A 72,089-nucleotide genomic window follows, 5' to 3' on the forward strand; every position below is an offset into this window, starting at 1 on the left:
GGACGCCAGGAACAGACATGACATATCGGATACTACTTTGCACAGTGTTATTACTGTCGATCTACACCTCAGGTATGACCATTGCAAACAACGCAAGCTACGTGTGTTCTGATCTGAGTAAGTTTGACACCAGAATGAACTTTCATATAAGCGAGTAAATCACACCCTTTGGTTTACATTTGAAAAACAAGAGTCATCAGAAAGATGACATATCTCCCCGGTAGCTGTCTGTAAAGTTACCACAAGTAAATGTGCAATTCTGTATGTAATGAGTCAAGAGTTGAATGTTCTTGAAGAAGCATACGTTGTTTACCCACAACAGATCCACCATGGTCGCATCCATATGAACTGGAAAGTAAAATAAGTGTGTTTCTGTGTTTTTTTATGCAAACAATTGACAAATTACAAGAAACAATAACTAAACAAGCGTATAGTCAACGAAGTCATCTATAACCCCGCCCATTTTGACACGTTTTGGTCCCAAACCAGGTAACTGACGAACACCACCCTTATAGAACCTATGTCCAACTTGTTGCCATGAAAACGTAAAATATAAAATTAGCAAAAGGCACAACTTCAGTATGTGACTGATAGATTTGCAAAGTTTCGATCAAATACACTGAATTCTTTTCGAGTTCTGCCTCGGAAAAGGAAATGATTAAGGACGGACGGACGGACAGACAGACTGGCTGATCGCTATATCCCCCCCTGCATTATATGCCGGAGGGATAAAAACAGACTACGCTCGAGACAGCTGTATGTGTAATCCTTGTGCAGGTATTCTTATATATCTGCCAGGAGACATAGAGTTATACCCTTGGCCATTGATTAAAGATCTAGAAGACATGAAATCAGCAAGCATTCAGCAATTAAAGATTCAAAGGATACACTAACAAACGAGAACAGTTCAATGAGGAAAGACATTCAGTTGTGACGTGGTGGCGTCACGGATCTGGAAAAACAACTCAAGGAGAACAAAGAAGAATAACATCATGGAGTTAGATATTGATGCTGTTAATGAAAAATCGTTGATGAGATCTTTAATGGTTTTGAAGCTATTGATTCACGCATAGAGGATCGTGAGAGACGTAGCAGAAGGAACGACATTATTATCTATGGTATCTCTGAGTGCAAACAAATCTTATTCTGTTTGCAAAAGTAAAACATTGGATGTTCTGAACTCTGCCAGACCTGATGACAATGAACTATGAACACTGAGGGATATCGAGAGGGCACACAGGATAGGACGCATGTCGTCCGATAAACCACGCCCAGTTATTGCAAAAATGGTTCATTGGGACGATATATAATAAAGACTCTGAACTTTTGAGGTTCTCTTAAGTCCAGAGGCTACGGTATAGCAAACGACCTGACAATGAACCAGAGACAAGAAATAAAACAATGCAAAGAGAAAGGCCGAAGCAAACATTATTTCTATTAAGGTGGTAAACTGTCGTCTACTCCTGTACGTGATACGTACGCTTCACGTGTAAATACAGTGAGTGAGTGAGTGAGTTGGGTTTAAGGCCGCATTTAACAGTATTCCAGTTATATCGCGGCGTGTCAGCTTAATGTGGGAGGAAAGCCCGAAGTGATGCAGGTCTCAGACGTTTACCACTTCGGTGAAACCCACGAGCACGGGTATGGTGCTGACAAACCTAGAAACATAATGTAAATACAGAGGTGACTCGACCCGAGAGGTAACGCAGGCAGTGGTTGGAGACCGACACAGAAGAGATCGAGGTGTGGGCAGGGCCCGGATATACAGGGGGCGTCGCCTGAACCTACTTGAAGTATCATTTGTGGTGAAACTCGTGTTTTGGAATATATCAGGATTGCTCTCAAAGTTATCAGACTGTGAGTGTGTACCATTTTTAAAAAACATTTGACAAAATTGGTTTGACAGAAATATGGACCCAGAAACTGAATTTTGATGATACGTTCTGCGAATATAGCAACTTATTAAGACAGCAGACAAGGTACAGTAAACTACGCTTATGACGAACTCAAAGGGACTACTAATTTTAGTTCGTTATAGCCGTAGTTCGTTATAAGCATATACACAGCATATCTACAGCAAATAGTCGGGACCAAAGAGTAAGTTCGTTATATCCGCCAGTTCGTTATAAGCGTGTTCGTTATAACCGTAGTTTACTGTAGCAAATTTTGGAAGACATTCAGATGGAATTTGTGTTCTCGTAAAACAGAATCTTATAGCTTATGTTAAAAACTAATGGATCACAGCAAATGGTGTATATCTATTACTTGACAGGTTACTGTCTGGACTTGGAAAACACGTGTTATAGTCTGCTGTATGTATATTCACCCAGAAGGATCTACAAATGTACATGGTACGACAGTAATGTTGGTCCTAAAAACGGTATATTGCTATTTCAGGATGAACTGCGTGACATCCTAGGTGATGTTGGTGACGTTTCGTGCATTTTAGGGGGTGACTTTAATGCAAGAACCGGCAAAGAGCCAGATTACGTAGAGGATGATATACTTGAATATCTCCATGGCCAGGATAACAGCAAAGCAGACATTTTCCAAGAACGTCTGTTATAAGTCACTTTCGCAGGCCGCTTAAATAAAGCTATTGATTCTGTTTTTACAAATATTGACGAAAAAGTGTATCGTTATTTACAGAAGCTATTGTATATGCAGGGAACGTAATGAAAAGGGAAGTATCTCCCAACAGAGAAAGTAAACAGTGGTTTGACTGGGAATGTGAGTTAAAGAAGGAACGATGCACTCTTTTAAACCATTTCAGGAAATTAAAGGATAAAGACTCACTCGAAAAATAAGTATAAAGCTACTTGCAGAAAAAAACAACCAAATTTCATGGATAGAAGCAGAAAAAAACTAGAAAGTATCAGCTCATCAAAACAGTTTTGGACGACCTTGAAAAGCATCAGCAAAAAGAAGGAAATTAAAAGTAACATAGAAATGCATGAGTGGTTTAATTACTTCCAAAATCTTTTTGCGGTGATGATTCCACAAATAACTTGCAGTTGATCTCTTTTGATAATGATGAAACCAATTTTGCAACGGAAATATTAGATTCCCCAATCTCTAAAGAAGAAATTACATCTGCTATTCAAATTCTGAATACCAGCATTATGTTGTATGTTATAAGGATGACATACCTTTAAGCAGTGTTTTTTCCAAGTTACAGAATCAAGTATAACAGTTTATTATATACATATGAGTGAGTGAGTGAGTTGGGTCCAACGCCGCTTTTAACAGTATTCCAGTTATATCACGGCGTGTCAGCTTAATGTGAGAGGAAAGCCCGAAGTGATGCAGGTCTCAGACCTTAACCACTTCGGTGAAACCCACGAGCACGGGTATGGTGCTGACAAACCTAGAAACATAATTGGGGCGAACCGGGATTCGAACCCACAATCATAGGTTTCTGGCGTGCCCAAGGGACGCAACTCTGCACAGCGAATCGCGGCGCCTTAGACGACTGGGCCACCCATATACATATGAATGACATACTGGAATTTATCAGTGACGATAGGTCAAGTTATCAGTCACTAGTGACTGATATAAAAAAGTTATAAGAAATATGTCCATTATTTCATTGCTGTGTGAGAAACCATGTGGTGCAGAAACTGAAAGACAAGGGCCTCCCCCCAAAACAAATTATGCAAATAACAGGTAATATTTGTTTTTTGCAGATCAAAGTGAACATGAATCATTAGGCTAACATGATGAATTTTAAGTAAATTTAACTGCCAGATAATATAGCATATAGTATCCCCACTGAGATCCCCACTGAGGACTGCATCGATAAAAATACTACCTACATTCATTGCAGTTATTTATATTTACAGATAAATTTTAGTATTTTCAAATTTCCACTCCTCTGCAATAATTCATTTGAACACATTGTCACAATATACCTGAAACTAACAATATACCTTTGTTTGACTAATAATCATTAAACAAAATCAATTTCTTTTCAAATATGGACTATTTCTTTCAAATGCACATACTATTCCATTATTGTATCAGTATAAACTATCACATTCCATCTTCTAACAGCAGACTGAGGAATTATATTATAATCATGAAATGTTAGCCTTCTTACAGTCATATGAGATTATGTACTTTTAATTAATAAATTAATTCATAAAAATAATTATAAATTATATATCGGCATACTCTATTTAAACAGATCACAAGAATGTGAATTCCATCAACCAGTACAGTCACCTTAATTCCAATCAACAAAATCAACACATGTTGTCCGACAACAGATCAATTGAAATGGGGTCAACAGGTGCGATCTGTCCCACACACCGAGCCGGACCCATCTGCACGGTCAGTCCACCTGCTTCAGATGCCGACTGTACTCAGTCTCAATCGCAGGTGCATAACTTCTCTTTAACTGACCACAGGAACTTTTTGCCGAGTCTGATGTCTGGAAATAACATCTATGGCAACGTTAATATCACTCTTGCGCCAGACATGCTTCGCCAGACATTAGGCACAACTGGCGGACAGCGAGACGTAGCGCAGAGGCGAGAAGCGCCTGCTTGAATTTTCCGAGAATTGAACTTTCCTAATTCAATTCATGACAGCAAGCAACAATAATCAGTTAAAATGTTCGGGGTTCTATAAATGTGTTTATTACAACTTTCATTCTTATCTGTGAGAAAATTGATCAAATTTGGCGGATTTTGTAAGCCTGGAGAGCGCTCAGCTGATCGTTCGACATGGTCACAGTACTAACTGTTTATGTATTCCTATGCCAATAAAATAATCGCTGTTTGAAAATGATTTCTGTTTTCATTTTAAACAGAAATGTTTAATTATGACAAACAAAAACGTCCACGGAACTTAATACTCGATATGAAATAATATATTTCGCATAACATATATTAACAGGGCTAGTTTTATTCACGAACTATATTCTTTTCGCAAACCCCCTTTATACGGCAGTGGTAAAGGGGCGACACGGAGAACTGAGTAATTTATCAGACACTGGTTTCGAAAAAATATATAAATTGCAAGTAATAAAAATAAAACATGTATATAATAAATAGAAAATTCAATGTGTTTTCTCAAATACAACTAATATATCATCTCGTGAAATATTAGACTCTCCCCACTTCAGATAAAAGTGTTTTTTTGAGAAAACACATTAAATATCCTCTATAAATTCCAACTTGAGTCACGTCAGTCATGTTTACAGTCGCCATCTTGGAATTTCTGACGTCACAGTTGCGTATCATGTGACCTTATAGATGGCACATGTTGTATGGATATAATCATAAAACCTGTAACTGTCGTTCGGAATACCCCGTGTTAAATATATCGTGGTTGCGTGATTAGAAAACACATTCCGACTGTCACTTTCATGATCTGGTAAGCGACATTCTGATTGGTTGAATGAAAGGTCGTTCTGACGTGACCACTAATGGGATGTCCTCAGATCTTTGTTTAGCGATAGCGAGAACTAAGATCTGATTTTAATGAGATTGCTCCAACCTCTGGTATTTATTTTGTCACATTTTGTGACTGGTGGCAGCATCCATTTGGCCGTTCCGTTACATTGGTGGCAGCGGTGGGATTAATTGGATATACTTTGTATGTGTTTGTTTGAGACTAGCAGTGTATATGCAGGTGGAAGGTAGTTGTTCACTTTACAATGTCATTTAAAATAGCCATGTGATACTTGTGACGACTCAAGAATCAATTAATAGCTCTTGATTTTATCTGCACAGGTCAAGAGTAGCCGATCTCATTTATTGCATTCCGTGTCGACTTAACTCATGGATGAAGACCATAGAAAAGTCTTCGAGTTGTGTCCTAATTGCATTTTATAACAGAGACAAAGATTTCTCAAGCGTAAAGATACAGAAATATTGGCGAGCTGGTGATATCTACACTTTTGGATCCAGTTCAAGCAAACAGTTTAGATATTTGTGATATTTATTTAAGTCAGTAACATTGTCTTCGTTCCAGATTTACCCTGATCAAGTACATCTGTGTTCAAGTATGACTTCAACCTGAGAGCCAAGTGTTCTTACAGACCTAATGACCAGTTAAAGTGTTGACAGCTCTTACTATTCAACTTTTACAGATTTCTTCAAGTTAACCCTTTTTACACTATTCTTCCATAGGACTGACGGGAACTTATACGGAGCTGTACCGAGGTCAGAGTGCAGTTGTTAATCTTTTTTCTCTATTGTTGTTAGCTATGGCTTTTGAATATGTCGTCAGTTGAATCTGACTTAGCCACCATATCAAGGGTGCAAGAAGACACAGAAAACAGTGGTTTGATTACTTTTCATCCCAGACACAGTTCCCGACACAGTCAACAAGACTTTGTGCTTGCAGAATACAGTTCTTTGTCCACTTCTCACTGGTCTGGGACCTCCTTTTTCAGGAATCAGAAATTCTTTAGAAGTGAGAGCTAACTTATTAGGATACAAGGATATCATTTCAGCTGAGCATGTACAGGACAGATACTCAAGGATGGCTGAGAGAGAAAATATGGACTTGTCAGGTGGTGATTTCTCAAATCCAGTTTCTTACCCTGTACAAGCACCTATTCTTAATAACAAAGATATGGATAAATTGGAGCAGAGAACCCAGAACTGTCATATCGATACACTGAGATCAAGATTTCCTGCTGTGTTTTGATGACACTCACCTGAATATGTCAAACAACAGAGAGTACATCCTCCATCATTTGAGCAAAGTTATCCGAACAGAAGAGGAATTTTGCTGACGCCGGATACATTTGATGGAAGCATCCCTTTGTAGAATTATTTGGCTCATTTTGGATCATGTGCAATCGTGTATGACTGGAATGAGGCACATGAGGCAGCAAGTTTACGGGGTAGAGCACTACATATTTATGGAGAACAGCATGGCCCCATGACATACCCAGAAATTACAAGATTGCTAGGACGTCACTTTGACGGAAATGACAAAGTCGAATTGTACATGATCGAAATACTGAACCGACAACAGAAAGAAGGCGGGTCGATACAGGATCTTTGGCAAGCCACACGTCGCTTCGCTAATCTCGCATATCCTGCTACGACCCGAGATTGTAAAGATCACTTGGCAAGCAGTCATTTCATTGAGGCCATTCATGATCGACAGGTACGATTCAGCGTTGTACAGTCTCGTCCTCATACTTTGGAAGAGGCAATTCAAGCAGCATTTGAAATGGGGACTTACCTGGAATGTGAAAGATTGCATCCTGCTGACAAGTCGAGAGCCAGACAACTCCGAGTTTTAGCAGCAAAACCAGATTGACAGAAGGATCAAGTTGAACATATATCAAGACTCATGGAGACAATAAACAAGTTTCAAAAGAAACTTGATTATATGCCAGTGGCAGAGAATAGACCTTCACAGTCAGGAACAAGGAGGGTGTGTTACAATTGTGGTGACCCATCACATATGTTCAGAGATTGTCGTTATCCACCGAGAGTTACTCAACCTCAGCAGAAGAAGGGAAATCGTCAGGGAAACTAGAATTTGTCTGTTCAAAGGGTCGTGAGCCGACATCTTATGAGAAAAAGACCCAGAGAGAGGGAAAAGATCAAGGGACCAGCCGCCATCCCTTGAATCAACACTCAAATCCAGCCAGTTCCGCTGACAAAGAAGAGATAATTTCTCTCAAGCAGTCAGGGAAAGGTTTGTATATAGCTTGTAAATATTGCAGGGAAATCTGTTGAACTGTTGTTGGACATTGGTTCTAGAGAGGATTTGATGTCTCGTGAACAGTATCTTACATTTACAGAAGTTCAGATGTGTCCTGAATAGTAGTTGGGGACGGTACTCCAGGACCACTTTGGGTTCTGCGCATGCGCGATGACGTCACTTCCGGTTCCGTGCGCATCCGTGATGACGTCACGTCCGGTGGTGCGTTCGCATCCAAGACGGCGGCATATCCGTTTCCGGTGGCGTGCGCACCCAAGATGGCGGCACGTCCAGTTTCCGGGAGGGGTGCGCACCTCCAAGAGGACGGGACATCCGTTTCCGGGGAGGGGAACCCTAAGAAGCGCTCGTACAATATGAAAAGATCAAACTTGAAAGAAGCCCGTGTAAAATCCTTTATTTACTTTTTTTCTTTTTTTTCCAAAGAAAAAGAAGGGGGTCGAGGGAGGAGGAGGTGGGTTCTTTGTTTGGGTTTGAGGGTCGTCAAAGCCATGGATGAAAGCATTCTTTCGTGAGAGATGGGTGGCCCTGAAAAGGGCCGTTTCGGAGAAGAAGTAGATTACTTCTTCTCCCACAAAAGGGGTGAGCTGCAAAGGCACGAATGGCTTGTTATCTGTCTCCTGACAACATCATGTCGAATCTGATGAATGCCAAGACACAGAGCGACATGGGTGGTAACATGGGTGGACTGGAGATGTGAACGGTGAAATTACTGCTGAACTGTGGGGTGAAGTGTACAACGTGATGTGTGCGAAGATAAAGGCCGACGACGTGTACGCCAAGTTACGTGCGAAGGCCGACGAAGTGATGTGCGACATGATACGTTCGAAGATGAGGCAACTAACTGAACCCAAGAAAGTAGCACTTAAGAAGACGATAAAGAAGACCCAGAAGAAAAAAACAAGCAAACCAGCAGCAGCAGCATCAACAACAATAGCAACTGCCACCACCACAACAGCACCAGCTACCACCACAGCAGCATCAGACAGCGAAACAAAAGGGACGTCCTTTTTGAAACTTGCAACACCTGCAAAAAGACGACCAGGGAAGAAATTGTCTCTGAAGATCTCTCATCAAGAACAGCTGTAAGTACCATGTAATTCTTTGTATGATGATGATGATGATGAGTATCACGAATGCATGACGATGATCGTGGGTATACTGAAGGGTTCTTTTCTTGTTGGATTGACAGGACACCCATCCTTCCTTCCCCCGATGTCGGTTCAGCGCAGTCCGTGTTGGAACAGTGGTGGGAACAAACCCCTCGGGAGCCAACCTATTCGCCTAATGCGTCTGTGATGATGACGACCAGTGACGGTGATGATCATGAAGCGCTCAAGCTGACAGCCCTCCCTTCCATGGATCTTGACACACCCACCCTGCTTGATGCTTCTTGGTCACCAGCATCACCGGAGGATTTTAATGTCTTCTCCTCAGGTATGCCCATGGTTTGCAACGACGACAACAACGTTGACCAGGATCCTTATGGAGAACCTCAACTCACTTCCTTACAATATAATGTAGTGCCTGTCGGCACAACAATATGCTGAGATACATAAGCTGCAACAGTGGTCAAGTGAAGTGTCATGTCTGTTTCAGGGAGGCCATAGACTGTACCTGTGTTACTGATGAGTCCCTAACATGTTTGGGACCTGTTTGGGACAGTATGATGGAGGACCACATCTTATGGTGACCCAATCTTCACTCGAAGAGCTTGAAGATGGAAGATGAAAAGTTTTGGCGTTGTTGAAGGGACATGCAAAGCACTCCCTCCTCAGTTGTCTTTTCGTATTTCCTATGTATCTGGTTGTTGTTGTCGTCTACGTTGTCTGTCTGTCTGTCATGTCAGTGCACATGCTCATTGTAAAAGTAAAGAAAAAGTAATGAATAAAATATTAAAAAAATAGACAACAGAAAAAGGCCATGCTTGGAAGATCAGTTGCCTTGTAACACGTGATGGAGTCCACATGGTGTTCAGACTGTGGGAAACAGTTCACTAAACATGATAATATGGAGAGACATATGAGACGGTTCCATAAACCTCTGCAACCCCGACAGGAAAACACTTCTCCTCTGGGAAGCTACTCTCATCCACCACCACCGTCACCGCTGCTGCCGTGGGTCAGTCAGCCAGAACACAGGATGGCGTCATGTGGGGATGATGATGATGAAGAGGTCGTGACCACCCCTTTGACCCTACATCATCCTTTTACGATGTTCATTGCGGGACCCACAGGATCAGGTTGGTTGGCTGGTTGGTTGTTTAACGCCGCACTCAGCAATATTCCAGCTATATGACGGCGGCCTGTAAATAATAGAGTCTGGACCAGACAATCCAGTTATTGATACCATCAGAATCGATCCACGCAGTTGGGATCGATGACATGCATCAACCAAGTCAGCGAGCCTGACCACCCGATCCCGTTAGTCGCCTTTTAAGACAAGCATAGTCACCTTTTACGGCAAGCATGGGTTGCTGAAGACCTTTTCTACCCCAGAATCTTCACGGGTCACTTTTTTTTTACAGGAAGTATGGGTTGCTGAAGACCTATTCTACCCGGGGTCAAGTGGAAATATGAGTTAAAAGATGTAATAACAATGGCATAAGACATGTTTTTTACCTTATAAGACTATCTTCAAAGTTATTACTTGCTGACTTGTGGTAACACCAAGGACATATTAAGTAACACCAAACACATTTAGCTTCATCTAACCCTTACGAATGTTTTAATTTCAATACAAATTTAAGTGTTAATATGATTAAATTTCAATGTAACAAGATATGCTTGTCGTAAGAGCTGGGCGACGAACGGGATCGGGTGGTCAGGCCCGTTGACTTGGTTGATACATGTCATCGATCCCAATTGCGTGGATCGATGCTCATGATATCAATCACTGGATTGTCTCGTCCAGACTCGATTATTTACAGACCGCCGTCTTATAGCTGTAATATTGCTGAGTGCGGCGTTAAACAATATACAAACAAACAGCAAGAACATATTAAGTAACACCAAATGTGTGTTTGTTTGTTTGTTTGTTGTTTAACGCCGCTTTCAGCAATATTGCAGCTGTGTGACGGCATATATGCCGTTGTTACCAACCTACTTTTAATAAATCGACACGCCTCATGAAATATTGAAAAACGTGGCTTACATATGATCAGTCACAAAACATGAACAACACAGACCCATTTGGGTGTGTCAAAGTTTATTATGTGCGTTTTGCTTTCTTCTGAGAGCCATGCTTTCGACTTATTTTCTTTCATGAAAAGTACCGCTAAACGACCTTCAACTTCGGCCGCCATTTTGTAGTTTTGGCGAAGAGGTTGCGGTAACTTTTCTGTGTTCTGGCATAATTTGAGGTCTGGGAAGCATTAATGGAACCTCTAAGTATACTTACCAGTATGAGAAGTAGGGATTTTTCATACAGACTGTTTATCACAGTTGGTTGGTTATTTAACGCCGCACTCAGCTATATGACGGCGGGACCCGTGAAGATTCCGGGGTAGAATAGGTCTTCAGCAACCCATGCTTGCCGTAAAAGGTGACTCTGCTTGTCGTAAAAGGCGACTAACGGGATCGCGTGGTCAGGCTCACTGACTTGGTTGATGCATGTCATCGATCCCAATTGCGTGGATCGATGCTCATGTCAATCACTGGATTGTCTGGTCCAGACTCGATTATTTACAAAACCGCCGTCATATATATAGCTAGAATATTGCTGAGTGCGGCGTAAAACAACAAACCACCCATCTAAAGGGTACATAGTGCTAACTTCCATATCATTCACTACTATACGAACAAACAATTTGGATGTACCCGAGCGGGGGATAGTAATAAGTTTGTTTTCTTGCTAAAAGCAGCGTCAAACCATAATCATTCTCAAATGTGCGGCGTTCAACAACACACTCAAACGATCCAGCGTCTGCCTGAAACCCGGCCTGTTTCTCAATACACGGCATTTGAAATTGGGGTGAGTCAGTTAAGGTTTATGGTCACATCGGCAATATTTCAACAATATCGTGACAAAATAAGTTATATATTATTGATACACAAAACTGAACTATAAAACCGTAAGACAGTAACATTACAAGATTATCACAGATGTAGATTTAAAACTAGCATGTCATCATACAATTTTGAACTATTCATAACTATACAAAGTAAAAATGGGCTCTAGAACACCAATAACCAAAGGTAGGTCACCATACTAGGTACCATGGGGACTTAAGGGTATTTCTGCTACCTACATGGTACCCATGCACACAGGCCCCTGAAGCAGGATAGTGATATAACTGAAACACTGGACCCATATATATAAATAGACAAGGTACGTCACTCGCCATCTTGGCCGAAGTGGAAATCGGCTGTATCGTTTAAATTAAATGGAAATGTGTGCATGTCATGTTCACAATACCTCCACACCTCCCTCCAAATACGACCTGTATGCCACAAACCTTTATTTTTTGTAATTTATTACCTATATCGGGCGATTTTATCGACACATTGGCTCAGTCGCGGCTGTGGGTCACGGAAGTATACAAAAATCTCCGCGCTCAATGGCCTCGAGCGCTCTGATTGGTAAATATCCCAATGTGCGTTTGTTATGGTTGGAGCGCGGACCAATCACAGCACTCGAGGCCATTGAGCGCGGAGATTATTTGTTTACTTCCGTGACCCACAGCCGCGACTGAGCCAATGTGTCGATAAAATCGCCCGATATAGGTAATAAATTACAAAAAATAAAGGTTTGTGGCATACAGGTCGTATTTGGAGGGAGGTGTGGAGGTATTGTGAACATGACATGCACACATTTCCATTTAATTTAAACGATACAGCCGATTTCCACTTCGGCCAAGATGGCGAGTGACGTACCTTGTCTATTTATATATATGGGTCCAGTGTTTCAGTTATATCACTATCCTGCTTCAGGGGCCTGTGCCCATGCAAGCAGGATCTACACCATCACTCTGGCTACTGATGATTGCGCCGGCATTTGAAACCTTAATCCGTAGGTATTGTTGACTTCTATGACAACCAGTAAATATTTGTTGTAGATCATTGTTAATTAAACATGTTAGTCACGACTCAAACGCACAGTTAAGTTGTAATGGTCGATACAAAAATCGAAAAAAACTATCGTCTGCAACGACTTTGTGAACAGCCATTAAGAATAGGTATTAATAATACAATTCCCACGGGTACTGTTTAGTAGGAATGGAATTTATGTTCGGCTTGTCAGTCAGTCAAGTAATATCCAGGCGGAAAACGCGGATGCGTTTCTTCAACGGTAGACGAATTTGAAGAAGCTACATGTGTATTTTCAAAAAGTAGAATGCTTCATTTGATCATTTCAAGGTCATTCTTTGTATATAGTTATGTCGCCTTCGTTGGCGCCAACGAGAAAACCTGCTCTTCTTTAGGTCAATTACCTGTGGTGGAAAATTCAAGACTAAAAGGTGCTGTTATTGAAACTATTCCTACTTCAGGCCTTGCCAGCTGTGCAAAAGAATGTCTACTAAGAAGCATGTGCAGGTCCTACAACTTTCAGCTTGATGACGGAACATGCGAGCTCAGTAGTGAGGATGGCACTACCACCGATGGATCAATTTCTATGGAGACAGTACCGCGCTTTGTGTTCTCAGAGTCCAAAGCCTGGCCACAGGTGAGTGCATGAGTGATTGAGTGAGTGAGTTTGGTTTAACGCCGCTTTTCACATTATTCCAGTTATATCACGGCGTGTTACGACGTAAATTGTAATAAAAAGGTAAATTGTAATACTTGCAGCAAATTGCAATAATTTTGACGTAAATTGTAATAACTACGTAAATTGTAATAATATTTGACGTAAATTGTAATACGCAAATTTTAATAAAAATTGACGTAAATTGTAATAATCTCTACTTGCGGTAAAATGTAATAAATTCTTACGTAAATTGTAATAACCTTACTACCGTAGTGTCCGAGACGCCAATTGACTAGAAATGATCTTTGTCAGTTGAGCTTGCGTTTCACATGTACCATGAGAGAAATACTGTGTATGATGACAAACGTACAACACTGTTAAGTTAGGGATGGTTGGTATAGGCTTTATCGTACAATCGTCATTAAAGGATGGTGTCAACATCGATAAATTTAAATGACCATCCTCGGGTTCAAAATGATGGGTTACACAACCGTATATTCGACAAATAACTTAATTGTGACAGATTGTTCAATACTCTTATAAAGCTATTCAAGATGTTTTTTGCATGACTTGCGTCAACAGTACGTCGACCAGTTCGACACGACTGAACGAGTGATGACAAAGGGTACAAACACAGGCTGGTCAACCAGTGTGTCGATTTGCAGTGGAAACGCTATACGGGTTGACAAGTAGTACATGATCCTTTTCTTGAAACAAACTGAGGGAATTTAATCATATTTATACAATTCATTTTACTTTGACGAAGAATTCAAATACAACAAATGAGTTGACAGATCCGTGCATACACAAATAACATCCGTTTTCTTCGGATAACTCTTGTACAGTTTCAAAGAGTATACGAATTATCATAAATTTCTTGCAATCAATTGCTGAAAGATATCTGCTTGTATTCCAAATAGAAAGGAATTGAAAATTTATAATAAAAATATGTTTGTCACTAAAGTAAATTTTCTCTTTGACCTTGAAACGTACTTGAAGATCATTAAACTCGACAATCGTTGGTGGATTTCGCCAAGAAACCTTGATACGAAATATATACGTACAATAATCCCCTGAAAACATAACCTCCTCTGAAAGATTAAGAGGATTAAAATAATTTGGGCTAACATCAAGCATTGTAATAACATACTCTCTTAAAATTCCAATGAAATGACTGGTGACTTACCAAAAGGTCAAATTATATTTTGCTCCGATTTTTTTTTTACCTAGTTCTAGTTGCCTACCCTTATCACTTTTTTTTCTGAAATTGAGTTAAAACTTCTAAATTTGAGACTGCAATATATGTCTTCAGGGGGTATTTCATACACTATGTAACAACTGTTTTACCCCATTTCAAATTTGGTTTCATGCTGAATCGCTCTTTTCAACTACTGCTAACACACTTTAAATGCAAGGAGAGCATCCCAAACATATATTTTTATATATAAATACATTGTGTTGATAACCACGTACTTAACCTTCAGAAATAACACTCCAGTTTCAAGTTCCTTTAGAACCATAACCAAATCCGTAAAAATCAAAAGACCTCGAATATACTGTCCGTTAGAAAATTTACCGACTGTTATCAGTGTCCGAAGGCTAATAATGACGTATGGAAAAGGTAGTGGACTTGCATTAGAGCTGAAGAAAGTTATTTGCCATCAGAAGTGGACCAATGCCTGGTTGTACCTTGAGTACAGTGGTTTTGGCTGGTACATAGTGAAAGACATTTATTGGAAGTGATGTGATGTTTGTGGCATGCTATCATCTACGTAGAAGATACTACCATCTGCGTAGAAAATACCATCATCTACGTAGAAGATACTATCATCTACGTAGAAGATACTTTCATCTACGTATATGATAGTATCTTCTACGTAGATGATAGTATGCCATCTAGATACTATCGTCCACTTACATACTTTCATCTGCGTACATGATACTGTCATCTAGAGTATGTAGAAGTGCAATCATATATGTGATACCAATGACATAGAGCTCACATTTACTGTCATTACATACGAATCCCAAATGCGCGCGCGCACGCACGCACACACACACACGCGCACACACACACACACACACACACACATACATACATACATACATACATACATACATACAAACATACATACATACATATAGTGTTTGTGGGGTGTGTTTTTGTATGGGTATGTAGTGTGTGCAACACGTGTTTGTGTGTGTGTGTGTGTGTGTGTGTGTGTGTGTGTGTGTGTGTGTCCGTATATATGTCACAAATTAGTGATAACTTATGAAAAACGTAATTATCTGTTTCGAAAGTTATGTACCGCATTATAGGTGAGGTACCAAATTTGGCATCAAGGTTGCTTGGCGCATACCACCAACGATTGCCGAGTTTAACGATCTTAGAATACTCTTCGTATAAGGTCAAAGAGAATATTTACGTTAGTGACAAATTCCTTTTCATTATAGATTTTCCATCCTTTCAATTTTGATCAAAACAGATATATTTCAGCAATAATTGATTGCAACAAATTTATTATACATTCTGATTCTCTTTGAAACTCAACAAGACATACCCGAAGATACCGGATATTATTTGTGTAAGCTTTGAATTATGATTTCGTGCCGTTATCATGATTGATTCTGTTTTTGTTGTTGGGGCAAGGAGTTATTATCCCAGCAAAAGTTGTCAGTAAGTTGTTGTTAGTTCTTCATGGAATCCAGACAGTTACATTTATTCATTTATTTCATTAAACATACTTCTTCCTATGAAAGGAAATAGTTTATGTTATATTAATCATCCATATGTTAATCATACACTGCTACAAATATTGCATAAGTTAATATGGTTTGCATTTATTTATTAGTATTTCTTTATCTATGAGAAGTTCACAGAGATCGAGAAAAAACAATATCTAATAGTATATGCAATGTAGGTAAAGAATATCCACGCCCCTCTTTTGATATTAATAAAAACATTGTATATAATGTTATGTATTAAGTATTCTCCTTTCCCATGCATGGGAAATCTATGCTGCATTTGCTGACGACTGGTTTTTTTCCCTTTGACATTGCACAGGAGATCTGTCACTCAGTTGTTGGATTTGATTCTTCGTCAAAATATAATGTATAAATACGATTGAATTGTCTCGTTTGTTTCAAGGAAACGGTCATGTGCTCCTTATCAAATTAAGTAAACTTCCAATGCAAATCGACATAATTTCAGGGTCCGGTTGCACAGAGCTCTCTTCGGTAACTCGTAACTCAATGTTATTGCAATTGGCTCCTAGCTAAGCTACTATTGGATGATAAATCAATTATCCTATTTGTCGAATAGACGTACCTAATGTAATCCATCATTTTTAACCCGAGGATGGATCTTTCAGTCATAAATTTCGATGTGTACAGTTGCTAGAGTATCATTCTAACAATACAGACATGACACAAGCTGCACGTAAAATAATCGATAAAGGTAGTCCTTGCGGGTTCACATACCTACATGTACATTGCCCAGGACATTGTCATTATTTGCTTTACATCCTCCGAGCAACGTTAAAAAAAATGAAACTTGAATAAAAATAAATTGATATTTTGTATAATTATGAACATGTATAAATCAGCTTGCACAAAGACTACTGCAGAATGACATGTCATCCATTTGCTAGTTTAGTTTAGTTTAAACATATTTTATTCACAGAACAAAATGAGAATTGTATTGGGGACAAGTTCTTGCAACTTAGTAAACCCCTCTCCGCATAAAATATGTACAAATATACAGTTGCAAAATAAATATATTTGCTTCAGTCAGTAAAAGTCAGACTTTCCACATTTACACATCAATATATTTGTGTAAGTTTGTTACGTTATAATTATTCCATTTTGTATATAACTACCTACTTTACCAATTGAAATGTGATTCCATTAGGTTAAATATGAACAATTATGATGAAAATCTTCAATAGTGAGTGAGTGAGTGAGTTAAAATTTAACGTCACATCGGCATTATTTCAGCCATATAGCGACGAGACCAAGCTAATGTATATACAATTAAGTCATTTATGCAATGACATATTTAAAAACACTTTATCAAACATATTGGAGCATACTATATTTAAAAACAATTGATGAAACATATGAGCATTACAATATCATTAATACAGTTAAAAAAAACAGGCTATAGGCCACCAGTAACCAAAGCTAGGCCACCTCGCTGGGGATCATGGGGACTTACAGTACTTCTGCTTCCTGCATGATACCCTAGCAGGATTTACGTCATCACTTTAGCCACTGGTGGTTGTGCACAATACTAGCCAATATTAAAAAATACTCATCAATGAGTTGGCTTAAAACACTGGTTGATGATAGTTACATCCATTACTAGAGGATTACGTGTCACACAGGGGGACAATATTTTTACGCTACGTTAACCTCCTGGACAGAGCCTTTAATAATGTCAGTTGCTAATAGCATCACACCAAATTTAAAAACAAGCATTTAATTATTCACATACATATTTAAAATTTATTATACAGACCAATTTCTTTCAAGTAATTTATGATGAGATGCCCGCTGATACGGGAAAAGAGATCTTTTAGATTTACACTTTGATAATGTGGATCCCTTGCGATTGCAAAGTCCACACAGTCAAGCAATATATGCTTAACGGTGAACCTTTCATCACAAGGGATACACTTAGGAGGTTCGTCCTCATCTGTCTTAAGCAGATATTCGTTTGTAAACCGACTGTGGCCAATACGACACCGTCGTAAAACGACCTCGTCATGTCTTGACTGACAACCCAAGTAGGTATGACCGATTGTTGGTTTCAATTCGTGGAGTTTATTGCTTCCTACTTGGGTGTCCCACCTCTTTTGCATAAGATCCCGAGTATAAGATTTGATGGTAGGTTTGAAATCACTGTACGGGATACGAAATGGAGATAACGGTTTGTCAAGAGCTGCTTTAGCAGCAGCATCGGCTTTTGAGTTACCTGTTATGCCTACATGACTTGGCAACCAGCAAAAGACGATGTCACATTGGCCAGTGGAAAGATCATTATAGAGATCTAAAATGTCAAGGATAATAGGGTGATATGGTGAGACACTTTTAAGTGCCTGAAGGCAAGATAACGAATCAGAGAAGATGATGAAATTTTTAGATTGGTTTTGTTGTTTAATATAGGTCAAAGCTGTTAGGATAGCTTTGGCCTCGGCAGTAAAAAATTGAACTAAAATCTGGGATTCTTGAGGAGACAGTTCTGGATCCAACGACGGTGGCACTTGCAACTTTGCCACCATCCTTGGACCCGTCTGTAAAAATGGACCTGTGAGAATTATATTTGGAGCGTAATTGGTTATATGATTGTTGATATACCAAAGGATTGGTAGCCGACTTTTAGATTGGTTAGAGTGAGGTCTACTTCTGGCTTCACCATCTGCCGGGGAGGAGAAGACAGAAGACGGTGGGGTGATATAATATTTAAGTCTATTTTAGCTGCAGTGATGTGTGGTTGAATTCTGATCCCAAGTGGTGGAACCAATTTTGATAGATTTCGAAACAGGTTTTCATATTGAGGGTGGAAAACACAATTGAACGCTGGATTAGATTTATTTGAGTGCAATTTAGTAATATATTGCAGTGAAAGTTTAATGCGGCGCAGTTCGAGTGAAGGTTCGTCGGCCTCCACATACAAACTGTCCACGGGAGAGGTCCTAAAAGCTCCAAGACAAAGTCTTAGGCCTTGATGGTGTATAGTGTCCAATTTTTCTAAATTGCTTTTGCAGGCTCCACCATAGACAATGGAACCATAGTCCAGTTTGGAGCGTATTAATGATCTGTACAAGTGAAGGAGGGTGGTCTGATCCCCTCCCCACTCGGAATTTGAAACGACTTTCAACAAGTCGAGAGCCTTCAGGCACTTTGCCTTGAGATATTTAATGTGTGGTAAGAATGTGAGATGACGGTCAAATATGAGGCCCAGGAATTTGGCCTCCTCTACTACCTTGATAGGAGTACCATCTAAAAATAAATCTGGATCCTTGTGAGGTTTGTATTTACGACAAAAGTGAATACAGTTTGTTTTGGATTTAGAAAATTTGAAGCCGTTTTTGAATTTTGTTAAGACAGAGCTGTAGCTGTCTTTCTATTGTATTCATATTCTTACCACGTCAAGAAATGTTGAAATCGTCCACAAAAAGTGAACCATCAATGCTATTGTTTAATACTTTAGTGAGACTATTTATTTTGATGCTGAAAAGGGTGACTGATAGTATGCTGCCTTGAGGGACGCCCTGATCTTGATCAAAATGATCAGACAGGGTAGAGCCCACTCGTACTTGAAATTGTCTGTTGTTTAAAAATTGAGATATGAACTGAGGAAATCTGCCCCTCAATCCAAATTCATGCAAATCTTTTAAAATACCATGTTTCCACGTTGTATCATATGCTTTCTCTAGATCGAAAAAGATTGATACAGTATGTTGTTTGTTGACAATGGAATTTTTTGAAAATCTTCAATAGGATATATTATAATTAAGTACAAAACACACAGTATTTCTCAAATAAATAAGAAAACTAAGTTCATTCTGGTAATATTAATCCTCTTCTGGACAACCATAGAAATGAAATTCCAATGCGTTTATATATACATATAATTATACAACATACGATAACGACCTCAATCCTCCCCCACACCCATACTTTAATGAGGATTGTACGATAAACCCTGTACCATCCCTGACAAGGATAGCTACTAGTTATTTAACGCCTTTGACAATAAACTTATAAGGTTATTACAATTTACGTAAAGTTATTACATTTCACCGCAAGTTGAGATTATTACAATTTACGTCAATTTTTATTACAATTTGCGTATTACAATTTACGTCAAATTTTATTACAATTTACGTTGTTATTACATTTTACGTCAAAATTATTACAATTTGCTGCAAGTATTACAATTTACCTTTTTATTACAATTTACGTCGTAACACGGCGTGTCAGCTTAATGTGGGAGGAAAGCCCGAAGTGATGCAGGTCCCAGACGTTTACCAGTCAGGTGAAACCAACGAGCACGGGCATGGTGCTGACAAATCTAGAAACATAATCGGGGCAAACCGGGATTCGAACCCACAATCCTAGGTTCCTTCCGTGCAACACTGCACAGCGAATCGCGGCGCCTTAAACGACTGTGCCACCCGTGCCCTTGCCACAGGTGAGAGTAGCCAAATAAATAGTTTGTTTGTTTCTTTGTTGTTTAACGCCGCATTCAGAAATGCTCAAGTTACATGTATATGACTGCGGTCTGTTAAAAATCGAGTCTGGACAAGACAATCTAGTGATTGACATCATGAGCATTGATCCAGGCAATTGGGATCGATGACATGCATCAACCAAGTCAGCGATCCTGACCACCCGCCTCTTACGACAAGCATCCGACCCCGGATCCGATTATTTACAGTCGGTCGTCATTAGCTGGAATGTTACTGAGTGCGGCGTTAAACAACGAACGCCGGAGAATAACCATTCTCGAATATCCGATGAGATATATATATGCCAATGGGCATAATTTTGTTGATTTGTTTCTAGTTTTACGCCACTCAGCAATATTCCATCTTATATATAAGACGGCAGTCTGGACCAGACAATCCAGTGATATAAGCATCCATCCTCGCAATTGGACGCGATGTTGGTTTGCTGTTTAACGCCGCACTCAGCTATAGTCCAGCTATATGACGGCGGTCTGTAAATCGAGTCTTGACCAGACAATTCAGTGATTAATATCATGAGCATCGATCCATGCAATTGGGACCGATGACATGCATCAACCAAGTCAGCGAGCCTGACCTCCCGATCCCGTTTGTCGCCTTTTACAACAAGCATGGGTTGCTGAAGACCTATTCTACCCCGGATCTTCACGCAATTGGGATCGATGACATGCATAAACCAAGTCAGCGAGCCTGACCACCCGATCCCGTTAGTCGCCTTTAACGGCAAGGATGGGTTGCTGAAGATGGGTTGCTCTTCTACACCGGATCTTCATGTGGACGCGATGACAGGCAGCAACCAACTCAGCGAGCCTGACCACCCGATCCCGTTAGTTGCTGAAGACCTAGCTCCAAGCTTACAATTTCAAGTTGTTACAAAGTTGTGATATCACTGAGCTGAGCTGTTAACTAGATACATATGACATGCAATGACAAAAAGTCAGACCCCGTTACCCATTAGGCTTGTACTGCAGGAAACAAAATAAGAATGGCAGACATGGTAAGGGACTGACCATTTGATATTCTGGGAGGGTCACGGCCTGGCATTATATCGGTAAAATATATTGTCACCGAAAATTCTTGAAAAAGTTATTTATGCTTCAGACTGGTGAAAAAAAAGAAATTCCCTGCCAAATTGTTGCAAACTGTTTATCTTCAGGCTCATAGCAATACCAAAAAACATATATCTGGTTTGTAACTGTAACTGAAAAAATGTGGGATCTTGATACAAAATCCCAGCCCCAGGAGTTATTTTGTTGCCAGAATCTTCTTCCTTTGGCTACGTCTTTACCCATTTCCAAGTACTACAAACAAATTTGACACCGGGTAAAATAGGTCTTCAGCAACCCATGTTTACCGTCAAAGGCGACTAAGCATCGATCCACTCACTTGGGATCGATGCTCATGATATTAATCTCTGGATTGTCTAGTCCAAACTCGATTGTTTATACCGCCGTCATAAAGCTGGAATATTGCCGTCTCATACCCGTGAAGATTCCCGGGTAGAATAGGTCTTCAGCAACCTATGCTTGCCGTAAAGGTGACTATGCTTGTCGTAAAATGCGACTAACGGGATCGGGTGGTCAGGCTCGCTGACTTGGTTGATGCATGTCATTGATCCCAATAGCGTGGATCGATGCTCATGATATTAATCACTGGATTGTCTGGTATATACTCGATTATTTACACAGACTGCCGTCATATAGCTGGAATATTTTTAGTGGAGGGCGCCGTTAAACAATAAACCAACCAACCGTAAGAGGCGACTAACGGAATCGGTTGGTCAGGCTCGCTGACTTAGTTGATGCATATCATTGTGTCCAAATTGCGTGGAACGATGCTCATGATGTCAACCACTGGGTTGTCTGGTCCAGACTCGCTTATTTACAGACCGCCGACATCCAGCTGAAATAATGAGTGAGTGAGTATGGTTTTACGCTGCTTTTAGCAATAGTCCAGCAATATCACGGCGGGGGACACCAGAAATGGGCTTCACACATTGTACCCATGTCGAGAATTGAACCCGGGTGTGCGGCGTGACGAGCGAACGCTTTAACCACTAGGCTACCCGACCGCCCCCTGAAATAATGACGAGTGCGGCGTTAAACAAACTCCTGCCATGCAACGGTGAGTACTGGGCTTAGTTTTTGAACACGTTTGTGTATTTGAAAAACGGCTGAATCGTAAATGTTTTCACTGGAATCTATATTCAATCTTTTTAACATTAAACAGAGAATAGCGGGTGGCTGTGAAAACCACTCCTGTCCCAACAACACACTGTGTACTGAAACAAAGGATGGCGGCTTGGCGTGTGTCCTTGCATGTAAGTATAATTATACAGCGGTTCCCTTTAAAGTTTTGTCAGGGCGTTATTTTATTATCACGAAAAAAACCTGAGTTATTTAATCTTGGTATTATCTACGCATGTATATATATTGCCCGTGGGGATTTCGAGTAATCAATTCCCAGCAATTGGTTCAGACTCCATTATTTAGAGAAACGTCAGTCAACGTTATTCAACTAATGAACAAAATGCAGTGTACGTGGAATCACTGGTTTGAAGACAATCCATTGATAGAAGTTGTTATAGCAGCTTCCAAAAATCGATAGTAACCAAGTAATAATGTATCCCGTGAGTTTCTATTTTAAGAGTTACGGAAATACCATTGTCACATAGGCGTTTTGTTAACTCTGACGATTCGCCCCGTGAAGATTCCGGGGTAGAATAGGTCTTCAGCAACCCATGCTTGCCGTTAAAGGTGACTATGCTTGTCAGAGCGTTAGAGGGGCTGTCTCATGATAATTTCAGTCGCAATCTGACTCGCTCATGCCATAGATCTCGTCGGAACTGCTGGTGCCTGAACCGACTGCCACTATTATAGGTTGGACTGTTGCTGGCCGTAGTCCATCTCGTGACCAATAACGTGGCTCTGTCTCGTCAACGACTTTGGCCACACAACGCCTCCATGTTTCTACTGTTACCCGACCAAGGGATTCCTTTACGAGTTGTTAAACGTCTTGTAATTTGAACGTTGTTCGATCGTCCAGCGTCACCCTTGACGATGCCCCACACCAACTCGATTGGATTCAGGTCGCAGTGATAAGGTGGCAGTCGTAAGACAGCGTGACCCTGACCCTTGATGTAACTGTCAACTTTATACACGGGGTCAGGTTTCATAGTTTTGATGAATTCATAGAGCTGTGGTTTCGTCGCTCGAGAAGGAAAGGTAATGTTCCTCCGTTGCAGCCAAGTAACCATGTCTCCTTTACGGTTATTAGAGGTTGGAGTCTTGCTTTCTGGATCCTGCACACTATGATACGGTGCATTGTCCATGACAATGAGAGACTGGGTAGGCAAAGCAGGGGCTAATTTATCTTTCACCCACTCCAATACATTGCCGTTCATTTCTGTGTGGTAGTCCCTGTTGTCTTTGGTCTTGGCTCTAAAGACGAGGTCACAGTCTGGGAGAAAACCCTGACTAGCAGAACCAGCATGGAGAACTATGAGTCTTACAACCTTCCCATTGGTAACTTTCTACCAGACTCCTTACAGTCACCACTGGGTACCCACTGACTGCTGGCTGTGTGTGACGCATTTACCCGTGTCTCATCTAAGAAGACGGGCTCATATCCTTCTTCACGTTTCTGCTTGATGGTACGAAGGTAATGATTTCGGAGACGAACAATGTCAGACCGTTCACACAACACAGCCCTATTTTCTCCAGTTATCTTTTTGTATTTGCAACCAAATGTATGCAACAGCTGCCATAGTTTGTCCTTTGTAACACGTAACTCATGGTCATTTTCATCAAAATTCTTAGGGACAGGTACTTATATTCTGAGTGCAGTTTAACAATTGCACGTCTGACTTGATCCCTCTGAAAACTGTCTAATTTATCAACCTTGCGTGGTTTTGACATGTTCCCCACCTCCTTGGCCTGACTATTTGTATCTCGTCGACTAACAACATTTTTAAGTTTCTGAGGGGACATACCAAGAGCTTTTGAAGCTCGTTTCAAGAATTTATTAATTCCATAAAAAGGCTTTGCTCTTTCTGCTTCACTTCTAAAGAAATCATACACATTCAACATCAACTGTTTAACATCTACTGAGTAGCGCATCTTGTCATTGAATGAACACGGTCACTGTGTAGCACTAGCAGACCGTGCTTGCGCTGTTCCTTCCACGGTTTGTCCCCCTACGTGTCATGTACACATTTCTATACAAAATTACATGATAGTTTCTTAAAGAACTTCATCCGTCATGGGTCTTAAATTAAACAAAATTCAGATTTTGTTGGGTACAGGGTATTCATGGTCAAGTACCGTATTGATGTTTCATACACCTTTCTGAATTTTGAGTTATTTTGCAATTCATCGTTCTCATTTGGAGTCAAACGGACTGTATATGGTTCAAATTTCATATTTTGTATGTTTCAATCGCATTTGAAATGTTTTAGCATCGTTTGAGTGCCAAATGCAATAGAAAAGCTTGTCTATTGATTGATTAAAAAAGGGGCAAATTCCGCCGTTTTGCTGCAATTCTGAAGGGAGTAACTTTTTCTGCAAATCTTTCGCCGAATTCGTCTTTGACTGTCCGAAGACTTTTTTCCTATTCAGTATAAATTCTACCAATTTCCAGAGACCAAGATGCTTCTTAAAACGGTCAGAAAACGTTTTCTTGTTATACCTAAAACATATGTACAAAGAAAATGAGACAACGTTATTCCGAGCTTCTAGAATTGTAACAGGACTGTGTTCTGTGGATTGTCGTAGTGTGAATACAGATATCTGCATTTATTGCTATATTATTAACAAGCTATCCGCGACAGTAATGCACTTATCCATGTACATGTTGGTTGGTTTGTTGTTTAACGCCGCACTCAGCAATATTCCAGCTATATGACGGAGTATGGACCAGACAATCCAATGATTGATATCATGGGCATCGATCCACGCACTTGGGATCGATGACATGCATCAACCAAGTCAGCGAGCCTGACCACCCGATCCCGTTTGTCGCCTTTTACGACAAGCATAAAAAATCATCACACGTGGCCATATCTGATTTGAGTACTCGAAATATGGATTTGGTTTGGTTTGTTTATCGCCGCACTCAACAATATTCCAGCTATATGACGGCGGTCTGTAAATAATCGAGTCTGGACCAGACAATCCAGTGATTGATATCATGAGCATCGATCCATGGAAATGCTGCTTAGCACAGATACTGAAATGACTTTTGGACGACTTTAATAACTATAGATGGACACAGCCTGGATGCTTGATACCAATACAGGTGTGCAGAGACTTGGAAAGAAACGGATCAGGAGTCGTCTCCATTTATGTAAAAAGCCCCATGATTTCTTAAAGTTAATATCGAATAAACAAAGCCCTTTGCATTCAACATATAATATAACGTGATCAAACCCTACAGAAGGATACTTTACCGGTCCCCGTGTATGCTTTGTGGGTAATGTAGTTTGACGTACATGCAAAAACAGTGTGAAGAATATATCACAATGTAACATATTGCTATATTTGGGATGACAATTTCTTTATAGTTGTATTCATTCTTGTGCTTTTTAGGTCGAGACCTATATGGGATTAAAACGCACACTATTAGAGTAACGCACTTAATGTTGTGTAAAAAAAGTTAGCTTAAGCAGTTATTTTTTAAATTTTGATATTTTTTTCGCCCGCCCGATCACTGGCTTATTGAGGCTGGAGATGAGAAAGACAAACAATATCGATGGCTTTATATATTCTATGTAAGTTTTACTTGCCGTAAAGACGTGAATATTTCGGATTTGATGTGATTTCGAAGTTCCTGAAAGAACATTTGAAGTGCGCACACTCTAAAAATGAGTGTTTATATATTAAACGCAAAATTAAACGCTTATTTGTCTCACCTTTTTAAACACCGTTTTGTTTTTATTATCTTATACGAAGTAAACAATAGTTTAGTTTCTAAACGGTACTGGTGTTTACAATATAATCACCTAACGATGTTTAACCAATGTCTCACCCTTTTAAACGCCAAAACGTGTTTACATTGCTACTTGTGTTTAGAAATTAAACATTTGGCAATTAAACACAAGTAAACAAGTACTGTCAAAGAAGATGTTAATGTGTGTACATCTGATGTCCATGTACGGCAGTCTACATGGAACTAGTAGAGAGAGAGAGAGAGAGAGAGAGATCTTGGACATTTAGAATCATTGTGGGCATTATCTGTATAATATAATCAGACTAAAGACTGACAACAGAAAGGAGATGTTAAGTAGGTAATGAGATTTTTTCTTGACAGCATGTTTATATCATCTTTAGTCATACCTGGATGACACAAGCTCCTCTATTCACAACGAAAGTTAATAGTATCATTATTGTGACAATAGAAATTGTGTTTTGCATGGTTATACTTTAACTCTGAATAGCAGAACTATTAAAACACACAATGTTGAACAATCAATATAACACTGAACGCTGTCAGTAATTCTAAGTCCGATGTCCCATGACACTGAATGCAATGGGCTTTAGAACGTCTTTTCTACAGACCACAAATTAGTCAAAATGTGAGCTAACTGCACACACGTTTTGGATTTCTGTTAAGTGAACACTTCACCCAAAATCAATTACTGTAAGAGGCCAAGAAATTTTATGTTATCTACTGGAATAGTACCATTATTGTGACAATAGGAATTGTGTTTTGCATAATTATACTTTAACTCTGAATAGCAAAACTATGTTGAAAAATAAATAGAACACTGAACGCTATCAGTAAATCTAAGTCTGATGTCCCATGACACTGAATGCAATGGGCTTTAGAACTTCTGTTCTAAAGGCCACACATTAGTCAAAATGTGAGCTAACTGCAGATACTTTTTGGACTTCTGTTCACACCCGGTATAGTGTCTTTTCTTGTGTTACTTTCAAAGGGTTTTTTTTCACTTTAAAACGTGAAGCCTATTTTTCTTAACATTGAAATAGACAAACTTACAAAGATGGGATTGGTGAAACATGGATAACGGTCAGTTATTTTGTTTGACACTTACACTCTCCAGCTGGGCTTCTATCCACTCTCGTCTGTTGACGTTAATATCCTTTGCCGCCCTGAGAAGCCTCTCATCTTTGAGGTGTTTCTGTTCGATGTCTTCACTGAGTTTCCCAAGATTTAGTAAATGCTGTTCCAGATCCTCTTCTGGTATTTTTTCGAAGCTTACTGCTCGGAGTCTGGCTCCACTGGCTCCAAACAAGATGCGACTCCTTGTTGATAAGCTTCATCTGGACGTAGTCGCTAAATTGGGCAAAGGTGTCCTTGGTGTGATACAGGTAGTGAAAGATGGTGTCGATGTCGGTAGTTGAAGCACTGGAAGATTTAAATCTAGGATTAGAAAGTGTTACATACAACATGAATATTGATCAATTCTTCAAACTTCAAACTAAAATATTAAAACCCTAAACACAGATTTTTTTACAGTGCAGTTACGTTTGGTTCCAGATTTAAGAATAAGCGAATTTTTGTCATACAAGTTAATGTAATACAGCTATTATGTTTGTTGTAATACAGATTACACAATATTGTTATACTGACAAATAAATACATTAAAAATACTTTAAATATGTGTTTTACAGTTTAGAAGGTTGAGACCCGTGAAAATTCCGGGGTAAAATAGTTCTTCAGCAACCCATGCTTGCCGTAAAAAGTGACTGCTTGTCGTGAAAGGCGACTAACGGGATCGGGTGGTCAGGCTCGCTGACTTGGTTGATGCATTTCATCGATCCCAATTGATTGGATCGATGCTCATAATATTTATCACTAGATTGTCTGGTCCAGACTCGATTTTTTACAGAACGCCGTCATAAAGCTGGGATATTGCTGAGTGCAGCGTTAAACAACAAACCAACCAACCAAAGTATAAGTGAATTAATTTCAGGTGTAGATTTCATATCAGAAAGTTATGTTTTGCCATGTATATATATTGCAGACTGCAGGGACCCACCAACTGTTGAATATGCCGCCCCTTCAATGGTCAGACACTTCACTCCGATAAACCAGTCATTGACGCTGAATTGCAAAGTTGGCTATGTGCCTTGCGGAAATATGACATGTAACCCAGATGGAACATGGACTACGATGACATGCATGCGTAAGTTGACAAAACATGTCTAGAATGGAACTTTCAAATCTAAGAATATGATCGTTAATAAAACAGCTTATATATTTCGTCAGTTCCGTTCCGGATGACATAGCCTAATAAATTCGAAGAAGTACGGGAAGGCAACATCGATTTAACTGTGATATTTCTGATTATTTTCTTCCGTAACTGTTAACATGAAGATAATAAGACATCAAAACTTAGACCATTACAGTACATGTGTCCGATATTGTTCATCAATGTGTATCTCATACTTCGGGACTCGTGAGGATCCGAGGTAGAATAGGTCTTCTATCAACCCCGAGTGGGGCGTAAACTGACCAAACCAACCTAGCAACCCATTCTTGCCGTAAAAGGCAACTAACGGGATCGGGTGGTCAGGATCGCTGATTTGGTTCACGCTAGTCATCGAATCCGAATTGCGCGGAGACCTGTGAAGATCCGGGGGAGAATAGGTCTTCGTCAACCCATGCTTGCCATAAAAGGCGACTATGCTTGTCGTGAGAGGCGTCTGACGGGACCGGGTGGTCAGGCTCACTGACTTGGTTGATGTATGTCATCGTATCTCAATTGGGTAGAATGATGCTCATGATGTCAATCGTTGGATTGTGTGGTCCAGACTCGATTAATTAGACATCCGTCATATAGCTTGAATATTGCTGAATGCGGTGTTAAACCAAACCAATTGCGTGGATCGATGCTCATTATGTCAATCACTGGATTGTCTGGTCCGGACTGCCGTCATATAGCTGAAAACACTTCTGAGCGCGGCAGTCAATTACAAACAAACTCATAATTCCAAATGTATTTCACGCGAATAACATTTGGTTGTGAAAGATACATTTTGGCTTGGCAGTGACGGAAGATTGCTTCAGTCATTTAATATTAAATTTCACAACAGCTATTTGCAGGACATCCAGAATGACCTGTGAACAATTTATTTCATGAGTTAAAAAAACATGTTAATTATAACGGCCAAAAACCGAATGCTCAATCACGTACTCAAGAAAATGAACAATTGAAATGCATTATTTCCCTAAATGAATGAACCTAGCATTGCTCTTCACATTAAGCAGTATTGTCAAGTTTCTATGGTTTAGTAAACTCTGGGAATAAAAAGTATCACAATATGACAAGGTCTTGAAAGAATGATCTGTCCCCGAAAATGCAGGAAAAAAACTCAAGGTGGACATGCTAGATGTTCTAAAACAACGAGATATAGAAGGAACATTGCGGTGTTAAACAACAAACAATGCCAGAGGATAACCAATTGTCCAGTCTCGATTATTCAGCGGAACAGATTATATGAATAGATCACTGAAAATCAGTGATGACACAAGGATTCGGCGAACATATAAAGCATGCCCTCTCCTACACGCCACATTTTGCTGAAACAAGTTTGTTTGTTTGTTGTTTAACGCCGCACTCAGCAATATTCAATGACACACACCAACCAAGTTAGCGAGCCTGACCACCCGATCCCGTTAGTCGCCTCTTACGACAAGCAAGTGTTTGTTTATTTTTGTCTTACGTCGCAAGCCACGGCCAGTACTCCTGCCATGCGACGGCGACATGTAAACAAAACTGACAATCCAAATAATGTGTTGTGGGTCAAAAACCCATGTTTTGCTCCTCCAGACAAAAATTAAATATCTTCAAGCAGAGACTGCAGAAAATATTCGATCTCAAACCAAAATCCCAGCACCCCTCTAGAATACTAAACGCTTGGGCCCTAATGAAGCTGAATAAACTACATCGGCAGACAACTTGACATCGATTGAGGACATGTTCTTTTGGTTTTCATTGTTTTCTGAAGTTCGCGTAATGCGAAACAGTAACAACTCGCTTGTCGTTTCAGCCGTGTCGAACTGTACCGAGGTACGGCAACTTAGTTCCACGTACACTGACGGAGAATACTGGCTGTACCCACGACAACTGAGTGGAGCTCCAGTCAAGGTGTACTGCCATGCAATGAATAGTACACCTTCAGAGTACATCTCGCTCCCTACACCTTATTTTATGGATTCCCCAAGGGTACAAAATTACCACTGCAACGGAGAGACCCCATCAGTAAAGGGTTATGGATATTTTGTGTTTTCAAAGTTTGGTTTGAACATTGAGGTAAGACACGCTATAATCATTTGCAGCGGTCTTGACAATAAACGCGTGGCTAAAATATCTCGAAAAGTTCAGAACAATCGCGTTCTAATTTACTGTGGGTTCTCACTCTCTTTCAATAATACATGGCTGATACGTGAGGATCCGGCCAGACTAGGCCTTCAGCAACCCATGCTTGCCACTGGATTATATGTTTGTTGTTTAACGCCGCACTCTACCTACTCTGTGATAGCATACGCTAAGTCTTAGGGACCGACCATTTGATATTGAGGGGGCATATGGGATTATATGCAAATGAAACAAAAATGACCCAGAAAATAATTAATGGATTTGGTTTGGTTTGTTTGTTGGATCAGACTCGATTATTTACAGACCGCCTTCATATAGCTGGAATATTGCCGAGAGCGGCGTTAAACAACAAACCAACCAACCAAATCATACATGCGAATGAGAGACACGGTAATCCGTAAATATCTGGAGTAGAATATATAGGTCTTCAGCAACCCATACTTGTCTCAAAAAGGCGACTATGCTTGTCGTAAGAGGCGACCGACGGGATCGGGTGGTCAGGCTCGCTGACTGGGTTGATCTTGTCATCATATCCAAATAGAGTGGATCGATGATCATGATATCAATCACTGGATTGTCTGATCCAGACTAGATTATTTACAGACCGCCGTCAAATTGCTGCAATATTGCTGGGTGCAGCGTTAAACAACAACCAAACACTGTAATCCATAATAAAGTGTCCAGCACAAAAAACCTGAACTAGCTTTCCTTCTTGCCAAGAGGCATTCCATAACCGCGCAAAATATAAGTTAACGGTTACTTAATTATGTATATTTTCCAGTTTGTTTAGAATTCGCTGTAATGAAATTCATTTATTTAACAGAATATGGAGATTGAGAAGGAAGATCGTGTCTTCTACAACAAAACACACCTTCTAAATGCTAAAGTGGGTCAAGTCTATGACTGCTACTCCCCACCAGGAACTACCTGTGGCCCAGCAGGACGGGCTGTGATGGACCTCAGAGGCACTGGGTTAGCTCTGAACAAGACTGTAAGATTTTGTAGCTTTCCGTTATTGACAGTACTGGTGCATTCTCACAAGAGGTAGTTAACGTTCTGAATTTTTGTTTTGTTTAACGCCGCGCTCAACAATGTCCAAGCTATGCGACGGCGGTCTGTAAACATAGGCCCTATATCGCTCACCTGGATATTTACGCAATCATGACAAAATATACATTTGCATTGTACATGTATATAAAACTGCAAATATTTCGTAACTTTGACTCTGTCAGCATTTAAAAGGGTCGGATTGCAAATCTGACAGCATGAACGTGTACTTCTCTAAATACAAATGTGACCCGTGAAGATTCCGGGGTAGAATAGGTCTTCAGCAACCCATGCTTGCCGTAAAAGGTGACTAACGGGATCGGGTGGTCAGGCTCGCTGACTTGGTTGACGCATGTCATCGATCCCAATTGCGTGAATCGATGCTCATGATGTCAATCACTGGATTGTCTGGTCCAGACTCGATTATTTACAGACTGCCCCCTATTGGCATGAATGTATTATTCTCTTCATAACAAACAAATCAAGACAATGTATCTGTTTATTATAGGGTGGGGATAATATCGGTTTGCATGTTATGGTCAAGGGTCTTACTCCTTTGGGAATGCCGGACAGATAAACAGAAGGGCTAGTCCTGGTGGCATGTCTGCATTCCTCTCATACTCAACAATTATACTTATGGTTACGGTGGGGATCTTAACTGTGTCCAAGTTTTATTATAAACTCTTTTTGGCCCCGCCCTCAGCTCCTGAAGGGGTCAGCCCCTCCATTTTGAACAATTGTGAATCCCCACTATTGGAGAATGTTTCCAACCGAATATGGTTGATATCTATCTCTTAGTTCCAGAGAGGAAGTTGTTTAAAGCAATATAGCCAAATTACCCCTATTTGGCCCCGCCCCACCATTTGTACAATTTTGAATCCTCACCACCGGATAATGCTCCCAATCCAAATATGGTTAATATCTATCTCTTGGTTCCAGAGAAGAAGTTAAATTGTTTGAAAGGCATTACTTAGAAGTTGAAGGATGACAAGGTAGACACAATTTTATGGATTACAACTTCTTTAATACTGTGAAAAGCGACCTTTCGGTATAGATCCTTATACCGTTGACAAACATGACTGAATGAGGGACATAGTACAGAATATATAAAGTACATGTAGGTGGAGGATTAACAGTAGAAACAAGTGTGTGTGGGTGGGTGGTGGTGGTCAGCCCCACCATTTGTACAATTTTGAATCCTCACCACCTGAGAATGCTTCCAATCCAAATATGGTTGATATCTATCTCTTAGTTTCAGAGAAGAAGTCGCTTAAAGTAATATAGCCAAATTACCCCTATTTGGCCCAACCATTTGTACAAATGTGAATCCTTGGGATGCTTCCAGTCAAATTTCGTTAATTTCGAATTAATGGTTCAGAAGAAATCGTTTGAAGAAATTGTTGACGTACGGACATAAACACATCTTTAGCCGGAAGCGTGCAAATGACTCTGTATTGAGTTGACACAGGTTTTCTTGTATATTGGACACGACCCGTGAAGATCCGGGGTAGAATAGCTCTTCAGCAACCCATGCTTGCCGTAAGAGGCGACTAACGGCTGGTCAAGGCTCGCTGACTTGGTTGTTGCATGTCATCGATCCGAAATTCGTGTATCGATGCTCATGACACCGATCACTGGATTGTCTGGACCAGACTCAAACCAGAACTATACTGGATACTGGAATTACGTTTTTACCAGAGTTAATTTTATCTTTCAGTTGATATTTTTCTTGAACACAATTCTTCTTTCAGGTGACATGGAGTCATTATGGAAAGGAAAAACATGTGACAAGGTCATCAAATGACCAGTTGATCGAGGTTCGGTGTGGGGGATGGTGCGGCGGATGCGACATCAGTGGTCCTGCTCTCCTCTCAGTGGTTGAATCAGATCGTAAGTACGCCATTATTAGAAGTGACATTCAGGAAACTACATGTACGTTTATAACGAACACGCTTATAACGAACTGACGGATATAACGAACTTATGTTTAGTCCCGGCCATTTCTTGTATATATGCTACGGTTATTACGAACTAGAATTAGTGGTCCCTTTGAGTTCGTTATAACCGTAGTTTACTGTATATGCAAGAGGTCACGTTGTATAAAGCTTCAGTAAGCAATATTACAGCTATATCACAGCAGCCTAAAAAACAAACGAGTCTTGACAAACCGGTGACTGAAAGTATGAAGAACGAAATGCCATCGGAGAACAGTGACAGCATGTTCACAAACAGCCACGTCACTGACCTGACCATCCTGTTAAGAGAGAAACTGCTGTATGAGAAATGACATGAATACAAAACGGTAACTTTTTCTTAGGTATGAATAACCGCCTCCGTGGTCTAGTGGTAGAGCCTCCGCCCGGAGAGCTGAAGGTCCGGGGTTCGATCCCCGGCTGCGTCATACCAAAATACCTTAAAATATTGTACTGCTTGTTACCCTGTCTGGCTCTCGGTATTAAAGGGCTAAAACAGAGACTGGTCGGCTCGGTGTCGGTATTCATGTTAAACTGCGGCATGGTATCTCTGTGGGCTAGCACTATAAATCGGCATCATTCCGGACTAGTACAAGCAGCCACAAGTGCAAAATTTTGGACGCGACGTTAAACCCCATTTCACCTCACAGTGACAAAACGTTCAGTCATGTCACTGAACTGAGCCTGTTAAGTCAGCTCTTATGGTCATAGGATAATTGAACCATTCTTCCCCATGATATTCTCAGAAAGGATCCGAACATTGTTCAGTTAGTGTTCAGAACATATACTGAACAACAAAAGTTCCTGTGACATTGAAAAAGATTTAATGCAAAGCTATGGTTCTTTTTACCAAATCTGAAACAATTACGGTTTGCAACAGATAAAAGACTCATGTGAGTACAAATGGTTAAATGTGCCATACTGACTTCAGAAAATGCGTGATTTCATAAAAAACCATGAACATGCCAAAATGACAATTTACAAATCAATAGCGTGTGTGTCCACCTCTGGTTTGCGATGCAAGCAACACATCTTCGTCTCATGGAATGGACCAGGCGTCGCACAAATTGTGGGATATATGTCCATATCAGCTGGAGCATGTTTCGAAGTTTCAGGAGTGTCTGTCGAACCCGTAGTTGACGTCGATCCATCTCATCCCACATGTGCTCGATTGGTGAGAGATCAGGGGAGCGAGCCGGCCAGGGGATGACATTCACGTTGTTTTGTTGAAGAGAATCCTGAAAAAGTCGAGCAATTGGAGGCCGGGCGATGTCATATTGAAAGGTAATGTCTGGGCCATGACGACGCATAAACGGTAGAACAACAGGGCCGATGATCTCGTCGCGGTAGCGCTGTCCATTGAGACTTCCCTCTACCACTATGAGACGGGTCCTCTGTCTTGCTGTAATCCCATCCCATACCATACCGCTGCCGCCCCCCGAACCGATCTTCTTCCATGACACAATGTTTGATATAACGTTCACCTCGACGTCGGTACACTCGAATCCGTCCATCGCTGTGGCTGAGGTGAAAACGAGACTCGTCAGTGAAAAGAACTTGTCCCCACTGCATGGCCGTCCAGCGCAGACGCTGTCAGCACCACTGTAGACGTGCTTGACGGTGGTTTCCTGTCAAAATGGGACGTCTGGCGGGTCTTCTGGCGACAATCCCTGCACGTCTGAGGCGACGACGTACGGTTTGTGAAGATATTCGTCGAAGGCCAGGGATGCTTCTTGCAGTCACTGTTGCTGGCTGGAATCGATTTCGTAGGTGTGTTCTTCGAATCCAGTTGTCTTGTCGATTATTGGTTACTCGTGGCCTGCCAATCCGAGGATGGTCTCTGACTGCATTCGTCTGTTGCCAACGTTGCCATAAACGCCAAATGGTGTTTCTGTGGACGTTAAATTGTCTTGCAACATCCCGTTGACTGCTTCAAGCATACCAATGGCTCGCAGACGCTCACTTTCGGACAGGCGTGGCATTTCGTAATGTTGAATAATTGCGTAATTTTGTTGTTTTTCTGAGTGGTTGTCAGCACGATGCTAAACAATGCATATGGAATCCCGTTGACGAACATGTTTTTATACTCATTCTTGGGTTGTGAAATGCATAGGGCTTGCATAAAGGTAAACTTTTGCATGGAATGCATGCTTTTCTCTAGCAGTTGAGTTTTTGTGAATTGATTCCATACATGTACTACAATATTGAAAAATAAACATTACTCGTTTGAAAAATGCACAAAAATGTTGGTGTCACTGGAACTTTTGTTGTTGAGTAGTTCACATTGTGTATAACTTATTAATGGCTGCCATGGCTACTGCAGTAGACAAAAGAGTAGCATTAGAATCAATAACTGTTGACAGTGAACAGGATGATTACAAGGTGAATCAGTACACAGTTACAGTTGATGCCGTGGAGATTCTGGATAGAATTTGTTCCAAACAATATGAAAGGCGACGAAAAGGATGAGGCTTAGTGACATGGTTGAATGCGTGTCATTGTATCCCGACTGCACGGGACGTTGCTCACATCAGTGATTTCCCTGTCTAGTCCAGACTAGTTTGTGCAGGCTGTAGTCATGTAGTTGTAACGTCGCGTGATGTACAACAAACAATCACGTAAGCTTCTGGAACCAAAGATTGACATGAGTCTCGGCCGTTTGTTTGTTGATAAGCTATATGACGGCGTCCATTCATGACATCATGAGCATCGATATACACAATTGAGATACGATGACATGCATCAACTATGTCATCGAGCATGACCACCCGATCCCGATCCCGTTAGTTGCCTCTTGCGAACAGCATACAGTCAAGTCCCTTTAATCCGACATCGATGGTTGCATATGATTGTGTCGGATTAACAAGTATGTCGGATAAACGAAATTAAGTAGTATCAACGTTCGTGATCGAAAATCGGACAACTACACGATAGATAGAAGGATTGAAAAAACACGTTATAAAAAATAAATATTCATATTGTTTTGTTACATTGTTGGCGGAATATGTTTTTTAATCATGCAACCTCTAAAGTTTAACTGCATTGGTTGCTGAAGACCTATTATTATACCCCAGGTGGACAGATAGTGAGGGAATTTTTTTTTTTTACAAACCAATTAAGGGTAAATGTATATATGTTTTTAACAAATAGAGTGGATTCATGTCGAAGCAGGAATACTACTAACATGATTTGATAAAAAATCTGAGAGGACCCGTGAAGATCCGGGGTAGAATGGGTCTTCAGCAACCCACGCTTGCCGTAAAAGGCGTCTAGGCTGGGATCGGGTGTCAGGCTCGCTGACTTGGTTGATGCATGTCATCGATTCCAATTGGATTGATGCTCGTGATACCACTCACCACTCGATTATTTACTGAGTGCGGCTTTTAACAACAAACTGAGAGGCATTAAAAACGGATACGGATTTTTATCACTAAGTACGTTTTACAACTTTTGTTTTTGCCAAAATTAGATCGATATGTATATTATTTTTTTTCCTGACATGCGTTTCCTGATATATTATTTGTGTTGCAGCTCCCCTGGAAAACACGGCTATTATCCCGTCGTGTGATGGTCAAGTGACATAAAGCCACTGTCGTATGCGGGCATTTGTGGTATCAAGATTCATCGTTAAGACTTATAAGCAGAAGCATGCAAATGAGAATGAATTAATGAATTAAAACTATTCCGTATTTGACCGGCGCCACCGCATTCTGTTTTTTAAAATATTCCGCGCTTGGGCATTACAGTGATGTCATGTGTGTATTACTCTCGGCGTGAAGAGACAGGTGGGACAAGGTGGTGAACGACCTAAGTTGTTTGTTTGTTTGCTGTTTAACGCCGCACTCAGCACTATTCAAGCTACAGGACGGCGGTCTTTAGATAACCGGACGTCATGAGCATCGATCTACGCAACTGGTTGGTTGTTTAATGCCGCCCGCGGCAATATTCCAGCTATATGACGGCGGTCTGGATCAGACAATCCAGTGATTAATATCATGAGCATCGATCCACGCTATTGGAATCTACGGAAATGGTATCGATGACATACACCAACCAGGTCAGCGAACCTGACCACCCGATCGCGATTGTCGCCTCTTATGGCAAGCATGGCTTGCTGAATATCTCATTGGGATCGATGACGTGCATCAAGTTAGTCAGCGAGCCAGACCACCCGATCACGTTAGTCGCCTCTTACGACAAGCATGGATTTCTGATGACCTATTCTAACCCCGGTCTTCACGGGTCCAACCACCTTTGTGTGAGGTCAAGGTTACAATGGAGGTATGGTGACCTACCTTTGGTTATTGGTGATCTATAGCCCATTTTTATTGTGTACTGTTGTGAATAGTTCAAATTTTATGATGATATGCTAGTTTTAAATCTACATCTGTGAAAGTCTAGTGCTTTTACTGTCCTTTGTCGACAGATTTTAATGTATAACTTGATTTAGTCACTATATGGCTGAAATATTGCCGATGTGACTTTAAATCGTAACTCACTCACTAATTGTGTTTGCCACTTCGACCAAAAAAGGTGCCGTTTTCTGCAGAAATCGTTTAGTTATATGCCTTGGTTATGTCATGTAAATACTTACGTATGGTTGGTTGTTTAACGCCGCACAATATTCCAGCTATATGACGGCGGTCTGTAAATAATCGAATCTGAACCAGACAATCCAGTGATTAATATCATGAGCATCGATCCACGCAATTGGGTTCGATGACATGCATCAACCAAGTCAGCGAGCCTGACCACCCGATCCCGTTAGTCGCCTTTTACGACAAGCATAGTCACCTTTTACGGCAAGAATGGGTTGCTGAAGACCTATTCTGTCCCGGAATCTTCACGGGTAACTTACGTATGGGAAGTTATTAAAATCTTATGATATCCATAGATGACAGTCTAATATCAGGGGTAGGTAATGATCACTGTGAAATACTATTAATAAGAAAACGATGTTTTTTCTCTTTACGTTCAGTTCCACCAAGGGGCACCACGTTTGGTTTTATATGCTGGATAGTCCTTTAGAGTGAGTTTGGTTTTACGCCACTTTTAGCAATATTCCAGCAATATCACGGCGGGGGACACCAGAAATGGGCTTCACACATTGTACCAACGTCGGGATTCGAACCCGGATCTTCGGCGTGACGAGCGAACGCAGTCCTTTAGAAGACTCTTGAATCGTTTAGTGAATATCCTTTTGGCATGAACAGGTAATCTTTTTAGTGACCATAATTGAAAGTCAAGGTCAATGAAATGCATTTTTCGTTGATGTTTTTAAGATCTCACATACGTTTTCAACTAGAAATTATCAAGTATCTGATTGGCTGAAATTGAATTTGAGAAAATTGAACCGGAAGTGCATATAGTTTTCTTAGTACGGTTATTAGGGGCATGGCATTCTCTGTTTTAGAAATGTTTATCGTTACGTACCAATGCATTCTTCCCCAAAAGGAAGTGATGTCACAACTTTCTAATTAAGGTAGCGAGGCTCATTTTGAGGTCATGTAAGGAACGGAGGGGCTTTTTTTGCTTCAGGTAATCCAAGGTTTATTTGACCAACAACAGATTTGTTTAAGGAAATATTTTTGTTCCAAGGCAAAATGTATTTTCAGTATCGTGTTCTTTTGCATCAACAGCCCTGCAAATGAGTCACATATTGATAACAAATGTTACCCTGTATGTCCATGTTGCTTGACTGTTAATACATTTGTCATCACATAAATAAATATACTAGCCACATAAAGAAACTGTGCACGGAGAAAATATATTCTGAATTGAAATACAACACAGTAAGAACAAAATGATGCAGAAGCTGTAGCAGCTGAATGATCGGACCATAAGAAAATGTCAACGGGACCTGAACAACATCTGTTACGATGACGTCAGAAGATCAAAATGGAGTAGGGGGTCAAACGACAAAGTCACAAAGTCAATAACGGGTATGACCACCCTGTGCGTGAATCACAGCAGTGCATCGGCGACGCATGGAGTCCACCAAATGGGCATGGAAGGCCTGCGGAATGGCCTGCCATATCCTCCTCAAATCCTGTGCCAAGTCACGGACGTTATCTGGAGGATGTGGAAGACGACGCAGACGGCGCTCCATTTCATCCCACACATGCTCTATTGGGGAGAGATCTGGAGAAATTGCAGGCCATGGCGGTAACATGACATTGTTATGGTGAAGGAAATCCATTGCGACCCTAGCAGTGTGAGGACGAGCGTTGTCCTGTTGAAATGTCAATCCCGGGCCATGACGTTGCAGGAAAGGAATGACCACAGGCCTCAGAATCTGATCTCTGTAGCCAACACCAGTGAGATTGGCCTGAACAACCACCAAAGGGGTTCGGTGCCGTGCTGTTATCCCACCCCAAATCATCACAGAGCCACCTCCAAAACGATTCCTCTCCACAATACAGTTGCGTGCATAACGTTCTCCCAAACGCCGGTAGACACGTTGGCGCCCGTCACTGTGGGAAATATTGAACCTCGATTCATCTGTAAAGACAACATTTCTCCACCATATTCGAGGTTGGCGAACATGATTTCGACACCATCTTAGACGGTTGACTCGATGACGGTGTGTCAGGATGGGACGTATGGCAGGGCATCGTGGTCGAATCCCGTACTGACGTAGACGATTCCTGACAGTGTTGGGATGGATACGGCGCAGTCAAGGAATTGTCTGGGACGTCGTTACTGCCGTTTGGAACCTGTGTCGGAGATGTGTCACTCGAATCCATCTGTCCTGTCTTGGCGTCGTTACTCGGGGACGTCCTGAACGTGGGTGGTCGGCAACGTCATTTGTGTTCTGATAACGCCTCACCAATGCCGGTATCGTGTTACGATGGCATTGGAAATGTGTTGCCACCTGTTGTTGCCTCATTCCCGCTCGGATCATTCCAATGGCTTCATGACGCTGTGCAGCTGTCAATCTTGGCATGATTTGCTTGTGATATACTTGTGTCTGCGCCTGAGAAGTTTTGAATTTTTGAATGACCACAGATCATGCTTTCCAAAGTGACAACGAATTTTGAGTTGCACATGCTGTGTGCAGAAACACATTGCACGTCCATAGGCCCCCATCAATGACGTCATATCGCATGGCACGTGCATGAGCGTTTGAATGTCTCCAATAATTGCTGTGTTCAAACCTATCTTTCATATATGGACGGTGTGCCCTTATATCAGATTTTCTATATTTTCTCCGTGCACAGTTTCTTTATGTGGCTAGTATACAATTAACTATACCTTATACAATCTAGTTTGTTTTTTGATATGACGTTAGTTGTCGTAAAAGGCGACTAACGGGATCGGATGGTCAGGCTCGCTGACTTGGTTGATACATGTCATCGGTCCCAATTGCATGGGGACCGCCTCCGTGGTTTAGTGGTAGAGCGTCCGCTCGGAGAGCGGATGGTCCGGGGTTCGATCCCCGATCACGTCATACCAAAAGACGTTAAACGATGGTACTTGTTGTTACCTTGTCTGGCGCTCGGCATTAAGGGGCTAAAACAAGGACTGGTCGGCTCGGAGTCAGTATACTGTGTCTGGGTGGGGTATTCATGTTAAACTGCGGCATGGTATCTCAGTGAGCTAGCACTATAAATCGGCATCCGTCCGGACTAGTACAAGCAGGCACACAAACACGTACATGTACATGTACATGCACGTCGCTATATAAGTGCAATAATCTTGGACGCGACGTTAAACCCCATTTCACCTCACCTAATTGCATGGATCGATGCTCATGATATTTATCACTGGATTGTCTTGTCCGAACTATTATTTACAGACCGTCGTCATATAGCTCGAATATTGCTGAGTGCGGCGTTAAACAACAAACCAACCAATTTTGATATTACGAATGATGGAAGATGTGTGGTTATAGCAGCAATTTACCCGTGAAGGTCGGGAGTTAGAATAGGTCCTCAGCGACCCATGCTTGCCGTAAAAGTCGACTAATTATAACGGGATGGGGTGGTCAGGCTCGCTGACGTGGTTGATGCATGCCATCGAATACCAATTCATAGCGTCTATGCCCATGATGCAAATCACTGGATTGTGTGGCCCAGACTCGATTATTTCTAGAGCGCCGCCATAGAGCTGGGATATTGCTGAGTGCGGCGTTAAACAACAAACAATTACATTCAGAACGTCGTTAACCTCTTGTAAGTGAGAATGCACCACTACTATCATTATGCATGCATGCTACAAAATTTAATTCCATCACAGACCGTCATACGGGGCCACAGGTACTACTTTGTGGGGAGTAGCAGTCATAGACTCAACCCATTATAACATTTAGGATGTGTGTTTTCTGAAAGGAGACACAATCTTCCTTCTCAATCTCCATAGTCTGTGAGACCCGTGAAGATTCCGGAGTAGAATAGGTTTTCAGCAACCCATGCTTACCGTAAAAGGTGACTATAGGCCAGCAGAAATATTGCAACACCTAGACTAAAAAATGTTATGTTAAAATGAATCATATACACATTCTGCGACACCATACCAAACCCAACCAAATCCCCTGACCCGTGAAGATTCCGGGGTAGAATTATAGGTCTTCAGCAACCCATGCTTGGCGTAAAAGGCGACTAACGGGATCGGGTGGTCAGGCTCGCTGACTTGGTTGATGCATATCATCGATTTCAGCGCCGATCGATGCTCATGATATTAATCACTGGATTGTCTGGCCCAGACTCGATTATTTACAGACCGCCGTCATATAGCTGGAATATTGCTGAGTGCGGCGTAAAAAACAAACAAACAAACCAACCAACCAAAATCAACCTATGGCAAATACATCTTTAATCAATTTATTTATCCGGACAAATATGGTTAAAAGAGGGGAAATTCTTTCTTTGAGGCTTTTAATCAGGATGTCTTTAAACACATAAAGGTGATTATTTGCCCTATTTGGTGAACAAATACAGAATATGATGATAGAAAATGGAATTGGGATTAATTATTAAGAAAATTAACAAGGTGATGTGTGGCAAGGCCATACTTGAGTTGTCTCCCTTTAAACATACTTGCATCAACTGTCAAGTTCTTGTAATCACGTGGTAAAAGTGACGCCAATGCCAAAAATGAGGACACAGCCAGCAGTATTGCCTTCTCAGTATTAAGCAGGTGGTTTTCCTTCCAACAAAACATATCACTTTTAAGAATTTGCAGAGCAGGCTGGCATCTTATCTTGAACAATCAATCTATTATAAGAGTAGGTCTTCAGCAACCATACTTGCCGTAAGAGGCGACTAACGGGATCAGGTGGTCAGGCTCGCTAACTTGGTTGATACATGTCATCGATCCCAATTGCGTGGATCGATGCTCATGAGGTCAATCACTGAATTGTCTGGTCCAGACTCGATTATATTACAGACCGCCGTCATATAGCTGGAATATTGCTGACTGCGGCGTTAAACACTTGGCATGCTTCAGATTGATCTATGGAAGATACTACTGTATCTGGGCTGCTTAATCCACCTGCAATGATGATGGTTTGATGATTATGATGGAGATGCTTTGACTGTGCGTGCAATTCTGTGGTCAAGAATTGTATTAAATTTTGCTTGTTCTTGTTCATTTCAATAAAACTGGACAATGAAGCCAGCAGAAGGATGTCTCATATATCTATTTTTCTTCGAATTTTCTTTGATCGATCACCTCTTTTTGTCCGAGTTGCAGATTTTTATTGACTTTGCAATATATTGGTCAAAGACATCATCGATTTAAGTACAAGTTTCACTGAAGTTCTTCAGCACATTCCACTTGAAAAACCAACCAACCAATCAGAATTTAACATGAAAATAAAGAAGTCCTGGTAATAAACCTCATATGTAACCAAATGATTTGGTTTGGTTTGTTTGTTGTTTAACGCCGCACTCAACAATATTCCAGCTATGTGACGGCGGTCTGTAAATAATCGAGTCTGGACCAGACTATCCAGTGATTGATATCATGAGCATCGATCAACGTAATTGGGTTGGTTTGTTGTTTAACGCCGCACTCAGCTATATGACGGCGGTCTGTAAAATAATCGAGTCTGGACCAGACAATCCAGTGAATGACAACATATGAGCATCGATCCACGCAATCGGGATCGATGACATGCATCAACCAAGTCAGCGCGCCTGACCACCCGACCCAGTTATTCGCCTTTTATGGCAAGTATGGGGTGCTGAAGACCTATTCTACCCCGGATCACGGGTCTGAACGCAATTGGGATCGGTGACATGCATCAACCAAGTCAGCGCGCCTGACCACCCGATCCCGTTAGTCGCCTTTTACGACAAGCATAGTCACCTTTCACGACAAGCCTGGGTTGCTGAAGACCTATTCTACCCCGGAATCTTCACGGGTCGAAACCAAATGGGGGGGGGGGGGGGGACCTTTCTTACCTATGCTTTATAAGCATCAATAAATCAACCTTGCAACCCTAAATTTTCTTCCCATGTGTGTGCCATATTTCTACCACTAGACAAATCACAATCGGTCATATTAACATTTTTAGTTTACCTGTACACGGAAGGAACGAGAACCCTTGTCATAGCCAAGTTTCAATCTGGGTATCCAACCAGGATGGGTGTCCTGATACAGTGCTGATGGAGAACCTGGGAAAGATTATTAATTTATTAATATTAACCATTGCTTATTTACCATCACAACAACAATGAATTGTATGGAGGCATATGCAGTTCAGACATGCTCCACATCGCTTACAGTTATCAGCATGATCAGTGACAACATTTGGTTGGTTGGTTTGTTTGTCGTTTAACGCCGCACTCAGCAATATTCCAGCTATATGACGGCGGTCTGTAAATAATCGAGTCTGGACCAGACAATCCAGTGATTGACATCATGAGCATCGAACTACGCAATTGGGACTGATGACGTACATCAACCAAGTCAGCGAGCCTGACCACCCGATCCCGTTAGTCACCTTTTACGGCAAGCATGGGTTGCTGAAGAACTGTTCTACCCCGGAATCTTCACGGGTCAGTGACAACATTTAGCCGTGATGGCCTGGTTGAAATAATGACCACTGTTTGACGAGGATAGTTATTTTGCCACCTTTAATGCAAAGGCAATTAAAGATACTTTTTTCATGTCGTACCACAAAAGAAAATACATTCGCTACGGAAATGCTGGACATGGTTTTATGAAGACAGGCATAGGCCAAGTAGTACTATCCTCTATCCGTCTCAAATATTGAAAGCATTCTCTGTTTTGAAGAACAGCAGAATATAATTTCGCACTACGAAAAACCTACCTGTCATACAAATTTGAAAATGATCTCTGCAAACATGCATGTATCGAATATCCTTAAATGCCAGATCTTCCCTGTTGACAGCTGTAAACCACGAACGGCGCCGTTTCTGACTGAGATCCCTCGTTTTCTCATCACTGTTATTAATTACAGCTGGGAATCTGAAAAAACCTTGTCTCTCTTTGCACGATTGCTGCAATTTATCACCGTACATGAAACAGGCATATCGGCAAGTTGAAAAAATATTTCGGGCGTGTTTACGTTTCGCGCTTGTTTAGGTTGACAACCAACATGACGACCGCGCACTGCATCATTGGAACTCAAAACTCCTTTATAGCGGATAAAGAATTCGTTATTACGAAAATGTTTTTATAACGAAACTAAATTCGTTCTTACGAAAAAGTACATCTATAAGCAATGTCCTCGCTTGACTTTGAACTAATAGTAGGAAGTAACAAAACGAGGCGGCAAAACCTTGACCACCTTGTTAAGGAGTATATTAAGCTAGGTATATCCTATGCTGAAGACCCGGGGTAGAATAGGTCTTCAGCAACCCATGCTTGCCGTGAAAGGCGACTAACGGGATTGAGGGGGTCAGGCTCGCTGACTTGATAGATGCTCATGATATTAATCACTGGATTGTCTGGTGCGACTCGATTATTTACAGACCGCCATCACGTAGCTGGTATATTGCTGAGTGCGGCGTTAAACAACAAACAATTACATTCAGAACGTTAACTACCTCTTGCAAGTGAGAATGCAGCACTACTGTCAAAAATGCAAGTCACAAAATTTAATTCCATCAGAGCCCGTCCTGCTCGGCCACAGGTACTACTTTGTGGTGAGTGAGTGAGTGAGTTAAGATTTACAGTCACATCGGTAGTATTTCATCGTGGGAGTGGCAGTCATAGACTTTGGCAAGAAGGAAAGCATGTTCAGGTATTTTGTCCTGGACATTTGTTCCTGGGTTACATTATCTCATCCGCATCTATTGTAATGAATGATTCACTGTCAAGTCTATTTGCTTGATGGGGTGAAATTGTCACTACCTTAGGAGTTACCTTTCTCATTTATCATCCACTAATTCATCATGCTCATCGATTTACGCAATTGTGATGTGATGGCATGTCCCGGGAGCAGACTTGATTATTTCGTTTATTTGAGTGGGGCGTTTAACAAACAAGCAAATAATGTCATTTTGGTGTCATGAATGACAGCCTCCATATTTTACGACGTAGCTAATGGTTTATGTGTGGGGAAAATGAGTGAAACATGTAGAGGAGTATTTAACAATTGCTGTTGCAGAGGCTGATGCAGATACAGTACAATGTAAACATGAATTGGCGAAATTCGTGAAATATATTTTTAAATAGACCAATTACAGACGCAGGTTTGTTAGATGTTTCACGCCACAGTCGCCAATATTCCCACTCTGTGCGTGCGTGCGAGAGTCTGGTATTACGCCACTTTCAGCAATATCAAGGCGGGGAACATTGGAAAATGGGCTTCACAGTTGGTACACATGTTGGGGATTCGAACCCGGGTTTTTTTCGGCGTGACGAGCAAACGCTTTAACCATTAGGCTGACCGACCCGTGAAGATTTGTTTGTTTGTTTGCTGTTCTACACTGCACTCAGCTATATGACGGCGGTCTGTAAATAATCGAGTCTGGACCAGACAATCCAGTGATTGGCATCATGAGCATCGATCCACGCAGTTGGGACCGATGACGTGCATCAACCAAGTCAGCGAGCCTGACCACCCGATCCCGTTTGTCGCCTTTTACGGCAAGCATGGGTTGCTGAAGACCTATTCTGCCACGGATCTTCACGGGTCTTGAAGATCGGGGGTTGACTAGGTCTTCAGCAACCCATGCTTGACGTTAAGGGGACTAAACTTGGATTGGGTGGCCAGGCTCGCTGACTAGGTTGATGGATGCCATCGAATCCCATTTGCATGGATCGATGCTCATGTTGTCAATCACTGGATTGTCTGGATTATTTGCAGACCGTCATCATATGGCTGGAGTATTGCTGAGTGGGGCAATAAACAACAAATAAACAAAGTCCACTCGGCTGCCCCATGGCCACCCAACTGTATGACTGGTTTGTTGTTTAACGCCGCACTCGGCAATATTCCAGCTATATGACGGCGGTCTGTAAATAATCGAGTCTGGACCAGACAATCCAGTGATTAATATGAGCATCGATCCACGCAATTGGGATCGATGACATGCATCAACCAAGTCAGCGAGCCTGACAACCCGATCCCGTTAGTCACCTTTTACGGCAAGCATGGGTTGCTGAAGACCTATTCTACAGATAGTCGGTTGTTGATAAGGCAAACTACTGATAAATATGAGGAAGGAGTATTGTCGAGACTATTGACAGACCGCAGTCATATATAGTTTTAATATTGTCGGCTCGGTCGTTCGTAAGGCGTATGTTGAAACGTCCAGTAAGGATTGACAAACAAACGTAATGTTAACTTGCAGTTGGGAAGTGATGCGTACATAAATTACCCTCAAATGTTCATATACATGTCAATAAAGGTAATGCTGAAGTAAATGGCAGCGGCCTGTAAATGATCGTGTCTAGATAGTACAATCCAGGTTATGGAACAGACTTTGCCTTTGGAAGAGACGTTTGAGGTCTTCACCGCGTTGACTGTTGTAGTCTTTATTATACCTCAATACCTCCGAGGCAGCCTAAAATGTTGTACCAGTAAGGACATCGGGTAACAAGAAATACATTCTGCAAGCTGAATTCACTTTGAATTCTATCCATTTAAACAGCAAGGCAATGCAATGCTCTCTCTTGGCAGGGTACCTCTGGGCCAAGGTTATACATATTATTCATTTTTCAAAGCAGCTTTCAGGGATATGTGCAAATTGTTCACAAATGTTTCAGTGTCATTAAAAGATAATTTTCCCAAGAATTTGCAAACAAAAAACTATCAGACAATAGACCTCTCTTGATATTTATTTATGAATATTAATGAGCAATCCAAAACGAGGCTTTCCCCGCATACTACAACAATGGCGTCACAAGAAGTTCCCGGAAGCGACTTGACTCGCGTACCGCGCTTGACTTTTGCATTCGTGGAAAACTTTGTTCAAGCTAACTTGAGGAGTGCAGGGACTTCTCAGCTGAACAAGGGATCCAAGTACTACAGTGAGGGTTTCATATCCAGTCTGAAGGGTAACTTTCTCATTCATTTTCTACCAATTTGACGATCACTTCACTTTGACAGGTGACATTGACCTTGTCATATTCATGTGCTCGCAAGTGCTGATATATTTACATGAACTCAAAGATGTGTATTAAATTTTGTCATAGTCAATTGTAAGTTGGAACATATGCATAAATTCAAAGTCATTATACATAGTAGAAGTGAGAAGTACCGAGTACGGAATATAACTTCAGGCTACAGTGCCGCTCAAAGGTCACACAGTGCGCATTTCGGACGGCTGACAGCGTCCCCTTGCATGCACGACGAAGTTTACATCTCCTTCCCGATTTGATGATTAAAACAAAATGATGCAAACTGTACCAATTAACGTATACAAGAACCCCATTAATTAATTATGAGCGTGAATATTAAATACCTATAGATCTAGAGACGTAAAATATATTATTTCCATTTTCCAGCTTCTTGTGATGACAACTGTTTCCGCCCGACAGCAAGGTGCTATTGCTCACAGCGGAAAAACGAATCCTCACATGATATTCAGGCATGAATGAATCTCAAATCTCAAAAAGTTTATCCCTGTAACCATGTTACCAAACGTTATTTAACAGGAGTGTAGGCAGCTAGCAGCTAGGGTGAACATGTGAAAAGACTATTTATCGTTTTTATGACCAAATTACTATTTTGGAACCAGCCAGTATATCGGCTGGATTGGAATTTTCAGCTATTGAAAATAATTCCACGCATTACAATTAATTATGTCAATGGAAATACCACTACAAGGCTACATCTATTTGTAAAACCATTACTACGGCTGAATTATTTCAGTACTCTCACCACAGCATGCTATAGCTATGTTGCAGACAAGTAAAACATGCTATCATTTGGTTTATTTCTCTCTATATGCAGATTATTCTCCACTCGTGAGTATCAGCTCTGCTAGCTGTTCATGAGCAAGTGGCCTGAGTCAGTGCTGTGGACACATCACTGGGACATCTTGTGGCTCATTACAAGCTGTGTGGAGTGAGGTCCATCCCACAAGATGTTACCAAGACATCTTTGCCACAGACATGCCACATACCAAGGGGAGACAAGAGTGATAATCTCTGAATGAGGTCTTGTACTGCATCATCATGGGAGAAACGTTCAACACCAAATCTCTCAATAGTAAGCTGCCTGCTGAGATCATCTTTCTCCTGCTGAAGCTGCTGGATCCGCAACTGGAGCTGTTGGATGTCAGGAAGGCAGAGGTCAGTCTGTGTCTCAGACTCAGGGTTTACAAAGACAGGCTCTCGTTCTTAAAACTGAAACATGAACATTGTCAAACTGAGGTTACCGTAACGATACAGTTTTCAATTCTCAAAAAGTTTTATGAAACCTTGTCTGCCAGTGTCAGAGACCATAAAATAGCGCTGATGGTTAATGATAAAATGTTGGGGAGGGCCGTCCCTCTATTTTATGATCTCTGGCTGTGTATAACAAAAGGAAAATGAACTGACCTGTTAGGTTTAAGCTCAATGATGTTGCTAGTTCATTTCATTAAAATAACTTACTGAGAATTGCATAAAATGCTGCTTGTTTTGACCCCCAAAATCCAACGCAAACACTACACTTGGATGTTCAAACATGGTAATTGTATTAACGCATTTGACATGTTTTATGTACTGATTTGTGTCTGATTAATCACTTGACATTGATAAACCATCACCTTTTTTTTTTATCATTCTTGCTATGGGTCGGAGGGGTTGTCTTGATGGTGGGCCATTCCTGGCTTTTTTGCAGAGCTCCAGGGAAACACAGATGGCACTATCCCTTGCTTCAAGGTTCTTCTGACTGGCATGTACTTGTTGTCCTCATTCAAAAAGTGGTTAGAGCAGACAGTTGTTTTCTTTGTTACCTGAAGACAGATGATAATAATGTCAGTACCAGGTCGGAATATGCCATTAATCCATAAAAGCAGAAATTAAGTCTGTGCCGATTTAATCACCAGTAAAGCATACAAAAGTTTAATTATCTCTATTCATCTTAGGGGGCGGTCGGGTAGCCTAGTGGTTTAAGCGTTCGCTCGTCACGCCTAAGACCCGGGTTCGATTCCGACATGGGTACAATGTGTGAAGCCCATTTCTGGTGTCCCCCGCCGTGATATTGCTGGAATATTGCTAAAAGCGGCGTAAAACCATACTCACTCACTATTCATCTTAGAAACAAAACTACGGCAACAGTTAGATGCAGACCGCTAATGACTCGTACACGTATCTCAAATGTCACGAACGAGCGATGTTTCCTACTCGTTGCACAAGAAATAGCTGAAAATAGTAACATGCCGATTTGCCCATTGTTTTCACTTCATTAGTATTATACCTGCCTCTGATTGTAATTTACTTTCATTACTACATGTTGACTATATAAGGACTATATGACAACGGCAAGCATCATGCTCAACACGACTGTTTGACAGGTGACAGTTGCAAGTGATTTTGTCTTAGATTCAAACGAAAAAAGCTGAGTGAAAGTGTTTCCCTACCGTAAAAAAACGTTCCTTCGTCGCGTTGAATAGCCACTATCCAAAGTTTCCGCAGATCGGCATCCTGTGGAAACTGACCGATTTGTCATAACGTGCATCCGACATGCACTGTGGCACACAGCAGTGTTCGGCGGCCATAATGTCATAGTTTGACAGCTTGCGGGGTTAGCCTCGTTTTGGATTTTGACCTCGAGGTCATGCATAAATATTGAGACGGCTATAAGCCCTTCACAAAGTCCCACATTATAATGTGAAACATTTGAATTGTTCTGCATTGGGGGCAAGACTGAAGCAAGCAAAATAGTGTATGCATGCATATTGATCCATTTCCTGGATATCCATTAAAAATAGGAATATGATAGCATCATAATGACCTTTTTCTTAAGTGAAAATCGGAACTTGGGCTGATGGCTGAGGAGCCTTTTCAGTCCCCAAATGTAGAGTCAGAAGAACTAAACAAGGGATGATCAACTGTATCAAAATATTTCCAAATCATTCAAATGCAATCTAAAGATTTATATTTTACCCAGAAGTTGCACACGTCATAAGACAATTCGTCCCACAAAATGAAGTAAAACATCTATTTATTTGTGTCACCCTTCATAATAGATGTCCTTTCAAAAGGAAATCCTATTGCCATTACTTTGTGTCCAGCAAATCACTGTACCGCATTCAGAGGATTGAAACTAGAAAAGGCGAAAATAGTATTCCATAACCTCCATTAAATCAAATAAGGTGAACATAGCACCAAAATAATGGCAATAGACAATTCTGGTTGAGGAGATACTTATTCATTAAAATCGGTTCAATTGTCCTCGTTTGAAGAATCGCAAACTCTCGCTTCTGTATCCTCATGTGTCTCCGCCTGTGCTGCTGAAAAAGAAATGTAACAAACATATAACAAGACCACATACATCCATGAAAATTATAAGGTAAAAATGTATGGTTGGTTGGTTTGAAGATTCCGGGGTAGATAAGGTCTTCAGCAATCCAAGCTTGCCGTAAAAGGCGACTATGCTTGTCGTAAAAGGCGACTAACGGGATCGGGTGGTCAGGCCCGCTGACTTGGTTGATATGCATGTCATCGATCCCAATTGCATGGATCGATGCTCATGATATCAATCACTAGGTTGTCTGGTACATACTCGATTATTTACACAGACTGTCGTCATATAGCTGGAATATTGCTGAGTGCGGCGTTAAGGAACAAACAAACAAACAAATGTCACCATCACACTTATTTGCAAACGATTTGTTTTTATACTCACGTCATGGTCCGTTGGGACCCCGTTGTCGGCCATGTTTTAATATTCTTTAGTTTATCCCCACCTTTGTATCCATTACTGATGCGCCTTCGTATCTCTTCTTGTGAAAGGGGTTGCTGTTGTGAACTGGTTCCGAATTCCAAACTGCAACTGCATTGGCAAAGGTTTTCCCGCATTTAACAACCTTTGACTTGTTGTGTTGTGTCTTTGACATTTTTCACTGGGATGCTTGATTCCTCATCACATCGTGTTTATTAACAGATGCAGGAAGGATGTGATCTGTTTGCTTCTTATTTTTGAAGAAACTGTTCCCATATCTTTTTGTCGCCACTTTTCACATGCATTTTCTTCATCTTTGTTCCAATCATCCAGATTTTAAGAAGTTTTTATAAGCTAAATTTTTATCATGAACCTTCAGTGATTAAAAAGGAGAAACATTTCAGTAATAAATATGCGCCCAAGTTAATGTAAAGGCGTAAGTTATTTGTCCATTGTCACCTTGGTATTGTGACGTCATAGTTCTCCTAAATGTTATGACGTCACGTAACTATATGTTACTGCTTCATGTCCGTTATTCAGTTATAATTAAATTTTCGTTGTGTTCATGGAAATTCCTGCATTCTGATTACCTGAATTGGTCACGTGTTATTGCATTCATTTCCCAGTGAATGTGTCCATGCAGGTAGCAAAGGTACTGTAATTAGTCCCCAGTATGGTGATCTATCTTCAATGGTTGACGATCAATAGCCCGGTTTTTATCATATCTTGTGTATTGTTACATCTTTTTACAGTTCCATGCTAGTTTTATGTTCATATCTGTGATAGTCTAGTTTGTTTTACTGTCCTTTGTCGACAGGTTTTTATATTGTCAAAATGTATTTGTATAAATCTATCTTGTCACTATATGGCTGAAATATTGCCGATGTGACGTAAAACATAAACTCACTCACTCCCAGTGAATGTAAAACATTAAGCCACGCCCACCGAGGCGCGCTAATTTTATTACTCGGAATCTTGGGGAATTCCCTTTCTGCTCACGTGTATCGTCATGGACAGGACATTTAGCGACTACCATGCATATTCATTGTTCAAACAAGTCTTTGAAACCGAAGGCCGAGAATGAATGAAACAGCAAACGTGCAGGCTCGCTCGCCTGTTTTTCTCCCCGATCTTTTCCCGATCGCCTCGGTTCAACTTTCATGTCTTCGGGTTTCATTTGTAACTAGTATTTTTCCAACTGTGTTTTACCGTAATCAGGGAAGTAATGTTTGTATCTGGCGGTAACTGACCATGTAATTAGAAACAGACGCCTTCTCCCGGACATTTTTCTTCTGGTTCGTTACAGTCTGACTGTTGCAGTTCTTTTCCCCTCTTGTCTTAATTGACAGGTCCTATGAACATTGTTTTGATCCTGCTCTCCGTTGATTGGCTTCTGACTGTGTAGGCGTGTCAAGTTATGTGCATAAATTAAACGATCACCTGATTCATGTCATCCACTGTATGTATTCCTACACCTGGAATGTTTATCAATGTCGTCATTTTTGTCTGTTTTGATATATGCCACTGTTTTTGGTTAAACTATTGTAGATAGTTTAACATGTTAAACTATTGTTAAACTATTCAACTATTTTAGATAGTTAAACATGTTTTAGGCTGTCGAATTTAATTATAACTACAAACCTTAAATTAGATGCTATATCAAAGACCTTATGTAAAAGAAGTGGGCCACACAATAAGGTACCAATAAATTACTTGCAATTAAACCAACTATCGGTTACATCTTCTTGGGTTGTCAGTCCAGATTTGAAGAGGTCATTATGCGACGATGTCGTATGTCGCGTTGTACACATGGATATGTTTTAAAAGTTAAAGATCCTCCCTTCTGTGTCCCTTGTGATGAAAGAATCACAGTCAAGCACATCCTGATTGACTAAATTGATTTTTCCATCACAAGGGAGATACCTATTTCCAGGTTTCATCCATCAAGGATCTTTTTTTATCAGTAAGTACTCATTTAATTATTTTTTAACAAAAAAGAAATTGACTTTATAGACAAATTTTGATAACATCTTTTGTAAAAAGTATGTGATTTTAATTTGGTAGAAAGATTATATGACTGATTGTCAGTGGCTGTACCTTCAAAGGGAGCTGAAATAACGTAAATTAATTTGTCTCTGAGAGAGTACGTAAGTCCCACTTCATTCACAAACTATATCTCATTTTTCAGGATTTTTATCGTAGAGTACTTGTTGTTTTTAAATGCTTTGGCTTTCATTTACAAACAATCAGGGTAGGTGTTAATCCTGCTGGAGTACCATGTAGGTAGCAGAAGTACCGTAAGTCCCCATGGTACCTAGTGTGACGACCTACCTTTGGTGATTGGTGTCCTAGCGCCCATTTTTACTTTGTATTGTTATGAATAGATGAAAATTTTATGACATGCTAGTTTTAAATCTACATCTGTGATAATCTAGTTATTTTACTGTCTTTTGTCGACAGGTTTTATAATTCAGTGTATCATTAACTCACTCACTCGTGTCGTCGATCCCAATTGCGTGGGAATATTGCTTAATGCGGCGTTAAACAACAAACAAACAATATATAAAACGCATTAGGACCCAGAATTTAATTGAACGGAGGTTTGAAAGGCCCGCCTATGAAAGTTGTGAAGTAGGCCGATGTCTTTGGGACTTATTTTCTCATAACAACTTAACTTTTTTACCGCATGTTAGATACCTCAAAGCCAAATACCTGAAGGTTCTTTGTGCGTTGAAATTCGTTTCTATTTTAAAATGGGGAGGGGATCAGACACCCCTCTTGCAATTCTACATGTCACTGATCAACTCTAAGCTCGACTACGGTTCCATCCTCTGTGGTGGAGCATGTAAAATTAATTTGCGAAAACTGGGTACAATCCATCACAGCTTGAGGCTTTTGTCTTGTAGTTTTAGAACATTTCCTATTCATAGTCTGTCTGTGGATTCGGATAGACCATCTAAGATTGTCCTTATACATCACATTATATGCTATTCAATCAAATCCAGCTTTTGACAGCATATTTAAGCCTCTTTAAGGTGATATTTACAATAAGAAATCACTTCTTATTCTACCACCTGGAATAGGAATCCAGGAATGCTGCTAATATTAAACACATATAACTCCCATCCAACTTTTGCCATCGCCTCCTTGCCAAATGATAAAGCCACAGGTGGAGTTTACATTAACTTAATCACATAAGACACTTACAAATCTATATAGGGCGACGGGGTAGCCTAGTGGTTTAAGCGTTAGTCACGCCGAAGACCCGGGTAGCACATGGATACAATGTGTGAAGCTCATTACTGGTGTCCCCCGCCATGATATTGCTGAAACATTGCTAAAGGCGGCGTAAAAAAAACTCACTCAATTCAAATCTATATTTGCTGAAGGATCCAAAGACGGGGGCGCAGTTGCTGGTGCCACCTTCATTGGATCCAGAACGATATCTTCCAGGTTACCAGATAACATCTCCATTCTCACAACAGAAGCAAACAGAAACTAACCTAAACATAAACAGTTCATATTATTTGATATTCTCGTGCTTGCTTTCAGGCTTTTAAAAATATGTCTTTTAAACATCCTCTTTTACTTTAAATTGTTGATTTATTTAACCCGCAGCACACGCCACTCCCACAATTTGCATAAGAAAGTTAGTGTCTGTTTGGTCCCTGACGCCTCACGGCAGTAATCCTGTTAACATGCGCTGGCGGCCTGTTAACAAACCAGACGTAATGTGTTGTCGGTTTTAAACAATTGTGTCCGAGAAAACGATTGTATGTCTTGAAGCGAAGACTACCAAAAATATTCTGTCTCAAACACAACTCCCAGCTCCCCCTCCAGAATATTCAATGGTTGGGCTCTAACTGAAGATGAATACACAGTTTGTCCCTTATATGAAACCAGAGACCCTGGAGGTCACCATTGCAAGCTTGCGTCAATACCAGCATAACTCACAGGCAGTGTATGGAAGGGCCCGTCGAGAGATACGACAGGTCTCCATGGACACATCACCACCAGCAGAAACACAGGTGAAGGTGGTTCAAGCCTTGCGTCCCAGGTCATCGGGTAGTTCTGGCGATTCTTGAACAGAGAGAACAGGGAGACCGGAAGCTTTGGAACAGAAAGTCAGTAGCCTCACCACGTTTGCAGAGGAACCAGGACCTTTATGAAGGAGACCAGGACCTCTATAAAAGAGACCAGGACCTCTAAGGAGGAAATCAAGACCATGGTCATGAAGCTTGCGGAGAATGTGAATAGTAGAGGGCGGCAAAGGGATGCTTTATCTGTGGAGTTGAGGGGCATTTCAAGGCAGATTGTCCCCGCAAGAGCCCCAGCGAGGAGAGAAAGGTGTCCTTTGTAGAGCCGCCGGGGGGCATGACTTTAAACATGTAGGGGGAGGGCGGACAGGCCAGAATCCCTTCCCCACATCTCATGTGGGTCTACCAGACACGAAGGGACCACCTCCATGTCCACCATACACAACAATAGAGCTGGCGCCGCTGGTTCATGACATATCAGACGGGAAACTTAAGCCGGTGGGAACCAGCAAATTCATTACAATGCCTCACAGTTTAGCAGACAGGAAAGGACCCCCTCCGTGGCCACCAGACATAACAATAGAGTCGGTGCCCCTGGTTCATGACATACCGATGGGATCCAACAGAGTCTCCACACTGGCTCATAGGACATTTGACAGAGAAAGACCACTTCCATGGTCACCCCGAACAGCAAACAAGCCCGTGTCTCTGGTGCAAGAATCACCGGACAAAGGGAACAAGCCGGCAAGAACTAGTCAAGACTCAAACAGTGAGACGGTACAATTGAAGCCAGGAGATTCACCCAGACTTAGCAAAGGCAGAGAGATTGACATAGAGACAGGGCTTCCAATGATTACAATCCATGCCCTTAACCAAGGCGCGATCAAGGTGGATTTTCAAGGTGTGAAGACAGTGGGAATAGTGGACAGTGTGGCTGATGTAACCATTATTGCGGATACTTTCTATGAAGGGCTATTGGTCAAACCAGTCCTAGTGCAGGAGGTAATGGTAAACAATGTAGGGAGAGACCTGAGGATGAGAGGATGGGTAACAGAGCCTGCCAGGCTGCGAATTCACGGCAGGACGTATAGGCAAGAAGTCTTGGTAGCTCAAGACTCCCTAATCTTGGGAACAGACTTCCTGATGAACAACTGCACTAATATCAGTTTCGAGTATCAAAACATCACCATCAGCGGGGAAAATGTCCCAATGATCATCACACCACAAGAGGGCAATGTGTGCCGTGTCTTTCTTACCTCCGCTGTTGTGCTGAAGCCCCAGACTGTCACACGGGTGACAGGACGATTGTAACGAAAAATAGAACAATACATGGTGGAGCCTGTCATGGGAGTCCTGGGACACGCCCTGATGCCACGGACCATACACCAGGGGGAAGCAGAGCCAGTTGTGTGCCTCATCAACACCTCTGATAGACAAGTTAAATTCTTTCAGGGTCAACAAGTGGGTGTAGCGACTGAAGCTGAGGTTATTGTGCCGGAATATGATACTGCAATCACAGAGTGTGGAATGGCTAAGAGTCCGTATCAGTGCACAGTCACAGGGATAGCGGATCCAGTGGACAAGAAGGGGATGCCAATGGTTCCACCTCATTTGACAGACTTATTTGAACGTTCCAAGGTTCATTTGGAGGATGATGACTAGCGCAAGTTGGCTGAACTTCTGATTGAATTCCATGACGTGTTCGCCCTCTTGACCTGGGTGACTTCTCAGCCATCAAACATCCCATAGACACCGGGGATGCAAAGCCAGTGAAACAGCGGTTGAGACACACACCTCTCGGCTTCGCAGAAGAGGAGGAGGGACATCTCAAGAAGATGCTGAAGGGAGGCGTCATCCAGCCTTCAAGTTCGGACTGGGCCTCGGTGCCAGTGTTAATTCCGCAAGAAATGTGGCGGAGTGCGCTGGTGCATTGATTTTGGAGCGCTTAATGCCCGGATTGGAAAGATGTCTTAACTCTGCCCTTGATTGACGAGTGCCTCGACACTTTAGTAAACAGCACTTGGTTTTCGAAATTGGATGCCAACTCTGCCTACAGGCAAGTCAGGATTAAAGAGGAAGACAGGAAGTAAACCGCATTTGTCACGTACGAGCACGTAAGGATGGGTTTCGGATTGTGCAAAGCTCCAGCCAATTGTTGATGGTTGATGTCAGTTATACTTGGAGGGTTGAGTTGGGACATAGCCCTAGCATTCTTAGATGACACAGTGGTAAATGGCATCACCGTCCCTCAGCACTTCGAGAATCTACGGACTGTTTTGAGACGATTCCGAGAATACTGCCTGAAACTGAAGCCAAAGAAGTGCAAACTCTTCCGGTGATCCGCTTCACGAGGCAATACCGCCATTACCGCATCACCGTCCCTCAGCACTTCGAGAATCTACGGACTGTTTTGAGACGATTCCGAGAATACTGCCTGAAACTGAAGCCAAAGAAGTGCAAACTCTTCCGGTGATCCGCTTCACGAGGCAATACCGCCATAACCTTCTAGGTCGCCCTGTATGCACGGACCACAACCGTCTTCGTTGGCTCCTCAATTTCTGATCTCCAGAAGGACAGATTGCCCGATAGCTGGAGGAACCTGGACAGTACGACATGGTTGTAGAACATCGCCCAGGGGCAAAGCACTAAAATGCGGACGGGTTGTCCAGGATCCCATGGGACAGTGACTGTGACAGCTTTCAACGATGGATGGCTCTTGAAGATCTACCATGTGGAGGATGCAAGTATTGCACAAGAGCACATGAAAATTGGGGTCAGTTCTATGAGGAGGTGGACTATGCCATAACGCTATCAAGACGACCAAAGGTGGCGAGGGCAACCAAGAGCCTGGTTTCACACACAGAAGAGGTTGGGCATTGTTTCACGGACGAATTGCTTAGGGAACTGATGAAGAGGACCCACTGCAACTCCCTTGGTGAACCCTGTGTTAGGTCCATATTGCTGGATGCCAGTTCCCCAGAGGTTGAGATAGTGTTACGCCAGACAACCTCAGAAGAGGAAAACCCAGAAGCTCTGGCCTTTGGGTATTCCATTGAGCAGATACAGGTGGCGCAAGACGAAAATGCAAATTTGAAGATAATGTCGAACTGGGTAGACAAAAAGGAAGTACCCTCTGACCAAGAACTCTTTCTGGAGAGTCCAGCAGCCAAATCGTATAACCTGAACAATGAACTGTTCTTCCGAGACTCCCAGGGGCTGCTAGTGAAGAAGAACACTAAAACTGAGAATCTTCAAGTACAAGTACTGATACCAAAAACACTACAGTGAGGTCTTAAAGTACCTGCATGATATTCCCACGTCAGAGCATATGGGAGAGGCCAAGACCACAGAGTGCCTTCGAGCTGAGTATTACTGGTACAAGTGTTCACAAGAGGCCGGAACAAGAAACCGCTGAAACATGCACGGTCAGAGTTGACTTGTTTCCATGCAGGCGCACCCATGGAAAGAGTACACATGGACTTTGTTGGGCCGCTGCCACTAAGCAGACGAGGGAATCAACACATCCTAATGATCGTAGAGCCAGAATTGTCACTAACTTGCAGACAACAACGTCAACGTCCTGCCGTGGCCTGCACGCTCACCTGACATGTCCCCCATAGAACACCTCTGGGGCTTGATGGATCGTTGTGTTCGCGATTGTTTATGTACTCTGCCTATTGTCCATGATTCGCAAAGCTCGAGTTTTATACCACACCCAACTTTGGGGGCCTCTGACGTCATTCTCGGTCGCGGTATGATTGTCATTTTCAGTGTTGGTTATGTTGATATATTGATCGTCTCAATACACTTTACTTCATGCATGTATGTTTTGTTGTTTTAGAGCAAGAATGATTTCAAACTCTGGTAAAGTTTCTTTTGGACGTCAGTTTATATAGATTTTTAAAACACGGGCTATAGGCCACTAGTAACCAAAGCTAGGCCACCTCGCTTGGGATCATGGGGACTTACAGTACCTCTGCTTCCTGCATGACACCAAAGCAGGATTTACGTCATCACTTCAGCCACTGGTGGTTGTGCACAGACGATAGGGGAGTACTTTTGCCCAGAGTGCCAGTAGATGAATAGGATGCCCGGGGACAAGTATGCGGCAGACGTTCATTCCATATTGAGGGAACGCATGCCATCGGATCAAAACCCCTGCAATGATTTGCAGGGGGGGTAGCAGCCCTTGTTGCAGCCATAGCCGGAATCGGGTACCACGAGCTGTTGCAGCAGAGCATGGACAATGCCCAACAGGTGTATGGGTGTTGAGGCCGGCCGGAGAAGAGCTCCGAAACCCTTGACCGTCATGGCTATGGCGGTCCCAGTAAGTTAGCTCCCGGGCGAACTGACGTGCAGTTGGTTGCCCTCCCAGATGATGAAGACCCCGGAAGACCCATTGGAAAATGGCATATTCCCGGCAACGGATCTGTCAGGATATGTCTAAGGTGAGAGGCAGCCCCTTCAGGGTTAGGGGGGCTTAGTAAACAGGGAGGGATGTAGTGATCGTAGGTTTCCGGAGGTCTTCGGAAAGGTTCGAGTTGGTCGTCCCGTGGATGACCGCGGGAGACCCCCAGATTTGAAGTGTGTTGTCACCGACAATGCTCATGATGTCAATTACTGGATTGTCTGGTCAAGACTCGATTATTTATACAGACTGTCATATATCTGAAATATTTCTGAGTGCGGCGTTAAACAACAAACAAACAAACAAACAAACAAACGTAATGTGCCAATGGGAATTCCGGGTTAGAAATGGTTCTGTAACCTCTGTAACCTCAAATCGTATTTGACGTGTATGTCAAATCTGTCAAATCTGTCACCACGTATTTGTCTGAAAGCAGCCACCTGGACTAGTTAAGATCACCAGACCATAAATTAATGCCTCTTAAAGGGAATTGTATATACCAAAGATGCATACCTTCCATTACATTATCGGAGGAGAATGCGTGTTTGTGGAAATTCTTTGAGGTCATTTATTCCGCGCTAACACAACCATCGTTTAGCTTGTGGACAATTTTCTCTCCAAGGATACCTTAACGGACATGAATAATCCATACCTCCAAGTTCCAAGTTCTATTGGTGTCATTGTTGCCATCATCCTGTTTTAGAAATGTCACGGGGACACTAAACGTTGGGAATCATTGTCCGTTACGATTCACAATGTCCACGGACAGCGCTATCTAGTCATTAGCCTCGTGGGGATTTGTTATCAATAAAGGTCCTCAGCAACCAGTGCAGATCGTAATGGGGCCACTTGCACCTGAGGCTCAGGTTCGGTGACGTGCTTGATAGCGTGTCATCGTACCCGACGACGTGGGTCGTTGCACATAATATACTCACACGCAAAAGAAACGCAAGTCGAGTATGCAGTATACATGTTATTTATTTTCAACAGTAAAGACAAGAAATACTTATAGGGCAAGATTGACAAACAAATGACTGAAGACAGTTTAATGGATTAAAAGGCAGATGACAATTGTTGTTTTTTCAAATGTTAAGGGCTTACACTACACAGTTTCGGGTCAATACCCAAAATGTCAGTCAATACCTGGTGTGACCACCATTAGCATTGATCACTGCCTCACATCTCCTGTACATTGAGTGGATCAGACGATTCGTGAAGGCTCTAGGGATTGTCCTGCACACATCCAGAACAGCTGTGCGTAGTTCATCGGCAGTTGTAGGGACTGGGCGAACATTGTGCAGACGCCTTTGAACCTCATCCCACAAGTGTTCGATGGGGTTCAGTTTAGGGTTGAGGGCTGGCCACTGTAGAACACGGATGCTGTGTTGTTGCAGAAAGGCCACGGTAGCTCTGGCAACATGGGGACGAGCGTTGTCCTGCTGGAAAATGTGTTGTGCAAAAAATGGAACAACGTGGGGTCTGATCACTTTGTCGATATACCGCTGAGCAGTGACGCCGTGTCCCCGACCTTGACCAACATTCAGAAAGTCCAATCCCTGCCCATATCATGACGCTAGGTCCACCCCATGGATCCCTTTCCACAACGTTTCTGTCAGCGAAACGATCACCTCGACGCCGCCAAATTCTGACTCTTCTGTCTGCATGGGAGACACAATAGCGACTGTCAACAGAGAAGATGACACGCCTCAACTCATGATGACGCCAACTGCGATGACCCTGTGCCCACTGAGGTCGTGCTTGTCGATGCCGTGGTTGGAGAACAGGACGACGTGCTGGTCGGCGACATCTGAGGTTGTTGGAGAGGAGACATCGGATCACAGTGTCCCGGCTAATGTGTCGATTATGAGTTCCTATGGTCTGTCGAGCACTTTAGGTTCCAGTTAGGAACGGATGTCGCAGGTGTTGACGGGTAATCTGCCGATCTTGTCGAGGTGTGGTGAACCTAGGACGACCGCTCCGAGGAAGGTCATCTGTGGTCTGTGTAGCATTGTATCGATGCAGGAGACAGTAAATTGTGGTTATGTTAATGTTGAAATGACGGGCAACATCTTGGACAGACTCTCCAGCTGCCAAACGTCCGATAGCCTGGTTTCTCTGAATTTGAGTTTGGCGTGGCTTGTTGACCAAGGAGTGGTAGGTCCAAGAATCGGCCACAGTTTTATACCCACTACAGTTCGTGACAGTTCGTGCATTTTCGATTTCGCGAGAAATGGGTGCATGATACCCACATTTTCATTGAAATGGCGCGTGTTGGCGATTCGTTTTTTATGTTGCGTTTTACCTCGGGGCTTGCAAAATGCAACCAAAAATATTGATAACTATTTGCTTAAAACCACTTGCGTTTCTTTTGCGTGTGAGTATATATCAATCACTGGATTGTCGTGTGAAGGATCCGGGGTAGAATAGGTCCTCAGGAACCCTTGCTTGCCGTAAATGCCGACTATGCTTGTCGTAAGAGGCGACAAACGGGATCAGGTGGTCAGGCTCGCTGACTTGGTTGATGCATGTCATCGTATCTCAGTTGCGTGGAGGCCCCTGAAGATCCGGGCAGAATAGATCTTTAGCAACCCATGCTTGCCGTAAAAGGCGACTATGCTTGACGTAAGAGGCGACTAACGGGATCGGGTGGTCAGGCTCGCTGACTTGGTTGATGCGTGGATCGATGCCCATGTTGTCAATCACTGGATTTTCTGGTCCAGACTCGATTACTTACAGACCGCCGTTATATAGCTTGAATATTGCTGAGTGCGGTGTAAAACAACACACCAAACCAAACCAAAACCAACCCAGTTACGCTTCTTGGCAATCAACGGATTGTCTGGTCCCGATTATTATATACAGACGTCCGTCATATACATGCTTAGTTTGAATATTGCTCAGTCAGGCGTGAAACAAACAAGCAGCAAAAAAACAGAATGATAATGGGAACCGCTTGCTATTTCGCGATTGCAATTTCAAGCTAATAGGTTTGACAATGAACCATTCATCACAATGGGTCCGGATAAGACAATGTAATCCAGATAAATGCTTCCAAGAAATAATGTCTGAACATGCTTACCTTCTTGCCAAAGTTATGACATAATTGCACAAATGTTATCTGTATTTATTCACAATGTCCTCGGACAGCGCTATCTTGTCATTAGCCTCGTTGGGGTCGGCTCGGAGTCTGTATTCATGTTAAACTGTGGCATCGAGCCCGGACAGCCACACACACACACACGTGCATGCACGTCGCGATATAAGTGCAATAATCTTCGACGCGAAACCCCATTTCACTTCACCTCACCTTAGGTATGAGTAAGCAACTGGCAGCATCAGCAGCGAAAAGCCATCGGGGAACAGCGACAACATGTTCACAAAAAGCCATGTCACTGACCTTGCTTTACTTTGCTTTATCGAGTCTGGGCCAGACAATCCAGAGATTGACATCATGAGCACCGAATCACTTAATTTGGATACGATGACATGCATCAACCAAGTCAGCCAGTCTGACCACCCGATCCCGTTTGTCGCCTCTCACGGCAAGCGTAGTCGCCTTTTACGGCGAGCATGGGTTGCTGAAGACCTATTCTACCCCGGATCTTCACGGGCCCGTCACTGGCCTGATCACCCGATCCTGTTTAGTCAGCTCTTATGGGCATAGTATAATTGAACCATTCTTCCCCATGAATATTCTCAGAAAGGAGCCGAACATATGTTACAGGGCCCCGTACACTAAGCGACCTTTGCCCAGAGATTGTCGTAAATCTGTTAAAGTATGAGAGTTACGATCGACTTTGCGCTTTGTGTAACGGGTCTCAGGTCATCAGCATGTTTAGCGAACAATCTGTTTGTGTCGGACATGAACACAGAATCCTCTCAGAATATCAATTTGATCGGTTCTGAAGTCATTGTGACATAGGCCTTGCAGGCTATGTATAACTTGAATAATGACTGTCATGACAACTGCAGTAGACAGAAACAGTAGCAAAGAATCAATAATTGTTGACTTTGTAGGTATTCACCTTGTAATCATCATGTTCAAAGCAGAAAAGGAACACAACGTTGCAGTTGCTCCCGTGAGGATTCTGGGTTAGAATTGGTCGCAAACAATGTAAAGATGAGTCGAGGTGAGGTGAAATTGGGTTTAACGTCGCGTCCAAGATTATTGCACTGATATAGCGACGTGCATGCACGTGTATGTGTGTGTGTGGCTGCTTGTACTAGTCCGGACTGATGCCGATTTATAGTGCTAGCTCACTGAGATACCATGCCGCAGTTTAACATGAATACCCCACTCAGACACAGTATACTGACTCCGAGCCGACCAGTCCTTGTTTTAGCCCCTTAATGCCGAGCGCCAGACAGGGTAACAACAAGTACAATCTTTTAACATGACGCGGCCCGGGATCGAACCCTGGACCTTCCGCTCTCCGGGCGGACGCTCTACCACAAGACCACGGAGGCGGTCAAAGATGAGTCGAAGTGGATGAGGATGGGTGACATGATGGGATGGGTGTCATCGTGTCCCGACAGCACTGGACGTAGCTTACATGCATGACTTGTTTGTCTAGTCCAGACTATTTTGTGCAGGCTGTATTCATATAGCTGTAACGTCGTGTGATGTACGACACACAATCACGCTGGTGGAACTAAAGACTGACATAGAGTCTCTCGGTTTTTTTTGTGTTTAACGCCACTCAGCAATATTCCAGCTGTATGACGGCAGTCTGTAAATAATCCAGTCTAGACCAGACAAACCAATGATTGACATCATGAGCATCGAGCTACACAATTGAGATACGACATGCATCAAACCAAGTCAGCGAGCCTGGCCGCCCGATCCCTAAGCATATATTGCTTGACTGTGTGGACTTTGCAATCGCAAAGGGATTCACATTATCAAAGCGTAAATCTGAAAGATCTCTTTTCCCGTGTCAGCGGGCATCTCATCATCAGCTATTTGAAAGAAATTGGTCTGTATAATAAATTTTAAATTTGTATGTGAATAATTAAATGCTTGGTTTTAAATTTGGTGTGATGCTATTATCAACTGACTTTATTGAAGGCTCTGTCCAGGAGTTTGCTGAGTATTTTTTTTTAATATTGGCTAGCATTGTGCACAACCACCAGTGGCATCATGGAGGAAGCAGAGGTACTGTAAGTCCCCATGATCCCCAGTGAGGCGGCCTAGCTTTGGTTACTGGTGGCCTATAGCCCGTATTTTAAAACTGTATACATGATAATGTTATGCTCAAATACTTTTCAGGAATTGTTTTTAAATATAGTATGACCAAATATGTTTCATAAGTTGTTTTTAAATATAACTTTGCATAAAAAACTAAATTACTAAATTGTTAATATATTAACTTGTTCTCGTCGCTATATGGCTGGAATAATGCCGATGCGACGTTAAATTTTAACTCACTCACCAACTTTTTTTAGTCACCTCAAGCGGCAAGCATGGGTTGCTGAAGACCTATTCTACCCCGGAGGGAAATATTGATTGTTCGTTTTGGTTTTTTTACAAACCAAAAAAAGGGAAAATTGTTTTAACAAATAGAGTGGATTAATGTCGAAGCAGAAATACTTCTACTATCAGGATTTCATTATATACAGATGTTTGTTTGTTTGTTGTTTAACGCCGCACTCAGAAACATTCCAGCTCTCGGGTCGCCTAGTGGTTAAAGCGTTCGCTCGTCACGCCGAAGACCCGGGTTCGATTCCGACATGGGTACAATGTGTGAAGCCCATTTCTGGTGACCCCCGCCGTGATATTGCTGGAATATTGCTAAAAACGGCGTAAAACCATACTCACTCACTCCAGCTATATGAAGGCGGTCTGTGTAAATAATTAAGTCTGGACCAGACAATCCAGTGATTAATATCATGAGCATCGATCCATGCAATTGGGATCAATTACATACAAGTCAGCGAGCCTGACCACCTGATCGCGTTTGTCGCCTCTTACGACAAGCATAATCGCCTTTTGTGGCAAGCATGGGTTGCTGAAGACCTGTTCTACCCCGGATCTTCACGGGTGTGCCATTAAACACGGATACTGTTTGGTGTTTTTGTCACCAAGTACGTTTTACAGCTTTTGGTTTTGTCCAGACTACATGTTGAAACTAAATGTGACTTTTGTTATGCCTCTCAGTATATTATTTGTGTTGCAGCTTCTCCAGAAAAAAACGGCTATAAACCCCATCGTGTGACGGTCAAGTGACATAATCCGCTGTCGTATGCTTTGGTGGTTGGTTGGTTGGTTGATCCATGCAATTGGGATCAATTACATACCAGTCAGCGAGCCTGACCACCTGATCCCGTTAGTCGCCTTTTACGACAAACATAGTCGCCTTTTACGGCAAGCATGGGTTGCTCAAGACCTTTTCTACCCCGGAATATTCATGGGTCACTGGTACATGGTACTTAATTGTCGTATGAGGCGTCCAGATTCATCGTTAAGACTTTAAATCAGCAGCATGCAAATGAGAATTAATTAGTACCATTCCAATTTTGGCCGGCGCCGCCGCAATCGGTCTTTGAAAATATTCCGTGCTTGAACATTCTAGGGATGTATCATGCATGTCGCTGTATGGCAGAAATAATGCCGATGCGACGTTAATTGTTTTAACTGTATTATGTATGTATTACTTTCGGGGTGAAGAGTGAGTGAGTTTATGCTTTACGTCACAGAAGTTATACATTATTTGTACATATATTTAAACCAAATAAAAACCTGTCAGCGATGGACAGTAAAATTATTAGAATATCACAGATTTAATATTTAAAACTAACATACAACCATAAAAAGATATAACTAAATAGTCGTGAAACATTACAATGTATAAAGAGGCTACAGATCGCCAGCATCTGAAGGTAGATCACCATGCGAGGGTCCATGGGAACTTACACTTCTTTTGCTAACTGCATGGACCCCAGACGGATTTACATCATCCCCTCCGATCATTGACAAATTTAGCCAAAATTAAATAAACATATATACTACGATTAAAAACGTGGCAGAAATAAACATACTTTGAAAGACTTGGTCTCAGATACCCTCCTAGGGGAACAGGGGGAGGATATAGCCATTAACAGTCTCAGTTACTGGTTAATTCTACCAATTGTAAAAGTGAATTTATGTATTTACAAAACATAACAATCCAAATTTATGAATTATTTCAATTTAATTAAAAAACAACAATTAAATGAGTACTTACCTGTGTAAAAAGGCCCTTCAAAGCTGAAACTTTGAAATATTTATCCCCTGTGATGGAAAAATCAATACAGTCAAGCAGGACATGCTTGACCGTGATTCTTTCATCACAAGGGATGCAGAATGGGGGATCCTCGCCTTTTAATATATACTGAACCACAAAAGAAACGTCACGTCACAAAGTTTCTAAAATTTAACATTACCTTGTCCGGAAAAATGAAATTTGATGATAAAAAAAACAAAGCAGATGACAATTAAACCGATCGCCCGAACGCATCACGGCAGCGGCCATGGTAACCCGATGCACGTGCGTTCCCCCATTTCTTGCTCTATAAAAATGCACCCAGATCGGATAACATTCATTCGTTATTTAATTGCTTCCACATGCTAAGATTGTCAAGAAATCAGCGACACCAAGCCCTTGGACGATTCAAGCTGGACAAACCGCCCGGCAGGTAGCCAATGCATTCCAAGTCCACATAAGGACCATATACAGGCTCCAGCAACAGTACCAGACCACCAACACTACAGATGACCGACCACGTAGTGGAAGACCAAAGGTCACAACCCGACGTCAGGATCGTCTGATTGTGCGACAGCATCTTCAAGATGGGGATAACATTGGGACCATGGGGGACCATGGGGACTCACCAGTGACACATAAGTGCGGACACCGTGCGTTGACGATTGACGAGCAGACACCTCCACTGTCACAGGCCACACCGATGACCCATTCTGACACCACGTCATCGCCGGGACCGTCTTCAGTGGGCAGTACAGCACCAGCATTGGCGCCACCAGCAGTGGAGAAGAGTCCTCTTCTCAGACGAGAGCCTTTACTGTATCTCAACAGCAGATGGCAGAGAGAGAGAGAGAGAGTCTGGCGACGCCTTGGGGAACGTTATTCGTATGCTTGTATTGTTGAGAGTGACTCGTTTGTTTTTTTTGTTTGTTGTTTAACGCCGCACTCAACAATATTCTTGCTATATGACGGCGGACTGTAAAATAATCGAGTCTTGACCAGACAGTCCAGTGATTGACATCATGAGCTTCGATCCACGCAATTGGGATCGATGACATGTATCAACCAAGTCAGCGAGCCTGACCACCCGATCATGTTAGTCGCCTTTTACGGCAAGTATGAGTTGCTGAAGACCTATTCTAACCCGGAATCTTCACGGGTCGAGAGAGACTCGTGGGGTGGTCCGAGCATCATGGTGTGGGGTGGAATTGGCCTTGCACAGAGGGTCGGCCCTGTGGTCTTCGAGAACATCGGTTCAGGGAGAGGCAATGGTGTCACGTGACAGCAGCTCGGTACATTGATCAAGTCTTGAGACCACACGCCATACCTCATTTGGCACGTCGCCGCAACCAAGAGTTTCAGCATTATAACGCCTAGGCCTGTGCCCACACTGCGAGAGCAACAAGAGACTTCCTCAAGCAGAATGGCATCAGAACCATGCAGTGGCCTGCCCTCAGTCCCGATTTAAATCCCATTGGGTACCCGTGGGACGAGATTCAAAGACGGCTGAATGACGTCCTACCAAGGCCGACAACTGCAACTGAACTGCGTCAGGCGTTCCTCAGAGTGTGGGCTCAAGTGCCATTCATTCGACGTTGCACGGCAGTCATCAATGCACTTTGCGGATACACGAGACACTGACTTGTGATGCCATTTTCTCAAGAAACTTGTGTTGTGTTTCACTTTCAGAACAATTGACACTTTAATTTCAACCTTGATGATCAGTCTTGCCAAGTTTCATCTTTTTTTATTTGTCTGAAAGTATGTTTACAGTGTTTGGACAAATAAGGTTTCTCATATGTCTATCCATTTTGACGTTTGCTGACACGAAGTATTGTTAATAGCCAGAAGACAGGAGTCTGAAAAAATAATGAATTCTTTATGTTTAGATTGTTTATTTATATATTCTAAAACGGTTAAAAAGGCCTTTGATTCAGCAGTAAAAATGGATGATTTATCAGGTAATCGAGTTGATAAAGTTCTGGATCCAATGATAGTGGCGCTGGCAACAGCATCATAAGTGCTTAACTGATTATATTCGTGTTGATATTGTAGTTGATGAGTGTCAGATTTCTTTAGTTTGGATAAGGTACCATTTGCCAAGGAGGAGAGGAAATCAGGCGGAAAGGAAATATATTTTCAAGTTTAATATCGGCAGCAGAAATAAAAGGTTTTATTCGTATTCCGAGAGGCGGAATAAGAGAGGACTTCCTACTATACAGGTTCTCATAAAGAGGATTAAATACACAGTTTTATGCAGGGTGAGACTGATTAGAATATAATGTTGTGATGTACTGTGGAGATAGTTTAATACGGCGTTATTTAACTGATGGCTCATCTGCCTCAACATACAGACTGTCAATGGGAGAAGTTCTGAAAGATCCAAGGCAAAGCCTTGGACGCTGGTGATGTATAGGATCGAGTAATTTAAGGTTTCTTTTACAAGCTCAACCATAGATGATGGAGCCATAATCGAGCTTAGAACGGATAAGTGAAGGAGGGTCGTTTGTCTCCTCCCCACTTAAAATTAGAAACAACCTTTAATAAGTCTAGTGCCTTCAGACATAAGCTTTCAAATATATAATATGTGGTAAAAACGTAAGGTGATGATAAAACAACTTTAATTGGAGTTCCACCTAAATGTAAATCTGGGTCCCTATGTGGTTTGTATTTTCGACAGAAATGAATGCAATTAGTTTTAGACTCCGAAAACTTAAATCCGTTCTGCTTTGCCCGATCATTGATTTTATTCAGACAAAGTTGCAACTGTCTCTCAATCGTGTGCATATTTTTACCTTGACATGATACATTAAAATCAACAACAAACAAAGACCCGTCAGCATCGATTTACGTAATTGTGATGTGATGGCATGCCTCAGGTGCAGGCTCGATTATATAATATATTAGAGTGCGGCGTTAAACAACAAAGAAATAATAGCGGCAATTGTGGTGCTATGTTTGACATCCCCCATATTGTTACGAGGTAACAGATGATCTATTCACGATAGAAGGATAAAACAATTGCTGTTGTAGAGGCTTACACAAACACTTGACAATATGATGCAGATATAGTACAACGTAAATAGAGGTTATCACGCGAGTGTGTTTGGGGATGGTAAATATCCTGCATTAGGAATAAACATTGTATTTAGCGAGCCTTGGCGAGCTAAATACATAGTGTTTATTCCTAATACAGGATATTTACCATCCCCAAACACACAAGCGTGATAACCTCTTTATCATATAATGTCATTCTTTAATTCTGTGCTTCAAAATCGCTTTCCCTCTCTCACATACTTAACCGAAACATTGCGAGTTTTTCTGGAATGCGAGCATTAATATTTATTACGTCACAGGGTAAGTGATGTGTCAGTCGGACAGTGACAGTACCCAATATAGTTCCAACTGAAATCTGTTTCTTATACAGTGGCGAAGCAACATATACGCAAAACAAAAATTGTTTTTAATTGCCTTTCGCGGCAATCCATCTGTCTGTCCGCTAGAGTAACTGCCCTTTGTCAAAGGGAAGCTACTCTAACCCTAGTCTATGAGACGTCACGGCCACGGTCAGTCGTTGTTGACAGTCGGTCTGTCCTGTCATAACGTTAAGAAGTGTAGTCAGATGTACACACAGCGACAAAACGAAACAAGGTAACAATTCAAACATATTTCGGACAAATCCAACTATTTTAATTTGTGGAGAAGGTTTCAAGCCGCAGAGGTCTACAAGCACAGATATGGCTACTGATCCCGCTTGGCTAGGCCTCGTGCCCCCGAAAAATTGTTTCGAAATTTATATCTCTAAAGTTGCCCAAACTTATAAAATGCCTTAGCTACGTCACAGTTAGAGACTGAATTTCAGTATATTAGACTGTTCTTTTGATAATGATAGCAATTATCCCTGTAGTTTATCCAGATTCCCGATGGTTAATTCTGACTCGATCCCCGAGTGATGAGGGCGACGCCATGTTTGTTTATAAACAGTGAAAGTAGTCCCTACTTTACCTTTGATATTTGCATCTCTCTCCGCAAATGACCCCAACGGATATCGTTTTTATCCGTTGGCTTTATCCTGCCGAGAAACCTACCCATTATATGATGAACATGAATTCGTGAAAT

The 72,089-nt window shown here is 41.8% G+C and overlaps 1 protein-coding gene across 1 annotated transcript; it reads left to right on the forward strand.

The window, feature by feature from the left end:
- The first annotated feature begins 12,839 nt into the window (after positions 1–12,839).
- On the forward strand, positions 12,840–37,674 carry LOC124151653. Its single transcript, XM_046524232.2, has 7 exons — positions 12,840–13,356; positions 22,860–22,950; positions 28,615–28,776; positions 30,644–30,906; positions 31,796–31,963; positions 33,771–33,909; positions 37,524–37,674. The coding sequence occupies exons 1-7, from the start codon at positions 13,027–13,029 to the stop codon at positions 37,574–37,576; spliced, it is 1,206 nt and encodes a 401-aa protein (XP_046380188.2). The 5' UTR covers positions 12,840–13,026; the 3' UTR covers positions 37,577–37,674.
- Positions 37,675–72,089: the final 34,415 nt, after the last annotated feature.

Source organism: Haliotis rufescens, unplaced genomic scaffold, assembly GCF_023055435.1.
Source record: "Haliotis rufescens isolate VD_foot unplaced genomic scaffold, xgHalRufe1.0.p SCAF_6, whole genome shotgun sequence".
Lineage (NCBI taxonomy): Eukaryota > Metazoa > Mollusca > Gastropoda > Lepetellida > Haliotidae > Haliotis > Haliotis rufescens.

Coding starts and splice junctions, on each gene's coding strand:
- LOC124151653 (XM_046524232.2), top strand. CDS start 13,027: ATGCTTCATTTGATCATTTCAAGGTCATTCTTTGTATATAGTTATGTC. Junction 13,357..22,859: donor AGTCCAAAGCCTGGCCACAG/GTGAGTGCATGA, acceptor AACATTAAACAG/AGAATAGCGGGTGGCTGTGA. Junction 33,910..37,523: donor CTCAGTGGTTGAATCAGATC/GTAAGTACGCCA, acceptor TTTGTGTTGCAG/CTCCCCTGGAAAACACGGCT.